The sequence below is a fragment of the Hyla sarda genome, chromosome 2 (assembly GCF_029499605.1).
Source record: "Hyla sarda isolate aHylSar1 chromosome 2, aHylSar1.hap1, whole genome shotgun sequence".
NCBI lineage: Eukaryota > Metazoa > Chordata > Amphibia > Anura > Hylidae > Hyla > Hyla sarda.
The window spans coordinates 128,127,153-128,199,241 of record NC_079190.1 but is presented as its reverse complement, the minus strand read 5'-3'; positions in this window follow the sequence as shown (position 1 = coordinate 128,199,241).

The following is a 72,089-nucleotide window of genomic DNA, read 5'->3' as shown; positions in this document are numbered from 1 at the left end:
CCCACTATCTTTGTACCCCATATACCACACCATACCATCAATTTTTGTGTTCTATCAGTCATGGAAGGTTCTATCCAATGTGGGTTAGTGTCAGACCAATAGCGGGGTTTTATTTGTTAACTTCACCATTCAAATAAAAGTTGCCTCATCACTGAACAAAACTTCTGCGTAAACTGAGGGTACTGTTCCAGTTTTTGTTTTGCCCATTCTGCAGTACCTGAAACTATGGATACTGGAAGCCTGTGCTAGCATTTCTCCTGCGGTGTTGCTATCAGTGTGTGAAGAGTGGGAGAAGAGGGTTGCATTGATAATCCAACACAGTGGGCAGCACATTGAACACATTTTATAAGTGGTCAGAAACTTGTAAATAACTCATGAAAGAATAAAGTTATGTTAAAACCAAGCAAATCATTGTTTTTCTTGTGAAATTCCTATTGAAAAAACAAAAGTTGCATTCAAAATGGCCGAATTCAAAATGGCTGCCATGGTCCACACCCATCTTGAAAAGTTTCCCCCCTCACATATACTAATGTGTCACAAACAGCAAGTTAATATCACCAACTGTTCCCATTTTATTAAGGTGTATCCATGTAAATGGCCCACCCTGTATATTGGGAAACTTTTTTTTTACAATAACAAGTGGTATATTTTCTCTAGGTATAGAGGAATTTCTAAAGTAGATTTAAATGTAAAACATACTTTTATGGAAACGCATGCATATAAACATAAACCTCCATTGATGTGGACATTTTTGTAGTGGTAATACTGTATTTTGTTCAAAGATAAATACTTGGCAAATATATACACAATGGTTGTCTGTTCACACAGTATATAAAAAGAGATGTTTTTTTATACATCTGAAAAAATAGGTAACATGTCAGAAATTTTTACAGATGCAAAAATTACATATTTTTTATACACGTACAACCACTTTTTCATAGACTTACCTAGAGTACATTGATTTTGAAAATATGGACACAAATTTTTCACAATTTTACAGACACATTTTTTTAAATAAAATATGCCTAAAACGGCACTCTTTGAACATAGCCCAAATGCTAACTAACTACAACCAGATGGATGATGAACAGTAACAAAATAGAAACTAGCTTTCCCTGCATCTTTCCATAGATCTACTGAATCTGCCTGCAGACAAACAACTGGTGTACACTAAACAAACTGAAAAAAAAACTAAAAAACTAATTTGAACCCATATCAAACAAAAAAAGAAGGAGAAATATAAACTAAGGTAAACAGCAGCAACTTTAAGATATACAGTAGATACAAGGACTAAGCAAGAAGAAACCAAGAACCAAGTTGACTAACTAATAGCAAATATAGGCTGTGCCTTAAAGGGTAGCTCCCACCATCCAAATTATATATTTTTTTTTGCTAGCCCGTTCCCCCCCAGCTACGGCACTAGCCCGTTCACTCCCCCCCCCCCCCCCGCCCTGCATACCCTGTTCCCTCATTACACTTGCAGTTACTGCAGAGTCCGGCAGCGGGCGTGCAGGGACAGCGGCAGCAACGAGGCGACAGCGGCGATGTGCGGGAGGAGTGGGCTCCCAACCAGTGGCCGGGGAGCCAATGCGCTCGCTCCCGCCTTTCTGATTGACAGGGAGGGAGCGAGTGCAGCCTAAATGACAAAAGGACTGATTGCCACTCCAAAATCAGTCCTTTTTCAGTGGCCGTTTTTTAAATGTAAATTAAACCTTTTTAATGAAAAAAAATAAAAATAAAAGTATATTAGAGATATGTTGTAGTACATAAGTACTACAACATATCAAAAAATAAAGTTGGTGACAGTGCCCATTTAACACTGTTTTCCTTGCATTTCACTGCACAAGTGCAGCTTCATCAGGCATGGCAAGACAATATGAGGTACAGATTTAAATAGCAAGATGTTAACCTTGCACTTAGGAAATACAAGGAAAACAGTGTTAAAACATGCAACACATATATTCTAATCTGCACCACACTGCAAAGGCTAGGAATCATTAAAACAGGAAACAGGAAGTGGCTGGCAAACTGCAGTGTTCACCATTCATTTGGTAAAGCACATCTGCTAGATCCTTAAGGCAGCTGATGGCAAATAGCAATGACTAGATACTTATGAACTGGAAAGGCATGTGTGCTAGAGTATAAAGCCCATTATTGCATATAGAAAAATTGGAGCTGTAGGAGTCCGGCTGTTAGAGCAGACTAGAAGAACGATAGAACTACTTTGGTTTTAAATTGTTTGTATTTTCCAGGTCCCCAATAAATAACACATAACCTTTTACTAACTATCATGAGATTTTATCAACTCTCTCCTCTGTGGCACAGACAATTATGGATTTTAGCCAGGTGAGTATCACGATCACGAAGAAGGAAATTACCCCCTGCTGACCTACAACTGGTTTTGTCAAGAGGCTACAGAATAGATTCATACTGCATTAACTTCTCCTAATGTCAGCTTTTCCACACTTTCAAGAAATAATTCAGCTGATAAATATAGCTATTAAATTAGATAAGGACATTTACCCACAATTATTCATCTTCCAACTGGCAGACTGTGTTTGTAACAATGATCACTATGCATAGATAACCAAGATAATTGAACATGTCTGAAATAAGAGGGAAAGTGTATTCGATCTAACGTCCTCTCTTGATACATTAAAGGCTATGGGCAAGAAGCAATTTTATTTGTACTGAAATGCATTTACCTTTAGCTGAAAATCTTTTTGTAGATAGTTTTATTAAAAATTCTAAAGTGTATCAACTTTATTTAATTCTAATGGCCTTAAGTAATCGCAACAGCCAAGCCATCAAAGTAGTATCGTACCAGCTTCCAAGTTTAACAGGGTCTAAACGGCGCTGACAGGACAACGGCAACAGCAGGATCAGATGAATAAAAGTTTATTATCCAGAATGCACCGCGTTTCACTGCACAAGTGCAGCTTCATCAGGCATGGCAAGACAAGATGAGGTACAGATTTAAATAGCAAGATGTTACGTGTTTCACTAACAAATACAACCATTGCAGGGAAATTAACTATTTCATAACTTAATATAATAAAATCCAAAGACAGACACTACATCAAACTGAATACGTAGAAACTTTTACTCAATGACCATATTGTACAAATTAATTATAAAAAATTATATGCAAAAAAAAAAAAAAAATATATATATATATATATATATATATATTTATATATAAATATATATATATATATATATATATATATATATATATAATTATAAATAATTAATGGACATTTTCTATACTCTAAGACCCTGGGGAGACAATGTGGCTAATTTAAAAATGTAAAAGTATTCACGATTTATGAGGCGTTGGTAACGCTTAGGGACATTTTCAGGTATAGATTAAAGGATGAGCGGCTTTATTCTATTTCAGATCCCTGCCCTGTCAGTAATTTACCCTATGCAGTGCCTTCTTTCTTCTTTATAGAGTCAGATGAGTTCTGACTGAAAACAGTATTTTATATGTGAATGCTTCCTGCCTTCATCTTTACATGCAAAAGAAATGCCTTAACAGTCAATCACTGCGACAAAAGTTGAAAGCTTTGATCAGTGGGGATCAGGCACCAAAGATGGCAGCAGTGGGGGACTGGGCAAGTTAAACTTATTTTAGTTTTTTTATGCTAAATATTAAATAAATAATATAATACATAAATAATATTTGTGGTACTCTTAAGACATTTACCTATGGAAAGAATGTCTTATAATTTTGTCAACATCACCACATTACAATCAACTACCCACCAACCACCCCCAAATTCCCCCAGTTAAAGAGTACCTGTCACCCAATAAAACTTTTAATATACTGTAGTGTCCCTTGTGTAATCAGCAGACACTTTCCCATTCACTTGCTTTTGAAATTATCAACATCAACATGTTTAAAATGTAATAAGAAAACTGCCACTGGGTGGCTCAGTTCTGTACCCTGCAATTAATACAGTGAGTTTGGTCTCTTCTGGGCCTGGCATATAGATTTTATTTTCTAGTGAAAAAAAATATATAACTTTTTGTAGGCTTAAATTTGTCTTCTTTTGACCGCTTTACCTTTTTTTTTTTTTTTTCTGTACACAGGACTGTAAAAGTATTGACTGTTTCAACACAGGATCCGCACGAATAATCGACCAGTGTTTATTGAGAATCAGATGCACTGTTATTATAATTAGTAGTACAATATATTGGAATCTATTTTTCCCATTTGATCCTTCAACAAAATTTGATGTTTTATCTTTCGTAACCCAAAAATCTATTTGTTTTTTAGTTTTCACTTTGTTATAAGCTGCATGTAATACTTTTTTCATATACCGTATATACTCGAGTATAAGCCGACCCGAGTATAAGCCGAGACCCCTAATTTCAACCCAAAATCCCAGGAAAAGTTATTGACTCGAATATAAGCCTAGGGTGGGAAAAACATCATCCCCCCCTGTCATCATCCAGACCCGTCATTAACATCCTCATCATCATCACCGCCTGTCATCAACCAGACCCTCATCATCATCACCTGTCATCATCCCCTTGTCATCATCCCACACATCCCCCCTTCATCATCCTCTTGTCATCATTCCACACATCCCCCCTTCATCATCCCCTTGTCATCATCCCACACATCCCCCCTTCATCATCCCCTTGTCATCATCCCCACCCCCTTCATCATCCCCTTGTAATCATTCCACACACTCCCCTTCATCATCCCCCCCCTTCATCATCCTCTTATCATCACACACCCCCCCTTCATCATCCTCTTCTCATCATCCGCCCTCAGTGGTCTTCAACCTGCGGACCTCCAGAGGTTTCAAAACTACAACTCCCAGCAAGCCCGGGCAGCCATCGGCTGTCCGGGCTTGCTGGGAGTTGTAGTTTTGAAACCTCCGGAGGTCCGCAGGTTGAAGACCACTGCGGCCTTCGACATCATCCAGCCCCCTCTCACCCCCCTTTAGTTCTGTATAGCACTGACCTCCGCCCGGCGCTGGTCCGGTCCTGCAGGGCTGTCCGGAGAGGAGGTGGTCCGGTGGGATAGTGGTTCCGGGCTGCTATCTTCACCGGGGGCGCCTCTTCTCCGCGCTTCTGGCCCGGAATAGAGGCGTTGCCTTGACGATGACGCAGAAGTACGTTGGCAATGAATGCACCTCTGCGTCGTTGTCAAGGCAACGTGACTATTCTGAGGCCGGGCCCGAAGCGCTTAGAAGAGGCCTCCCCGGTGAAGATAGCAGCCCGGAACCACTATCCCACCGGACCACCTCCTCTCCGGACAGTCCTGCAGGACCGGACCAGCGCCGAGCGGAGGTGAGTACTATACAGAACTAAAGGGGGGTGAGAGGGGGCTGGATGATGTCGAAGGCCGCAGTGGTCTTCAATCTGCGGACCTCCGGAGGTTTCAAAACTACAACTTCCAGCAAGCCCGGACAGCCGATGGCTGCCCGGGCTTGCTGAGAGTTGTAGTTTTGAAACCTCTGGAGGTCCGCAGGTTGAAGACCACTGCGGGTGGAGAGTTCACTCGAGTATAAGCCGAGGGGGGTGTTTTCAGCACGAAAAATCGTGCTGAAAAACTCGGCTTATACTCGAGTATATACGGTAACCTTTATCACCAAGACTATTGATATGACTATTGTTATACATTTTTATTGTCTATAGGTGCTCCCATATAGATCTATATATTTTATAGTATGTTTAGAAATAGTCAATATTAACAACAACTTTTATAATAACGTACACATGGATTTTTTTGTGCATGTTGCTATGCACATGTATGCAAAATAACAACAAAAACACAAACTAATAATCATTTATTATACACAGAGGCAGAAAACTAAAAAATAAAAAAATATATAAACAAAAAAAAAATATTAATCTAGAACACAAGTTACCGTATCGATTTTTTCGCTACCCATTTTTTGTCAATATATGTACAGCTTGTTCGTGTCCCCTTGCATAGTTGGGCGGTTGTGCCTCTCACTTGCCGCGATCACTGTGCATTTGTGACAACTTTTATTATGATCTTTTAATGATACATGATGACACTTTTTGCCATCATTTTATTATGAATGAAAGATCATTACTATATATAACCTGAGCGTTTATCATGACGATATGTCGGCTGCTGGAGATATACAACTGGCATGTAGATTTGCACATACTGCTAATTCTGCAATTTTGGGCTGTGAATTAAGAACACTGTCCATATGGAGAAGAAAATAACAAAATATTTTTATTATGATTTATAGGTGATTGTTCACACTTTATTTTTTAACCCTTATTGCGCTATTATGCAGTCGCTGATAGCTTTATTAGTTCACACACTAGATTAAAAAGTCAGGGTGTCTCTCTTTCCCTATGTAGAATTGTCACTGAGTACGATGTAACTCAATTATTGATTTACTGTATGCACCTGCAGTGTGCCATACAGGTAGGAAGGGACACCACTGTGTTTAAAATCAGATAGCAGCCCCCCTCAACTTGTTTCCCCGTTCACATGGCTTTGTCAAGAGGCAGTGGGGCTATGAGCAAAAAACGCCGAAACAGGGGTTTAAATCACCTCCTATCATGACGTAATTGTACAGGAAGTAATTATGCAGTCGCCCCTACAAATTCAGAATAAAATAAAAAATAAAAAAACATCTTTATTGTGATGTATTGATGATTGTTCATATGTTTCATTGCGTTAACATGCAGCCGTTCTCATTGACGAGAACGGCATGCAATCAGACACATACCTGGAAATTAGAGTCTGTTCACATACCAAATGATAGAAGTAAGAAATGAAAACACATAAAGAAATAAAATTAAAATAAAAATTAGTTTGAATACACAGATTTGCATACCTCCTGCACTCAGTGTGCATTTCATGCTTGCAGCATGTTACTACTTGCAATGCTATACTTTTTTTATATTTCCTACTATAGGAATATACGGTGTTAAAGAGTTAATCTTTTTTTTTTTGCATATAAGACCCCTCCTTCCTTTGATTACCATGCCTGATGAAGCTGCGCAAGTGCGGTGAAACGCATTGCTTTTTAACCCCTTACGGACGGACCCATTTTTTACCTCAATGACCAAGCTCATTTTTTTTTTTGACATGTATCTCTTTAAATGGTAATAACTTTAGAATGCTTTTTCTGAGCAGAGCGATTCTGAGACAGTTTTTTCGTGACATATTGTACTTTATATAAGTTGTGCATTTTTGTTGACACATGCAGCATTTTTTGTGAAAAAACTCAAAATATTGTGAAAAACTGGAAAATGTATTTTTTTTATGGTGTACACTGTGCGGTAAAAGTGATGTTATATTTATTCTGTGGGTCAATACGATTATGGTGATACCCATTTTATATAGCTTTCTATGTTCTTTTTCCTTTTCTGAGCAAAATTCTTTTTCTGCCATTCATTTTCCAACAGCCGTAACTTTTTTTATTTTTCATCCGACGCCATTGAGTAAGGGCTTATTTTTTGCGGGATGAGTTCTACTTTTTATTTGTATCATTTTTGCGCTACGTGCTTCCTTTTGATCTTTTTTATTCCACTATTTGTACCATGGCAACTAACGGAGACCCACGACTGTATTGCGGCGCCGCCATTGGAGAACTGGGGGAGAGCGTTCCTCCTGTCAACACCATAGATGCCGGGTCCTGTCGCCGGCGGCAGTGCCGGAGATCGCTAGGACATATGCATATGTTTAAATGCAAGAACATATCAGATGATTGGACATATACATACGTCCTATAGTGGGTGTTACGCCGAGCACTCCGGGTCCCTGCTCCTCCCCGGAGCGCTCGCTGCGCTCGCCGCTCGCGAATCGCATCCCAAGTTACTCACCTGTCCCGGTCCCCGGCTGTCACGTCCTGGTGCGTGCGGCTCCGCTCCTTAGGGCGCGCGCACGCCAGCTCTGTAAGATTTAAAGGGCCAGTGCACCAATGATTGGTGCCTGGCCCAATCAGTCTAATTAGCTTCCACCTACTCCACGCCCATATAACCTCACTTCCCTTTCCCTTCCTTGCCGGATCTTGTTGCCCTTTTGCCTAGAGAAAGCATTTACTGTTTTTGCCATTCCAGTGTTCCTGACCTCTTGCTATCACCATTGACTACGAACCTTGCCACCTGCCCTGACCTTCTGCTACGTCTGACCTCACCTCTGTCTAGTCCTTCTGTCCCACGCCTTCTCAGCAATCAGCGAGGTTGAGCCATTGCCGGTGGATACGACCTGGTTGCTACTGCCGCAGCAAGACCATCCCGCTTTGTGGCGGACTCTGGTGAATACCAGTAGCAACCTAGAACCGGTGCATTGCCGTGGAATGAGATTTGCCATAGAATGAGATGGTCCGCCTCCATCACATCCTATTGGCTCTCTCTTGTCACGTGACATATTTAAACTTCACGCATTGATGCGCACAGTAGTCTCAGTTTGGCTATCACAGGGAGAGGATCTCCTCACCCTGTGATAGCTGAAGCTGCACGGAGCTAACATGGCCTCTGTGGCCCGACAGAAGTTCACACATGTACGCAGCTCATACGGCTGCCTCATATACACATACTCTATTATTACATGTACTGTTGATCCACAGCGCTATCGGGATTCCTATGCCCGATGGCGCTGTCATCAGTGTGCGTCCCCGCGAGCGCCCCACGCCCGCAGCTCTACTCCCCGTCCCCCGCAGCTGTACTCCCCGTCCCCCGTGAACGCTCAAGGGAGCGATCCACAGCGCTATGGGGATTACGCCCGATGGTGCTGTCATCAGTGTGCGTCCCCTCGAGCGCCCCACGCCCGCAGCTCTACTCCCCGTCCCGTTAACGCTCAGGAAGCGGGGAACAGAAAGTAGAGCATCGGGCGCAGATAAAGTAGTACTGCGCATGCGCAGCACTACGCGAATAACTTTTCCTGCGCCCGATGCTCTACTTTCTGTTCCCCGCTTCCTGAGCGTTAACGGGACGGGGAGTAGAGCTGCGGGCGTGGGGCGCTCGCGGGGACGCACACTGATGACAGCACCATCGGGCGTAATCCCCATAGCGCTGTGGATCGCTCCCTTGAGCGTTCACGGGGGACGGGGAGTACAGCTGCGGGGGACGGGGAGTAGAGCTGCGGGCGTGGGGCGCTCGCGGGGACGCACACTGATGACAGCACCATCGGGCGTAGGAATCCCCATAGCGCTGTGGATCGCTCCCTGAGCGTTCACAGGGGACAGGGAGTAGAGCTGCGGGGGACAGAGGACGGGGAGTACATCTGCGGGGGACGGGGAGTAGAGCTGCGGGCGTGGGGCGCTCGCGGGGACGCACACGGATGACAGCGCCATCGGGCATCGGGATCCCGATAGCGCTGTGGATCAACAGTAAATGAGGCAGCCGTATGAGCTGCGTAAATATGTGAACTTCTGTCGGGCCTCAGAGCCCATGTGAGCTCCGTACAGCTTCAGCTATCACAGGGTGAGGAGATCCTCTCCCTGTGATAGCCAAACTGAGACTACTGTTCGCATCGATGCGTGAAGTTTAAATATGTCACGTGACAACAGAGAGCCAATAGGATGTGATGGAGGCGGACCATCTCATTCTATGGCAAATCTCATTCCACGGCAATGCACCGGTCCACCAACACGGTCCATGCCAATCCCTCGCTGACACAGAGGATCCACATCCAGCCTGCCAAATCAAAACAGTGGGAAGGGGTTAATAAACCTTTTATACTCACCTGACGTGCTAGTTACGAGTCAGCGCCGCAAAAGACCCACCACACCCTGGAAGTCCATTTGTCTCTATCCACTTGGTTGGGAGGCTGCAGACCGTGCCCTAACCACTCATCTATGCTGTCCACACAACTACCTGGGGTAAGAGGCTCTCAAAAGAATCCCTTTGCCACTTTACACCAAGTCGGTTTTATGCTATGGAGTGCTCCTTTTTGGATTTTTAATGTCTCCTAATGGCTGTTTGAATAACCCTATTTAGGGGAGAATGTTGGAAAGAGAACGTGAAGCATTTAGAGTTGAGGTCAGATGTGGTGGATTCTTTTATGGGACAGTGATTGGAATTGAGGAATTTTGTCGGCCCTCTCATAAGCCTCCTGTATGATGTCATTTGGATATATTCTTTCAGTTATGCATTTTGCTAGTTCTTGGGCTTGAGTCTTAAACCTGCTGTCTTCACTAGAGATGAGCACATTTTTGAAAAATTTGATTCGGACGATTTGCCAAATTTCTCCCCCAAAAATTGTTTCCGTCCGAATTTATTTGCAGTGAATCGCTATTAAAAACAGCTATTTCTGGCCTACAGAGAGCCTCAAGAGGGTTTGTAGAACACTTTGCCTTGCTGTAACAAGCATAGGGTGTGTGCTGGGTTAGTGAAATAATACTGTTATTCAATATGACATGCAGATCAAAGGCGTCACTATTAGAATCACTGTCGCAGAGCAGCACAATGACAGAGCCTGGAGGTGGCATCAGTATGAGCAGACCATATAGTGGCTTAATGACACAGCGTGGAGGTGGAGGCAGCATGAGGAGACCATATAGTGGCTGAATGACACAGTGTGGAGGTGGCGGCAGCATGAGGAGAACACATAGCGGCTGAATGACACAGCCTGGAGTTGGCGGCAGCATGAGGAGACCACATAGTGACTGAATGACACAGCCTGGAGATGGCCGAAGCATGAGGAGACCATATAGTTGCTGAATGATGCAGCGTAGAGGTGGCAGCAGCATAAGCAGACCATATAGTGGCTGAATGACACAGCGTGGAGGTTTTGGCAGCATGAGGAGACCATATAGTGGCTAAATGAAACAGCGTGGAGGTGGCGGCCGCATCAGGAGAACATATAGTGGTTGAATGACACAGCCTGGAGGTGGCGGCAGCATGAGGAGAACATATAGTGATTGAATGACACAGCCTGGAGTTGGCATCAGCATGAGGAGAACATATGGTGGCAGTGTGAGACAGCCTGGAGCTGGCATTAGTATGAGGAGAACATATGGTGGCATAATGAGACAGCATGGAGCTGGCATCAGCATGAGGAGAACATATTGTGGCAGAATTACACAGCCTGGATCTGGCATCATCATGAGGAGAACATATGGTGGCAGAATGAGACAGCCTGGAGCTTGTATCAGCATGAGGAGAGCATATGGTGGCTCTCCTTGTATTCAGCCACCATATGGTCTCCTCTTGCTGCTGCCACCTCCAGGCTGTGTCACTGTCCTGCCATGTGGTCTCCTCATGCAGCGGGCACATTAAATACATCTTTTTAGGTTCATCTATTTGAAATCTTTAATTTAAATGTTAAAAAATATCTTTAATCTTTTCAATTGTGAGGTCCTATGGTCTTGTCAGGCTGTTGTCACCTCAAGGCTGGGTCATTCAGCCACTATATGGTCTCCTCATGCTGCCACCTCCACGCTGTGTCATTCAGCTATTATATTGTCTCCTCATACTGATGCCATCTCCAGGCTCTGTTATTTTACCACTCTGCGACAGTGATTCTAATAGCGATGCCTCTAATCTGCATGTCACACTGAATAAAAGTATTATTTCACTAACCGAGCAGAAACCCAATGCGTGTTACAGCAGGGCAAAGTCTTATACACCCCTATTGAGGCTCTCTGTGGGCCAGAAATAGCCGTTTTTAAAAGCAATTTGCCGCAAATAAATTTGGACCAAAACAAATTTTGGGGGGAAATTTGGTGAATAGGCTGAATAGAACTTTTCAAAAATTCGCTCATCACTACATATATTCTATCAATGTGTGGTTATCAATCTCAAACACCCTTTTATCCTTAGTGCGCATAAAGGCATGAAAAATTTGATTAAAAAAAATGTAGCCTATGTTCTCAAACCATAACCTTCTTTGAATTCCTAATTATATGTGTTATTCTATAAATCCCATGTGCTATCCAAAATGTAATGTCCGGTATGTGAAAAAATTCTTCCAATTTTTATCCTCCCAAAGGTGAGATATTATTAAACTAGAAAGGTGACAAATTTTTTTTACCTCTTAGCATGCTAATTTTAACAATTTTATTGAAATTCCTTACTCCCTCTACCTCCTATTCTACCTGCCTCTATATTTTCCATAAGTGATTCATTCCCCTTGTACATTTATACATCTCAATAACTGATTATTACTCCTATTTTTTAATTCTCTCCATTTGTTTTGATAGATGGTAAAAATTAAAATCAGGTAGTCCCATCCATGCTTGCTCCTGGGAAGATGCCATAATTGAATATTTGAGTCTGGGTCGCTTCCGGCAAAATAAATAAATACATTTGTTCACCATTCTTTCCAAGTTAGAGAACCAATATCTAGGAATCCAGATGGGAGAGGCACATATAATGAACAAAATTTGGGGAAGAAGGGTGATCTTTACTAACGTCATTCTATCTGACATAGCTAGAGGCAGTCAATTAATTATAATTTTTTAAATCTTTATCATCAGGGGTTTTAAATTAAGTTCCCAAAATTCCTCCACATCCTTTGAAACTTTAATCCCCAATATTTCCAATGGCTAAGCTTTAGATAATATTCTCATATCTATTCCCACTCCCTCTGCCCTTTCTGTGATTAATTTCAGATGTGCCGATTTCTGTAGTCCCGCAAGTTTATTGTAATCCCCCCAAATTTTGATAACGTCCTCCATTTCCTCACGTGGATTTTGTATGAAGAAAAGCGTGTCATCCGCATATAGAGAAATTTTTATCACAATACCTTCTAACCCAAACCCTTTTATCACTAATCCATTTCATATAGGTCTTAATAGGGATGAGCGAATTGAATCTGACAATCCAAATTCATTCCGAATTACAGGAAAAATTTCATTTGTAATAAATGTATATATCGCTGCAATTCGATCGCGTGAATTGCTTCATTAAACTCTATTTACTGTGGTCCAAGCTCCAGGGGCCAGGCATCTAAAATGGCGGATCCACATGTGAGGACATGGGACATGGAATCCTGGGAAGGTGGGAAAAAGGGTTGGCGGGATGGCCCTGAATCACATGCAGTATGCAGACTATCAGCAGCCAGCCACCCCTGTGATGTCATAGCCCTATATAAATGGCAGCCATCTTGCAGCATTCTATTGCAGAGAGAGAGGGACAGAGAGCAGTGTGTGTTGCACAGAAAAGCATTTTTACGGAAGCGATTCACCTCCCAGTCACATCAGTGTTCTATTGCAGAGAGGGACAGAGAGCAGTGTGTTGCTCAGAAAAGCTTTTTTACAGCAGCGATTCACCTCAAGCCCAAATCCAGCCTAGAAGCACTGATAGGGAAGCACTGGTGTGTACAACAACTGAAAAGCTAATAGCAGCCAACCAGTTAGGGTGACAAGAGCACTAAAAGCATATTGTCCTCTATTAAGTGTAACTTGTGCGTACACCTAAATGGTGTACCATTTTGTTCCTGTTAAAGTCTTAAGGGCCTAGATACTGTGAAAGGCCAGCCAAAAGTGAACACCTGCCGGTGTTGTAGAAAATTACTGTTTTAAGCATACTGGAGCGCATTGTCCTTCCCTCATAAGTGCATACCACATATGTACAACTAAGTGGTGTACTATTTTGTTCCTGTTAAAGACTTAAGGACCTAGATACTGTGAAAGGCCAGCCAAAAGTACGCACCTGCTGGTGTTGTAGACAAATATTGTTTTAAGCATAATGGAGCGTATTGTACTTCCCTCATATACGCACTAAGTATGTCAGGCAGAGAAGTGACAAGACGTTCACAGATGAGTGGCAGAGGCCTAAATTCATCAGGCAGAGGTCGCAGCAGACTAGGGGCGGGTGGCAGCAGGAGTCGCAGCGAGAGGCCTGATCTCCTGGTATCAGCTAGCGGTCGTGACTTGACCAGCAACCCATCTGCCACCATCGATTGGTTAACACGGTCATCCACTTCATCACAAGTGACATCTGACACCCCCAGTCAACAGTTGGTGGGTTCCTCAGACACAACCCTCAGTTAGCATGGCCCAGGAGAAGTCCCTGTCCTCCCAATGCATCTGTCCTATGCTGTTCCCTTCCCCACAAAAGTTTCTTATGCTGTGGGTACAGTTGCACTATTTAGTAAGGACGCTATACTAGAGGACAATCAGCAGCTACTGCCCAGCCAAAAAGTGGAGGAGACCTCCGCTGCTTCCTCCGCTAGATGGCCAAGTAGTAAGGAGGAGAGTGGCGTGGGAGGTGGTGTTGTGCGTGTTCAGGGTCCTGAAGCAGACACTGTTGAGGAAACTGAGTAACGTGCAGACACAGCTCGATGATGATTAAGCCGATCACACTAGGGAGCCAGGTGTTGAAGGGGCTTCATCATCATCAAGAGAAGAGAGTTGCAGGTTGCCCGTTAGGCAGCAGCTGAGCCAGCAAGGTGGTAGCATGGTTTGCAGTCAGCATGGTGGCAGCAGGGGAAAGTCTCAAGCCAAACATTCCCGGAGTAGACCACCTGCTTCGTGGCAGCTTCTTTCCCGGGAGGTAGTGGAACAGGGGTTCCTGGAGTTGGCTGCAGTAGTAGTCAATCAGTGCAGACTGTTGGTGGGAGAATCAGCTACTCAACGGTGTGGCAGTTTTTCATCACGTATCCAGAGGATGTTAACCTGGCCACATGCAAGATGTGTAGGCAGAAGGTGAAGCATTGCCAGGGTCCCAATGTTGGCACCACAGCCCTGCATCAACATATGCAGCATCACCATAAAGCGGCCTGGGAGAACTGTGACTCCGATGTGGTGGTCCAGCCTGCTGCATCACCCAGTGGCACGCCGCTCCCTGTTTCAGCCAGCCAAGGCTCCACCACTTCAGCTTAAGGTAGCTGTGTATCATACCCTCCTTCTGTCGCTCCAGATGCTCCGGCTCCTCCTACTTCGAGTCAGTGATTCCGCCAGCAATTCCGAATCATGCAAGTGAAGGCATGTCATCATTGACGGCGAAGAGTCAACAGTATCTGCCCACTCATCCAATGGTGAAGAAGCTAAATGGGCTCCTGTCCTAGTTGCTGGTGCTGCAGTCCCTCCCTTTTCAAGTGGTGGACTCTGCACCTTTCAGACAACTGATGGCTTGTGCTGAGCCGAGGTGGAGCGTCCCAAGCCGTCATTTCTTTGCGAAGAAGGCAGTACCAGCCCTGCACAATTTTGTGGAACAGAAGGTGGGCCAGTTCTTGAGCCTGTCGGTGTGTTCCAAAAGTGCACGGCAGCACCGACATGTGGAGTTGTAACTACAGTTAGTGACAATACATGTCCTTTACGGCTCACTGGGTAAATGTGGTTGCTGAAAAGCCACAACAGCAACTTGGAAAGGCCACGCCGCTTCTGCCTCCATGCTCTCAGGCCGTTGGTCCTGTGACAGTGTGCGACTCCGCCTCCTCATCTTCCGCTGTCTCCTAAGCCTCCACTGCATGGACAAATCTCAGTGCCCCTCCAGCATACCTTGTATGCAGGCCCTGGCGGTGTCACGCTGTTCCTCACATGGTTTGCCTTGGCGAACAGAGTCACACAGGGGAGGAACTGCTGAAAGTCATTCATCAAAAAATGGAATCATGCCTAACTCCACGAAACCTGAAAATGGAAACCATGGTGACCGACAACAGGAATAACATCTTGACAGCGCTACAACAAGGAAGCCTGAGACATGCGCCCTGCATGGCACATGTGTTCAATCTTGTTGTCAAGCGGTTCCTGAAGTGTTCCCCCTATCTGCAAGACATCCTAACAATGGGAAGAAAACTTTGCATGCACTTCAGCCACTCGTACACCGCAAAGCACATCCTCCTTGAGCTGAAGCATCAGAAGGGTATCCCCTTAACATAGTCTGATTTGCGATGTTTCCACACGTTGGAATTCCACCCTCCATATGTTGGGAGAAAAGCCATCACCAATTTTTTGATGATCCAAGCAGATAGGGGGACTCCCCTGTGTAACTTAAATGTCACCCAGTGGCAGCTCATACGTGAAACCTGCCTTTTGCTCAGGCCCTTTGAGGAAGCCACATTATTAGTCAGTCGTTACTCAGTTGTTACTTAGTCAGAATTAGGGGATGAACGACGTCATTCCACTGCTTCTTTATTACAACACGAGTTGGAAACCATGGCTGGTCAGGGCACGGGAGACGTGGCACCTTCATCTCAAGGCCACATGAGCCCTGTGGTGGCGGAACTGGAGGAGGAGGGGGAGGGACACAGTGGAGCACAGTTTAGGTTTTGCGAGATGGGGGGTTATTCTAGTCATCTGACAGGAGAGGAGGAGCAGGAGCAGCTAGGGGAGCTAGGGGGTTATGAGGAAGGCGAGACAGAGGACCCAGACACATCATAGCAGTATGAAGTGGAGATGGAGGCAGGGAGTACCTCCGAGTCACTTGCACAAATGGCACACTGCATGCTCACTTGCTTGCATAGTGATCGCCAAATTGACACCATTCGGCAGTGGGATGACTTCTGACTCTCCACCTTATTGGACCCTTGCTACCGGCACAAAATGGCCTTTTTTACACCCACTCAGAGGAAGGACAAACTGACCTACTATAGAGACATCCTATGTAGTCAGTTGGCCGATGCCTATCTGTGCCATCATCCATCCTCTCGCAGGTCTGAATCGGGGGCCCTCTGTGCTCACCTCCCTCTGCCATGGCTGCAGGGGAGGGATAGGGTGCAGCACCAGCTCCATCAGCAGCAGTCTGAGTCTACAGTCGCTGATGAGTAGCTTTTTTCACCTGCATACTGAAGAAACTCATCAGCAGCAGGTACACCTGGAGCAGGACCTGAAACAGCAGGTGGTGGCATACCTTGACATGACCATGCCAACACATCTTGACGATCCGCTGGACTTTTGGGCAGCCAAACTTGAGTTTGCCCTGGAAAAGCTGTCCTGCCAGGCCAGTAGTGTACCATCAGAGCTGGTGTTTAGTGCGGTGGGGGCCATAGTAACCCCAAGGAGAACTCGTCTGTCCACAAAAAATGTGGATAGACTGACCTTTGTGAAGATGAATCAGGCATGGATCAGCCAGGATTTCCACCCACCAATGCCTTATGCATCAGGGTAGTGCCACACCAACACTTCACAAATATGGATAGTGCCAAACATATTTATGGTGCTGTTCCCCAGTTACAGACATTCCTCGGCATCAGACCACAAGTAAGAATTGAGGATATGCATTAGCTACAACGTGACTTTTCTTAGTATAAAATATATATACTCAAATTTTTTTTTTAAATCAAACAAAAGGAAAGGTGTGCAAAAAACACCATGTGCCACCCACACCATCAAGTATTGATGTGATGCAAAGACCTTTAAAGTTGGAAAGGAACATTGTATGGTCCATTGTAACCGATGGAGGCAAACACTTCCCCTGTAAGGCCCTACTCTCGCATTATTAATTCCCTTCTTGGCAAGTGTTACTCGCCCTTAAAAGGGGGGCCCCAGACAGGAACTTCTCCCTATTTCCACCTAAAAACACTGCCATTTCACATGGTTTTTAGGTGGAAATAGGGAGAGTTTCCTGTGTGTGGCCGCCCTTTTTAGGGCGAGTAACACTTGCCAAGAAGTGAATTAATAGGGCGAGAGTAGGGCCTTACAGGGGGATTTTTTTTACCCCCACCTGCTACAATGGACAATACGTTGTTTTTCTTCCACCTTTTCGAGGAAAGTGTTACTCGTCTTAAAAAGGGCGGCCCACACAGGAACCACTCCCTATTTCTACCTAAAAACCCTTGGAAATGGCAGTGTTTGCGGGTGGAAATGGGAGAGGTTCCTGTGTGGGGCCGCCCTTTTTAGAGCGAGTAACACTTGCCAAAAAGTAATAAAAAATGTGAGAGTAGGGCCTTACAGGGAAACCATACGTTGTTCCCTTCCACCAATAAGAGGTCATTGCATCACATCAATACTTAGTGTTGGTGTTGGTGGCACATGGATTTTTTTTGCACACCTTTCCTTTGTTTCATTTAAAAAAAAATATTTAGGTACATATATTTTATCCGAAGAATAATATTAAAAGTTAAGTTTTATGTAATGCATATCTTCAATACTTACTTGTGCACACTAACACTTTTACAAAAGAGACCGTTTTCTTCTGCCTAGCTGCCTCAGCTACTACTCTGATCCTGCCACCCGCCTGATTCCACACATCTGATACCAAGTTCTCCTTTTTTCGCCCACCTTCATCCCCAGGTACTGGTATTGCCATCCACCACCCCACTGGGTCACTTTCAGGACTCCTGATGCTGCTAATGCCACCTCCACGTTTTCTCATTCTGCCACCATATGTTCTCCTCATGCTGATGCCAGCTCCAGGCTGTCTTATTTTGCAACTAGATGGTCTCCTCATGCTTCCATCACCTTTAGGCTGTGTCATTCAGCCACTATATGGTCTCCTCATGCTTCCGCCAACTACAGGCTGGGTCACTGTACCGCCATGTGCTCTCCTCATGCTGCTGGCACATTAAATAAAAACATTTAGGTTCATCTCTTTGAAATCTTCAGTTTAAATTTAAAAAAAATATCTTTAATCTTTTCAATTCTAAGGCTATGGTCTCGTCAGGCTGTTGCCACGTCAAGGCTGTATCATTCAGGCACTATAGGGTGTCTTCCTGCTGCCAACACCTCCACGCTGTGTCATTCAGCCACTTTATGGTCTCCTCATGCTGCCAACACCTCCACACTGTGTCATTCAGCCACTGTATGGTCTCCTCATACTGATGCCACCTCCAGGCTCTCTCATTGTGCTGCTCTGCCACAGTGATTCTAATACTGATGCCTCTAATCTGCATGTCATACTGAATAACAGTATTATTTCACTATCCTAGCACACACCCTATGCATTTTACATCAAGGCAAAGTGTTTTACACCCCTATTGACGCTTTCTGTAGGCCAGAAATAGCTGTTTTTAATACAGATTTGCCGCAAATAAATTTGGACCAAACCCAATTTTTTCAGAAAATTTGGTGAATCAGCTAAATAAAATTTTTAAAACATTCGCTCATCTCTAGATTTCCCCAAACCTGAACCTCTCCATGATTTTCCAAAAGAATCCCCACTCTACCCTATCAAACGCTTTAAGTGCATATAATGATAGGATAGAGTGGGGAGCCTCCCCAATTTGTTGAATACTTGCCAATATACTTTCTAAGCAGACATTCATATGTCTACTCTGGATAAATCCCATCTGATCCTCATGCACAATTTTGGGAATAACGTTTGCCATTCTTGTTGCTAGTAGTTTATTAAAGGAATGGGTCTATAAGAGTCTAAATTTTTTGGATTTTTATCTTTTTTTTTTATAATAAAATTATAGTTGAATCTTCCATCGAGCATGGTAAAGTACAATTATTACATGATTTCTTTCTTTCTGTAAACATTGGACCTAGTACCTTAACATACTGCTTGTAAAATTCAAATGGGAGCCCGTCCAGGTCGGGCAAGGATCCCAATGGCGTCTGCAAAATAATCCTAACTACTTTATCACAACTTCCACCTTCATCCAATTCTACTTTTTGACTGTTATCTATTTTAGGTATACTTATTTTATCAAAAAATTTGACTATTTCCTCCTCCTTAGCCCCAACCTCAGTTTTATACAAAATAGATAAAAATTTGACAAATTCTGTTTCAATAGCTTGCTGATCATTTGTCACTTCTCCAGATTCCAACTTAATCCCCTCTATTGGTTTAATATTTTTCTGAGTTTGAACTATGCTGGCCAATAATTTGGACGGCTTACCTATCCCAATAAAATTCCTGAGCCCTTTAAAAAAAGGGACCCCAGTGATCAGACATCTTATCCCCTATCCTTTGGATAGGGGATAAGATGTCTTGGGCCAGAGTTCCCCTTTAAGTCAGATTACATTTTATAAAAACTTTTTTTTTTAAATTAGATTTCTTTAATAAGAATACCTGTTATATAGGCTTTTAGCGACTCCCACACAAAGTCAACCACAGTAGTACCTTTATTCCTGTTCCAGAAGGAGGTTATTTCTGACTCTATGTATTCATCTCTTTGTAAAATTGTCAACCAGTGAGGGTTCAATTTAAATCTAGGGGGGCTCCTTTTCCCCACCAATGTGAGCATGACACTCAAAGGGGGATGGTCAGAAATGGTCTTTTTACCATAATTCACTATTTTAACTAGAGTTGCTGCTGCTTGATTAGTTATGCAATGATCTATTCTATATGCTGTCATAGGAGTTTTACTATAACAGGTATAAATTATTTTCCCTGGGTACAATATTCTCCATGCATCCTGCCAGCCCAATTCTTCAACATATCTAGCTAATAGAGTAGTTTTTGGATACCTCCCAGTTGTCCCACCTGTTCTGTGAAATTCTGGGTCAAAAACCGCATTGAGATAACCGCTTATAATTAACCCCTTAAGGACCAAGCCCATTTTCACCTTAAGGGCCAGAGCGATTTTTGCACATCTGACCACTGTACTTGCATCATCTCTTGGTGAAAAATTCAAAAATGTCATGAAAAAGTAGAAAATTTTGCATTTTTCTAACTTTGAAGCTCTCTGCTTGTAAGGAAAATAGACATACCAAATAAATTATATATTGATTCACATACAAAAAATGTGTACTTTATGTTTGCATCATAAAGTTGACATGTTTTTACTTTTGGAAGACATCAGAGGGCTTCAAATTCAGCAGCAATTTTCCAATGTTTCACAAAATTTTCAAAATCGCTATTTTTCAGGGACTAGTTCAGTTTTGAAGTGGATTTGAAGGGACTTCATATTATAAATACCCCACAAATTACCCCATTATAAAAACTGCACCCCTAAAAGTATTCAAAATGACATTCAGTAAGTGTGTTAACCCTTTAGGTGTTTCACACGAATAGCAGCAAATTGAAGGAGAAAATTCTAAATCTTTATTTTTTTACACTCGTATGTTCTTGTAGACCCAGTTTTTTTTTATTTTTACAAGGGGTAAATGGAAAGAACTCCTCCTAAAATTTAAGAAAATCCTCCTAAAATAAGGATATACCAGTAGAGGGCTCAGAAAGGAAGGAGCGACAATGGGATTTTGGAGAGTGAGTTTTTCTGAAATGGTTTTAGGGGGGCATGTCACATTTAGGAAGCCCCTATGGTGCCAGAACAGCAAAAAAAATAAATAAAACCCCTCAAGGAATGTAACAAAGGGTACAGTGAGCCTTAACACCCCACAGGTGTTTGACGACTTTTTGTTAAAGTTGGATGTGTAAATGATTTTTTTTTTCACTAAAATGCTGGTTTTCCCCCAAATTTTACATTTTTACAAGGGGTAATAGGAGAAAATGCCCCCCAAAATTTGTAACCCCATCTCTTCTGAGTATGGAAATACTGCGGGTGCACTACAATGCTTAGACGAGGAGTCACATTTGGCTTTTGGAAAGCACATTTGGCTGAAATGGTTTTTAGGGGGGAAGGCGCATTTAGGAAGCCCCTATGGAAAAAAAACTAAAAACGTGCATACTATTTTGGAAACTACACCCCTCAAGGAACATAACAAGGGGTACAGTGAGCCTTAACACCCCATAGGTGTTTGACGACTTTTCGTTAAAGTCGGATGTGTAAATATATATTTTTTTCACTAAAATGCTGGTTTTCCCCCAAATTTTACATTTTTACAAATGGTAATAGGAGAAAATGCCCCCCAAAATGTGTGACCCCATCTCTTCTGAGTATGGAAATACCCCATGTGTGGATGTAAAATGCTCTGCGGGCGAACTACAATACTCAGAAGAGAAGGAGTGCCATTGGGCTGTTGGAGAGAGAATTTGGCTGGAATTCAAGTCGGGGGCCATGTGCATTTACAAAGCCCCCATGGTGCCAGATCAGGGAACCCCCCCCCCCGCATGTGACCCTATTTTGGAAACTACATCCCTCACAGAATGTAACAATGGGTGCAGTGAGTATTTACACCCCACTGGCATTTGACAGATCTTGGGAACAATGGGCTGTGCAAATGAAACATTTTACTTTTTATTTTCATGGACCACTGTTCCAAAAATCTGTCAGACACCTGTGGGGTGTAAATGCTTACTGTTTCCAAAATGGGGTCACATGTGGGAGTTCCACTGTTCTGGCACCATAAGGGCTTTGTAAATGCACATGGCCTTCAATTCCAGACAAATTCTCTCTTCAAAAGCCCAATGGCGCTCCTTCTCATCAGAGCATTGTAGTGCACCGCAGAGCACTTTATATCCACATATGGGGTATTTAATTACTCAGAAGAAATGGTGTTACAAATTTTGGGGGGCTTTTTTTTTGTTTTCATGTCAGAACCGCTGTAACGATCAGCCACCCCTGTGCAATTCACCTCAAATGTACATGGCGCTCTCTCACTCCTGACCTTTGTTGCGCGCCCGCTGATAATTTTACGTCCTCATATAGAGTATTTCCATACTCAGGAAGAATTGCGTTACAAATTTTGAGGATCTTTTTTTCCATTTATCTTTTGTGAAAATGAAAAGTATGGGGGAACACCGGCATGTTAGTGTAAAAAATCTAATTTTTTTGCAGTAAGATGCTGGAGTAGACCCCACCTTTACCTTTTCATAAGGGGTGAAAGGAGAAAAAGCCCCCCAAAATTTGTTAGGCAATTTCTAATGAGTACGGAAATACCCCATATGTGACCCTAATCTGTTGCCTTAAAGACGACAGGGCTTCGAAGTGAGAGAGCGCCATGGGCATTTGAGGCCTAAATTAGGAATTTGCATAGGGGTGGACATAGGGGTATTCTACGCAAGTGATTCCCAAAAAGGGTGTCTCCAGCTGTTGCAAAACTCCCAGCATGCCTTGAGAGTCAGTTGCTGTCTGGCAATACTGGGAGTTGTGGTTTTGCAACAGCTGGAAGCTCCATTTTGCAAACACTGCCATACCAGACATTTTTCATTTTTATTGGGGGGGGGGGGGACTGTGTAGGGGTATATGCATACAGTCATGGCCGTAAATGTTGGCACCCCTGAAATGTTTCTCGAAAATTAAGTATTTCTCACAGAAAAGGATTGCAGTAACACATGTTTTGTTATACACATGTTTGTTCAATTTGTGTGTATTGGAACTGAACCAAAAAAGGGATGGAAACAAAGCAAAATGAACATAATGTCGCACCAAACTCCAAAAATGGGCTGGACAAAATTATTGGCACCCTTTCAAAATTGTGGAAAAACAAGATTGTTTCAAGCATATGATGCTCCTTTAAACTCACCTGGGCAAATAATAAGTGTGGGCAATATAAAAATCACACCTAAAAGCAGATAAAAAATGAGAGACATTCACTTAGTCTTTGCATTGTGTGTCTGTGTATGCCACACTAAGCATGGACAACAGAAAGAGGAGAAAAGAACTGTCTGAGGCTTGAGAACCAAAATTGTGGAAAAATATCAACAATCTTAAGGTTACAAGACCATCTCCAGAGATCTATATTTGACTTTGTCCACAGTGCGCAACATTATCAAAAAGTTTGCAACCCTCCCATGGCACTGTAGATAATCTCCCTGGGCGTGGACGGAAGCGAAAAATTGTCAACGCAGGATAGTCCGGATGGTGGATAAGCAGCCCCAAACAAGTTCCAAAGATATTCAAGCTGTCCTGCAGGCTCAGGGAGCATCAGTGTCAGCACAAACTATCTGTCAACATTTAAATTAAAGGAAACGCTATAGCAGGAAACCCAGGAGGGCCCCACTGGTGACACCGATACATAAAAAGTAAGACTACATTTTACCAAAATCCTTCTGGGAAAACATCTTGTGGACAGATGAGACAAAGATAAAGCTTTTTGGTAAAGCAGATCATTCTACTGTTTACCGAAAACAGAATGAGGCCTACAAAAAAAGAACACAGTACCTGCAGTGAAAAATATTGGAGGTTCAATGATGTTTTGGGGTTGCTTTGCTGCCTTTGGCACTGGGTGCCTTGAATGTGTGCAAGGCATCATGAAATCTGAGGATTACTAATGAATTTTGGTTGCACTGTACAGTCCAGTGTCAGAAAGCTGGATTTGTGTCCAAGATATTGGGTCTTCCAGCAGGACAATGACCCCAAACATACATCAAAAAGCACCCAGAATTGGATGGCAACAAAGCGTTGGAGAGTTTTTAAGTGGCCAGCAATGAGTCCAGATCTAATTCCATTGAACACCTGTGGAGAGATCTTAAAATTGCTGTTGGGAAAAGGTGCCCTTTCAATAAGAGAGACCTGGAGCAGTTTGCAAAGGAAGAGTGGTCCAGTATTCTGGCTGAGAGGTGTAGGTAGCTTATTGATGGTTATAGGAAGCGACTGATTTCAGTAATTTTTTTCCAATGAGTTTGCAACCAAATATTAAATTAAGGATTCCAATAATTTTCTCCAGCCTAATTTGGGAGTTTGGTGTGACGTTATGTCCAATTTGCTTTTTTCCTCCCTTTTTTGGTTTAGTTCCAATACACACAAAGGGAAAAAACATGTGTATAGCAAAACATGTGTTACTGCAATCCTTTTCTGGGAGAAATACTTCATTTTCTAGAAAAATGTCAGGGGTGCCAACATTTCCGGCCATGACTGTATGTAGTGTTTTTTTTTTTTTACTTTTTATTATGTGCTAGTGAAGTGTAGTGTAGTGTTTTAAGGGTACATTCACATAGGCGGGGGTTTGCAGCGAGTTCCCCGCTGGGAGTTTGAGCTGCATCAGAAAATTTTCTGTAAACCCCTGCCCGTGTTAATGTACCATGTACATTCACATAGGGGGGGGGGGGGGAGGGTCAAACTACAACTCCCAGCATGCCCTTTGGCTGTCTGTGCATTGTGCATGCTGGAGGTTATAGATATGAAACAGCTGGAGGGATACTGGTTGCAAAACACAGAGTTTGTTGCTTAACTTAGTGATTCGCAACCAGTGTGCATCCAGCTGTTGTAAAACTACAACTCCCAGCATGTATGATATATCTGTGCATGCAGGGAGTTGTAGTTTGCAACAGCTGGAGGTGCACTGGTTGCGAAACACTGTGTTAGGTAATAAACTGTGTTTTGCAACCAGTGTGCTTTCAGCTGATCCAAAACTACATCTCTCAGCATGCAGTGTGAGCTTAAGGGCATGCTGGGACTATTAGTTATGCAACAGCTTGAGGCATACTACTAATACTCCCAGCATGTCATTTGGCTCTCCATGCATGCTGAGGGTTGTAATTATGCAACAGCTAGAGGCACACTGGTTGCAAATCACAGAGTTTGTTACTTAACTCAGTGTTTCCCAACCAGTGTGCCTCCAGCTGTTGCAAAACTACAACTCCCATAATGCCCAGACAACCGAAGGATATGTTGGGAGTTATGCAACAACTGGAGGAGAACAGTTTTGAGACAAATGTGTAGTGGTGTCCAAAATTTAGCCCTCCAGATGTTGCAAAACTTCAACTCCAAGCATGCCCAGACTGTCTGGGCATGCTGGGAGTTGTAGTTTTGCAACATTTGGAAGGGCTACAGTTAGTAGACCACTGCACAGTGGTCTCCAAACCGTGGCCCTCCAGATATTTCAAAAACTACAACTCCCAGCAGGCTCAGGCAGCCTTTGTCTGTCTGGGCATGCTGGGAGCTGTAATTTGGCAACCCCTAGAAGGCAGCAGTGAAGATCACTTACCACTGATCTTCACTGCTGCCTCCGCCGCAGCCTCCGCCTTCTTACTGCCACCGATCCCACCGCCATCCTGACATGCTTTGGCACCCACTGCCATCTTCCCCCCACTTCCCCCCCCCCCCCCCCGACCCCAACTGCCAATGGTCAGTCACTCCTGACCGACCAATGGCAGGGGAAAGAAGGAGGTCGCACCCCTGCCACCTCATTTCTATTCTTCAGGATGGTCCTTATTTTCCGGTGATCGGGTCACCAGAGACCCACTGAGCCTGGAACCGCCGCAAATCACTGATCTGAATTGATCTGCGATTTGGGGTGATCACCGAAATGAGGGGTCTCAGGACCCCCCCAGGGGTTTGCACGGGTGCCTGCTGAATGATTTCACCAGGCATCTCGGTCCGGTCCCCGCCCGGCGTGTGGCGGGGCCCGGAATTCCCACTTGGGTACAGGAATGCCTTGTGTCCTTAACTACCAGGACGTCAGGGTGTACCTGTACGCTCTGTGTCCTTAAGGGATTAAAGGTATCTCATTATATTTATTAATAAATAATAAAAGGTACTCAAATGCCGCCCTTCTCTGATGTATTTTTGGTAGTGTGTCTTTCGTTAAGTGGGTTTCTAAAAAAGCAACAGTAGCTGGCAAATATCTTGACATTTGATCATACAGTACAGACCAAAAGTTTTGACACACCTCATTCAGAGTTTTCTTTATTTTCATGACTATGAAAATTGTAGATTCACACTGAAGACATCAAAACTATGAATTAACACATGTGGAATTATATACATAACAAAAAAGTGTGAAAATATGTCATATTCTAGGTTCTAGCCACCTTTTACTGCTTTGCACACTCTTGGCATTCTCTTGATAAGCTTCAAGTGGTAGTCACCTGAAATGGTCTTCCAACAGTCTTGAAGGAGTTCCCAGAGATGCTTAGCACTTGTTGGCCCTTTTTGCCTTCACTCTGCGGTCCAGCTCACCCCAAACCATCTTGATTGGGTTCAGGTCCGGTGACTATGCAGGCCAGGTCATCTGTTGCAGCACCCCATCACTCTCCTTTCTTGGTCAAATAGCCCTTACACAGCCTGGAGGTGTGTTTGGGGTCATTGTCCTGTTGAAAAATAAATGATGGTCCAACTAAACGCAAATTGGATGGAATAGCATGCCGCTGCAAGATGCTGTGGTAGACATGCTGGTTCAGTATGCCTTCAATTTTGAATAAATCCCCAACATTGTCACCAGCAAAGTACCCCCACACCATCACACCTCCTCCTCCTCCACACCAGCACACCTGTGAAGTGAAAACCATTTCAGGTGACTACCCCTTGAAGCTCAACAAGAGAATGCCAAGAGTGTGCAAAGCAGTAATCAAAGCAACAGGTGGCTACTTTGAAGAACCTAGAATATGACATATATTCAGTTGTTTCACACTTTTTTGTTATGTCTATAATTCCACATGTGTTAATTCATAGTTTTGATGCCTTCAGTGTGAATCTACAATTTTCATAGTCATGAAAATAAAGAAAACTCTGAATGAGAAGGTGTCCAAACTTTTGGTCTGTACTGCATATAGCACATCTTTTATTTTTTTTATTTTTTTTATCAGCCATGCCCCTAATGTTCTATGTTATTAGTTCTATCATCCTTTAGAAGAAAAAAAGGAAAGAGAAAAAAAATTAAAAATTACCCCATGCCCTCCGACTCTGGCCCACCCTAATTTTTTTCACCTTCTCCTCTATCTGAACTTGGATTCCTCAAAGTACTCTATCTTTACAACTACTAACCCAAGTTCACTTACCCCCGACCCATGCCCCCATCCCCCCAAAAAACCCCATCCTCTACACTATCTGCCCATTTCATTGCCTCCTCTGCATCCTGAAAAAATAAGTTTTTTTCTTTTTATATCACCCTTAATTTGCAGGAAATAGTTAAAAATATTGAGTTTTAGCGTTAAAAAGTATTTTCTTCACATTTCTAAAAGTCATCCTAGCTCTCTGCGTATTTTTTTTTTTAGAGAAATCAATATATATGGCTATTCTTTATACTCTAGATTATTCATCCCTCTAGCAGCCCTTAATATTAAAGGGGTACTCCTGTGGAAAACTTTTTTTTTTAAATCAACTGGTGCCAGAAAGTTAAACAGATTTGTACATCACTTCTATTAAAAAATCTTAATCCTTCCAGTACTTTTTAGGGGCTGTATACTAAAGAAAAATCGAAAAAAGAAATGCATTTCCTTTGATGTCATGACCACAGTGCTCTCTGCTGACCTCTGCTGTCCATTTTAGGAACTGTCCAGACCAGGAGAAAATCCCCATAGCAAACATATGCTTCTCTGGACAGTTCCTAAAATGGACAGCAGAGGTCAGCAGAGAGCACTGTGATCATGACATCAGAGGAAATGCATTTCTTTTTTGGATTTCTCTTTAGTATAGAGCCCCTAAAAATTACTGGAAGGATTAAGATTTTTTAATAGAAGTAATTTCCAAATCTGTTTAACTTTCTGGCACCAGTTAATTTAAAAAATAAGATTTCCGCGGGAGTACCCCTTTAAATCTCTATCTGAAGCACACAATATTTTAACAATCATAGTCCTTGGAGCATTTCCTGGTGGTAGTCTCTGTGAGGGTACTCTGTGAGCTCTCTCAATAGAAAAATTAACAGACAGTTTCAGAATGGAAAAGGTTTCCTTTAGCCATTTAATACAAAAGTGAAAGGAGTTTCTCCCTTCAGGGCCTTCCGGGATTCCCAATATGTGGAGATTCCCTCTACGGGATTGGTCTTGAAGATTGTCAATTTTTTCCTGAAAGGCTTTGTTTTGTTTGCCCAATTCTTCCACCTCATCCTGCAATGCTACAACATCAGTCTGCACTCCTCCTATGTGGGAGGTTAGTTCTTTGAGTGATATATTGCATGCTTGTATTTCCTTCATGATGTTAGAGAGTGTAATGGTCTGGTCATCTTCCCCCTCAGCTCCCTCTGATATCCCCTCCTCCTGCAAAATTGCATATCTTAAACCCCCAGCTTTAACTTGTGGGGGTGATAGCTCTTTTACATTTTGCATTTTTACACTTAATGGAGATTCCATAAATGTATCAATCTTAGCAGATACAGGTGGGGCTTTTGGAGAACTGCTATTTCCCGATCTCCTCTGGTCTTTATGTTTGGGGGGGCATAATCAGGTTCCTTCCAGTAGCCAGTCCAAGTAACCAATACCAGCCATACACACTGTTTGTTGAGAAGAAGTGAGAGCCACAATCCTGGACGTACAATAATGCTTGACCTATAACAAATTAATATATACTGCGTATGTGTGTAAATCACTATGACATGCTTTTCTCCCACCTCAGTCATGCACTTGCTTAAAGGGGTACTCCGCACCCCTAGACATCTTATCCCCTATCCAAAAGATAGGGGATAAGATGTCAAATCGCCGGGGTCCTGCTGCTGGGGACCCGCGGGATCTTGGCTTCAGCACCCAACTGTATGGCTTCCACCTCACACCTGCAATGCTGGAGGCTTCGGATCCCGACCACAATGGCGGACGAGCGTGACATCATGACTCCGCCCTGTGTGACATCACGCCCCGCCCCCTCAATGCAAGTCTATGGGAGGGGGCTTGATGGACCTATTTTTCCAGTGAAATGAAATATGGATGGCCTACTATCTGAAGTCAGCGGGTGCAGCTATAAAGAGGGAGGAAAAAGTACATTTTTCAAGCACATTTAATCTACATCCAAGTGACTATTGTTCAGTTAATCTATCTCTTTCTTATTGCAACATATGGAATATCCTTAGCAAAAAAAAAAAACATGTCTCTCATACAACAGGATTGCCATATTGCTCCTTTTTCCTTTATATTAGCCAATGTCCCGGCATCACTATTTCACATAAGAACATAATAAATACAAGTCATGTCTTAAAAGAATTCCAGATTGTAATGCTTCCCCATGTCTATTTTTAGCATATAAAATGCATGGGCAGCATTTCTCTCAGGTGAAGATTGTCCATAGGGGCTCTCTCATACAACAGGATTGCCATATTGCTCCATATTGCAAATTTTTCCTTTATATTAGCCAATATCCCGACATTACAATTTCACATAAGAACATAAAAATAAAAGTTATATCTTAAAAAGTTCTGAATTATAGTGCTTTCCCATGTCTATTTTTGACGTATACAATATGTGGGCAGCATTTATCTCAGGTGAACATTGGCCATAGGGGGAACGCGCCATATATATTGTGTAAAATGCCTGGGCTCTCAACCTTGCTTCCCATGCTTTTTCAGAGTTGCCCATGAATTCTCAGGGTGCCATTTAGACCAGTCCATTTGAGGGAGGGAGCAGAGGGACTTTTTTATACAGGAGAAGCAGCACATTTATCAAACTTTGGTTATCCCAGACCAGTGGCACCTGCTTCTCCACTGCTCAGTCCTCTTCTTGCATCTTCCTCTGTTGCCAGTATCATATAGCTATTGCTTTACTTATCCCTCTTGCGCTCCTCATGCCCCCAAAAAACCCTCTGCGACTGCCAGACTCTGCATAGTTTAACGCTGCTAGGCTCCTCTGATTTTACCTTCGCCTATCTCGGCACTAGACTTGTGCACTAGAAAAATTTCCGTTTAATTTCGTTTCGTTTTTTCGTTTTGGAAAAAAATTTCGGTTCGGCAATATTTTCGGTTTAGATTTTTCGGATACATTCGGTATTCGGGTATTCGTGTTGTTTTTTTTCGGATACATTCGGTATTCGGGTACATTCGGTAAATCTTTAGTTTTTTTGGACTTTAGCGATCCTAATAAATAATGGAGATACCTTTTTTATTAAAATTTCGCAGGGTATCATAAAAAAATCATAATAAAAAAGATACAGTGGTGATGAAAAAAATTGTATCTAACGAAATGTATCTTTTTTATTATTAAATGTTTATTCATTTTTAAACAGGGATCAATTTATGTGAGCGGGTAAAGCACTAAAAATGTAGCCGACAATAATGAAAATGTAGTGTGTGCGTGTTTTTCACTTTTTTTTAAAACATTTTTTAGGTAGTACTACTACTCCCAGCATGGAACACACTCTTCCATGATGGGAGTAGTAGTTACCTGTACTAATTGACAGATTGCAGGGGTCCCTTGCGATCATCTTGTATAATGTATAGATGCGGCGGCTGCTCTTCTATGGTCCCCTGCACTCACGTATATGTACACATATTCATATTTCCCGCAGAGCTGTGATTGGCCAGATGGTTCCAGCCAATCACAGCTCTCTGTGAGAAATAGGAATATGTGTATATATACGGCCGTGCAGGGGACCATAGGAGAGCGGCCGCCGCATTCATACATTATACTGGAGGATCGCAGCGGGCGTCAGGAGTGATACCTGCAGTGATCTTTCCTTTACTACAAGTACTAATACTCCCAACATGGAGTACACTCTGCTCCATGCTGGGAGCTGTAGTACCTGCATTAATAGACAGATCGCAGCGGGTGTCAGAAGTTACACTCGCTGCCATATGTCTATTAATGCAGGTACTACAGCTCCCAGCATGGAGCAGAGTGTGCTCCATGTTGGGAGTATTAGTACCTGCAGTAAGGGACAGATCCCAGGGATGTCACTCCTCCTGACACCCCCTGCAATCCTCCTGATGTGACTGTCGGGATCAGCTGTTCTCAGGGCTACAGAGCCAGGAGAACAGCTGACGCTGAGCCATAGGTATACATCGTATATCTACTGCCCAGCAAGAACTTACAGTGAGCTTGCAATGTGTATACAGTATACACATTGCTGGCTCACTTAACCCCTTGCTGAGCTGTGCGCTATGTGCAAGCCCAGCAAGGGAAGAGTTAACGTACACTGCTGGACAGTGTAGGTTAACCCTTTGGGCGGTATACACTATATACAGCTATCTATAGATAGCTGTATACAGTGTATACAGAAGACGAAGTCCAGCTTACTTCCCTCGAGTCCCGGGCCGGGTTCGTGTAGCTCCGCCCCCTAGTGATGACGTCCTTAGGGGGCGGAGCTACAGAAGGGAACAAGGCTAGTTTATCTGAAGCTCTGTTCACATTGTACGTTTTGTATAATGTGAACAGACCCTTCTGGCAGTGTCCACCCAGACAGGGAGACTCCAGCTGTTGCTAAACTACAACTCCCAGCATGCCCAGACAGCCAAAGGCTGTCTGGGCATGCTGGGAGTTGTAGTTTTGCACCAATTGGTGGCTCCCTGTTTGGGTAGACATTGCATCATGGGTGCTCTCCCCAGCGGACAGCGCCAAAAATGTCATAACCAATTTTTTGTGTTTTTTTTTCTTCTCGTTTCAGATCCGTGTATGCAGAGGATTACTGCGGATTCGATGGATTACGGCGGATTATTTTTTTTCCCTTTAATAAAATGGTTAACGAGGGCTGTGGGGGAGTGTTTTTTTAAATAAAATAATTTTTCCAATGTGTTGTGTTTTTTTTTTATTTTTATTGAATTTTCAGGGTTAGTAGCGGAAGCTGTCTTATTGACGGAATCCATTACTAGGCCAGGGCTTAGTGCTAGCCCCAAAAACAGCTAGCGCTAACCCCCAATTATTACCCCGGTACCCACCGCCACAGGGGTGCCGGGAAGAGCCGGTACCAACAGGCCCGGAGCGTCAAAAATGGCGCTCCTGGACCTAGGCGGTAACAGGCTGGCGTTATTTAGGCTGGGGAGGGCCAGTAACAATGGTCCTCACCCACCCTGGTAACGTCAGGCTGTTGCTGTTTGGTTGGTATCTGGCTGAGAATGAAAATACGGGGAACCCTATGCGTTTTTTTTTTTAAATTTAAATAAAAAAATAAAAAAAAAAAACGCATAGGGTTCCCCGTATTTTCATTCTCAGCCAGATACCAACCAAACAGCAACAGCCTGACGTTACCAGGGTGGGCGAGGACCATTGTTACTGGCCCTCCCCAGCCTAAATAACGCCAGCCTGTTACCGCCTAGGCCCAGGAGCGCCATTTTGACGCTCCGGGCCTGTTGGTACCGGCTCTTCCCGGCACCCTGTGGCGGTGGGTACCGGGGTAATAATTGGGGGTTAGCGCTAGCTGTTTTTGGGGCTAGCACTAAGCCCTGGCCTAGTAATGGATTCCGTCAATAAGACAGCGTCCACTACTAACCTTGAAAATTCAATAAAAAAAAAAACACAACACATTGGAAAAATTATTTTATTTAAAAAAACACTCCCCCACAGCCCTCGTTAACCATTTTATTAAAGGAAAAAATAAATAATCCGCCGTAATCCATCGAATCCGCAGTAATCCTCTGCATACACGGATCTGAAACGAGAAGAAAAAAACACAAATAATTGGTTATGACATTTTTGGCGCTGTCCGCTGGGGAGAGCACCCATGATGCAATGTCTACCCAAACAGGGAGCCACCAATTGGTGCAAAACTATAACTCCCAGCATGCCCAGACAGCCTTTGGCTGTCTGGGCATGCTGGGAGTTGTAGTTTAGCAACAGCTGGAGTCTCCCTGTATGGGTAGACACTGCCAGAAGGGTCTGTTCACATTATACAAAACGTACAATGTGAACAGAGCTTCAGATTAATTAGCCTTGTTCCCTTCTGTAGCTCCGCCCCCTAATGACGTCATCACTAGGGGGCGGAGCTACACGAACCCCGCCCGGGACTCGAGGGAAGTAAGCTGGACTTCGTCTTCTGTATACACTGTATACAGCTATCTATAGATAGCTGTATATAGTGTATACCGCCCAAAGGGTTAACCTACACTGTTCAGCAGTGTAAGTTAACTCTTCCCTTGCTGGGCTTGCACATAGCGCACAGCTCAGCAAGGGGTTAAGTGAGCCAGCAATGTGTATACTGTATACACATTGCAGGCTCACTGTAAGTTCTTGCTGGGCAGTAGATATACGATGTATACCTACGGCTCAGCGTCAGCTGTTCTCCCGGCTCTGTAGCCCTGAGAACAGCTGATCCCGACAGTCACATCAGGAGGATTGCAGGGGGTGTCAGGAGAAGTGACATCCCTGGGATCTGTCCCTTACTGCAGGTACTAGTACTCCCAACATGGAGCACACTCTGCTCCATGCTGGGAGCTGTAGTACCTGCATTAATAGACATATGGCAGCGAGTGTAACCGCTGCGATCTGTCTATTAATACAAGTACTACAGTTCCCAGCATGGAGCAGAGTGTGCTCCATGTTGGGAGTATTAGTACTTGTAGTAAAGGAAAGATCACTGCGGGTATCACTCCTGACACCCGCTGCGATCCTCCAGTATAATGTATGGATGCGGCAGCCGCTCTCCTATGGTCCCCTGCACGGCCGTATATATACACATATTCCTATTTCTCACAGAGAGCTGTGATTGGCTGGAACCATCTGGCCAATCACAGCTCTGCGGGAAATATGAATATGTGTACATATATGTGAGTGCAGGGGACCATAGAAGAGCGGCCGCTGCATCTGTACATTATACAAGATGATCGCAAAGGACCCCTGCGATCTGTCAATTAGTACAGGTAACTACTACTCCCATCATGGAAGAGTGTGTTCCATGCTGGGAGTAGTAGTACTACCTAAAAAATGTTTAAAAAAACAAGCACACACTACATTTTCATTATTGTCGGCTACATTTTTAGTGCTTTACCCGCTCACATAAATTGATCCCTGTTTAAAAATGAATAAACACTTCATAATAAAAAAGATACATTTCATTAGATACAATTTTTTCCATCACCACTGTATCTTTTTTATTATGATTTTTTTATGATACCCTACGAAATTTTTATAAAAAAGGTATCTCCATAATTTTTTAGGATCGCTAAAGTCCAAAAAAAGAATAAAAAGATTTACCGAATGTACCCGAATACCGAATGTATCCGAAAAATCAAACTATCTATATCCTTTTTATTATATTTGTTATCAGAATGAATTCTTCACGTTCGTTTACAGATAACGAATGCATTCGTTATTTACAGCATTATGGACGGGAAATAACGAATGTATTCGTTACTTTACTATTCGTATTATCGTGGCTATTCGGGAATGTTGAAAATATGTTTTCGTGCATTCGGATCGGTCCGAATGCACGAAAACGATAAAATTCGTTAATTTAGACATTCGTGCCGAACCGAATTGCACATGTCTACTCGGCACGAGTCTGAGGCATCTGACGTCAGCTAGGTCACTCAGGGAATCATGTGATATCCAGATCGTAGGTACTTTTCCCCCCTCAATGGTCTGCTGGCTACAACCGGCCTCTCGAGGTATATCGCCGGCCACAGCAGAGATCCAAGGGGGTAGTTGGAAATTTTTATACGAGAGAGTAAGAGGGATGAGGAGGAGGGGGGAGAAGACCCGAGCGGAGTTCGCACACCGGTCCGGCTATGGCATGGTGTCAGGTGACCCCCAAAAAGGCCTCTGAAACATTAAATAAGCAATCTGATTGGTTGATATGTACAACTGTACCACTCTTCCTCTACACGGGTTTTGATAACTTTCTCACATAGAGATGCTCATTTAAGAAAAATTATGAGTGGTCTGTTTTTTTTTTTTTTTTTTTACAGAAAAGAGCGCAGAGAGAAGGGGCAGTGAAGTAGCAATATTATAAAATGTATGTGTTATAAGTGATAATGTAAGACAGCATCACTATTGATCCCAGGTTAGCCCAAAATAAATGTTGATTCAAAATGCACAAAAAGAACTGAAGACTTTGAAGACTGAGGAATTATATAGAAATCTGTTATCAGAATGAGCAAGATATAGACCTCTGTAGGCCAAATGTCTGTGAATATGGATATCATAGTCATGGTGTCATGTCTGTCATGTCTGTGTTCAAACACAGCTATTGTATTTGGTTGTGTGTGAACAGTTTTATGTTCCCCAGCCAGGGAATAGTTAAAGCCTTTGGCATTCTAGCCAATAGCTCCTAGGGTGTTTCTATTTAAAGTCAGGCCAGTCTAGCCTCTGGGCTAATGATTGAGATCACATTTCATATTAGCTTCTTGATGCCTTGCTGCTAAGATTCTGGACATGCTGCTAGGAGCTTTTGGTGAAGCATTCCTTGTTTGAGCTTTTAATCTACTATCTCTGTTTTAGCATGCACCTTGTATGTTCTGGTTTTAGCCATAGTTATGGGCATGCTCTTAGTACATTTTTAGCTTTGTTTGTTTAGTCAGTTTTAGTATTTGTATATCCTTTCTGTTATGTGTCTGTTCACACTGTGTTTTCTCTTGTATCCGTTTTCTGTGTTATCGCTCCATGGGGACATTCCTGTGTCTACTGGAGGCTCTGATCCAGATATCACTGTTACCTGTCCATGGGGACTCCGTGTCTACTGGAGGTTTTCTGAGAGATTGTGATTCCCTGTCTTGTGTTTAGTGTGAACAGTATTCTATAATTATATCCTGTTGTATATTTTTTCTGAGTTCCAACAAGGTATCTCTGTTACCTGTCCATGTGGACTCTGTGTCTACTGGAGGTATTATGAAGGATTGCGATTATTCCTGTTTAGCAATAGATCCCTGTTACCGGTCCATGGGGACTTTGTGTCTACTGGAGGTTATAGGGGATTATGCTATATTCCTGTTTGTTCCTGCAGTCTGTTTAGACTCATCCATTTTCCTGTTTGGTGTATTGAACTCTATTTGTTTATTAGTTCTTTATTCAGATCTTTGGAGTTTTTGTACATGCACTGATCTTAGAGTACTTGATCACTTAGCTAGTGTTTTCCTCTGTGCTTTACCATAGGTCTATAGTGTCCTCTGAACTTATTCTGTTATAGAATTCTATGTTCTTGTTATGTTTCTGGTTTGTGACCGACTATTTATTAGTATGTTGTTTTTAGGCCCCTGCCCTTTAGCTCAGGGAGGGACTGGCACCCAGTTGTCGATCCACTATTTAGGGCAAGTAGGCAGGGAGAGATGTTTAGGGTCAGTTTAGGGCTCACTCTCCCTGTCCCCTGGTCAGTTCTTGACACAGGGGTCACTTTAACAAGCCTGATGTAAACAGGAATTTCCCTAGTGCACTTGCATGCAAGATCAAGAATATAATGTATGCCCCATACAGGAGCATCTTTAAAACAGTTTTTTAAGTTGCCAACCAGAGGAATTAAAGCTGGGTTCACATATGTCCGGCATACGGCATAGGTGAACTCAGCCAATATATCGACACAACTGATGCCACAACTGATGACAACTTGTCATCAGTTGTATAGCTTCCGGCGTCCATAGTTTCTGGGCAACAGGGTCTCCATGTCTGGTACCCTCCAGTGTGTCCAACCATCCGGCGTCAAAATTGAGACGCTGGATGATTGTGAACTGTCATTTGTGTCCCCTCAAATGAATGGGATAACTTCTAGCATCAGTTTCCCTCCTGAGCACGCAGGAGGGAAGCTGTGCCGGACGTCGCACATATGTGAACCCAGTCTTACATTCTAGATTTAGTATTTATAAATGGTGGTCAGGTGTCTATGGTAAAGGTGGCCAGTGACCACCAATGTTTATGGTTTTACATAGAAACCGACTGTGACAATCCCATGCTATAACAATATAATTTGGAGATTATAAATAATTATTTGAAGGAGGTGTAGGTGCATTTAAATAAGGAATTAAAAGGGTAAAATAAATCATCAGGAGCCAGAGCCCAGGGAACACTAATAAAATAGGCAGTCTTAAAGAACAGTAGACTATTTGTAAAACAAATTAGCAAAATGAAAAGTCCATTAAACTGCCATGCTTTACTAGAGAGGTAAGAGAAAAAAATATATAACATTTTATATATATATATATATATATATATATATATATATATATATATTTGCATATACCAAAGGAGGTAGGAGGTATAGGAGCTATAAAGAGACTGGATGTGTAGCTGACAGGTGTATACAGTTAGACAGGAGGAGGTAATACAAATTATGTATGCTGCTAAAACCTTAAAGGAGGCAGAAATATATTAAAGTGAGGGATAAAACCTTCCTCAGATTTGTTAGTAACAGGGAGAAGAAAAAACAATGGCATTACAGAAATGAGTAATGGGGGAAATACCTATATTGATGCAGACAATGTGCTTGGGGACAGCAGGATCACTTGATCACTTGACTTGTGGTCCAGTCCACAATCAAAGTCTTCTAAAATTTTCAATATTGCACTACTGGTCCAAGCTATGACCAGCCTTTTCATTGAATGCCTAAATAGCTGTTTATTATTGGTGATGAGACATCTCTGACCAATGATGATGAAGTATATTGATTCAGAAAAGTGGTTAGAAGACATCTGGAACACATGACTGCTCTTTGTCCAGTCCACACCCTAAGTCATCGAAAACTTTTGATATTGGACAACTGGTACAAGCTTAGGCCAGCCTTATGATCAAATGCCTAAATAAATAGCAGTTTACCATTAATATCCATGATGGAAACTATTAGGGGCATATGTTGTTGGTATATTGCTTTAAGAGTTTATGTCACTTTTGCTTTACTCTTTATATTCTTAAGCCAAAGGCATGATAACAATTAAAAGGTGAGAAACATTGTATCATTTTCTTTTTATTTTCTTTTTTTTAAATTATTGTACCAAATTTGTCATTGGTTCATAGAGTAACATGAAAACATTGGCCATCCATGATCTTACATTATAACTTTTGTTATAGCTGGAAAATATCTAAAAATTCTGCTCGGATATACAAGGTTTTTATTCTCATTTCTTTCATTTTAATATTCAGTATGTCACTTGAATTGTAAATTAGACTTTGTTTTAAATGAAAGTAAAGTATGATAATAGAATTAACTTTTTTTTTTATGATTCTCAAAGAACTGGTGACAGTTACTTCCAAGTTTTGGAACGCAGCCAGGTATGCAAGGAGAAAAGAGAAGAAAGGATTAAAGGGAAGGAGCATACTGATTTTAAAATTGTGCAAACAGTGTGTTCTACTGTTTAGCAGCAAAGTTGTCAAATGAAACAATACACAACATAGCAGAACCATTTTTACATAGATATGCATATCTGAAATCCTGCTGTGTGCCACTGAGTAGCTCAAAGCTCTCAAATACAACAAGTTGAATCTGTGAGGCATGGTGGTGTTTTGAAAGAAAACAGCTCAGAAATCTTCTACTTTCCATCTCCTATTTTAAGTCAAATCATATTTTCCTAGCACTGAATGAATTGTGCCGTGAAAACAAAGGGACAAATTAATTATATTCTTACATTGTTCTGCATTCTACATGCTTGATATTGCCTATCTGCAATTCTTTAAGTCTTCCCGAAACTGTTTATATGCTGATAACATGACGCTACGTTTCAGAAAATACAGGCATGTCATTTATCTAAGTGACATTGGTATGCCTGAAAAGCACTAAGACACTCAAAATCCGCAGCTTTGCCACGGAAGAAAGACAAGTAACTTATTTTGATATATTACACATTAAAAAGCATTACAATGATTATATAATACTGCATTATAGTGTTATAATTCCTGTGCTAATACTTATTGATTTATTTTAATATTTCAGAGATTTTCAGGATCAGAATCATATTTTAATTAAAAAAAAAAAAACAATGTTCTCAAATGAGACTGAATAAAGCAATTGTCCTACAAAGAAACTTACAAAGAATTTAACTTTTTTTTAAAGAGTGTCTTTAGACAATACATTTTGAAGGCTAAGGCCATGTTCACACATATTGGTCCTGACCATAGCTACTGTTTCAATTATCTACCATTGGATGTCATGTACTGCACACTAACAACTGCATGGATTTCTATACTTGTGCCCAGGTCATGCCTTATTTTCTACAAGCTAGTGCAGTGCATGGATCTATATAGTGTTGTATAGTGTTGAGCGGCATAGGCCATATTCGAATTCGCGAATATTCGCGAATATATGGACGAATATTTGTCATATTCGCGAATATTCGCATATTCATAATATTCTCGTTTTATTTACACATATGCGAATATTCGCGTGTGCGAAAATTACCATATGCGATAATTTACATATACAAAAAGTAACATAAGCGAAAATTTACATATGTGAAAATTTGCATATGCAAATTTTCGCATATGCAAAAATTCGCACACCAGTCTCACACAGTAGTATTAGAGCCTTCTTACACCACATAAGCTGGAAGCAGAGAGGGATGATCACTGTGATGTGTACTGTGAAAAAAAAAATACGGATATTCGTAATTACGAATATATAGCGCTATATTCGCGAATATTCGCGAATTCGCGAATATTCGATATTAGCGAATAAAATTCGAATTGCGAATATTCGCGAGCAACACTACTAGTGTAGTGCATAGTTTCTTTCCTTTGAGAAGGTAGAGGCGAGTGCCCTACATCACCACTCGACCTTGCCCCTACAAATGCTGAAGCAGTGTCTCTATCACCTGTTCCTGAGCTGGCCACACCAGCAGGCCTACATCTGGGACTTTTTTCAGATGATCCAGTCCTACCTCAGTCTGGCTCTTTATTACTGACAGAGCCAAGTTTATCCTCTTGTTCTGATGATGTCACCTTCCCATCATCAGTTTTTCATATCCTTTTCAAAACCACATAATCATAATCCTCCACATTGCCCCAGCCACTCCTCTCAGTCTGAACTTCTTATTCCTAGTAGTCTTTGACAGAGTGCAATTTTGTGTTTAGTACACAGCTTTTGTGTGCTGCCGCACTGTTGTGTACTGCTGGTGTTGTGCAAAAAAAAAGTTTTTTTTTTAAGCGTTGTTACGCCTAGCGCTCCGGGTCCCCGCTCCTCCCCGGAGCGCTCACGGCGTCTTTCTCCCTGCAGCGCCCCGGTCAGTCCCGCTGACCGGGAGCGCTGCACTGTCTTGGCCGTTGGGGATGCGATTCGCACAGCGGGACGCGCCCGCTCGCGAATCGCATCCCAGGTCACTTACCCGTCCCGGTCCCCTGCTGTCATGTGCTGGCGCGCGCGGCTCCGCTCTCTAGGGCGCGCGCGCGCCAGCTCTCTGAGACTTAAAGGGCCAGTGCACCAATGATTGGTGCCTGGCCCAATTAGCTTAATTGGCTTCCATCTGCTCCCTGCCTTTATCTGACCTCCTCCCATGCACTCCCTTGCCGGATCTTGTTGCCTTGTGCCAGTGAAAGCGTTTTGTGTGTCCAAAGCCTGTGTACCTGAACTTCTGCTACCCATCTTGACTACGAACCTTGCCGCCTGCCCCCGACCTTCTGCTACGTCTGACCTTGCCTCTGCCTAGTCCTTCTGTCCCACGCCTTCTCAGCAGTCAGCGAGGTAGAGCCGTTGCTAGTGGATACGACCTGGTTGCTACTGCCGCAGCAAGACCATCCCGCTTTGCGGCGGGCTCTGGTGAAAACCAGTAGCCTCTTAGAACCGGTCCACTAGCACGGTCCACGCCAATCCCTCGCTGACATAGAGGATCCACTACCTGGAAGCCGAATCGTGACAGTAGATCCGGCCATGGATCCCGCTGAGGTGCCGCTGCCAAGTCTCGCTGATCTTCCCACGGTGGTCGCTCAGCAATCGCAGCAGATTGCCCAACAAGGACAGCAGCTGTCGCAGTTGACCGCCATGTTACAGCAACTTCTGCCTCTGCTACAGCAGCAACCATCTCCTCCGCCAGCTCCTGCACCTCCTCCGCAGCGAGTGGCCGCTCCTAACCTCCGCTTGTCCCTGCCGGACAAATTTGATGGGGACTCTAAACTCTGCCGTGGATTTTTGTCTCAGTGTTCCCTGCATATGGAGATGTTGTCGGACTTGTTTCCTTCAGAACGGTCTAAGGTGGCGTTCGTAGTAAGCCTTCTTTCAGGAAAGGCCTTGTCTTGGGCCACACCGCTCTGGGACCGCAATGATCCTGCCACAGCCACAGTCCAGGCCTTCTTCGCTGAACTCCGGAGTGTCTTCGAGGAGCCAGCCCGAGCTTCTTCTGCCGAGACTGCCCTGTTGAACCTGGTCCAGGGTAATTCTTCCGTTGGCGAGTACGCCATACAATTCCGTACTTTTGCTTCTGAACTATCCTGGAATAATGAGGCTCTCTGCGCGACCTTTAAAAAAGGCCTATCCAGTCGCATCAAGGATGTGCTGGCCGCACGAGAGATTCCTGCCAACCTCCAAGAACTCATCCATTTGGCTACCCGCATTGACATGCGTTTTTCTGAACGACACCAAGAGCTCCGCCAGGAAAAAGACTTAGATCTCTGGGCACCTCTCCCACAGCATCCTTTGCAGTCTTCGCCTGGGCCTCCCGCCGAGGAGGCCATGCAAGTGGATCGGTCTCGCCTGACCCAGGAAGAGAGGAATCGCCGTAGAGAAGAAAATCTCTGTCTGTACTGTGCCAGTACTGAACATTTCTTGGTGGATTGCCCTATCCGTCCTCCACGCCTGGGAAACGCACGCACGCACCCAGCTCACGTGGGTGTTGCATCTTTTGGTTCTAAGTCTTCTTCTCCACGTCTCACGGTGCCCGTGCGGATTTCTCCTACAGCCAACTCCTCCCTCTCAGCCGTGGCCTGCTTGGACTCTGGTGCCTCCGGGAATTTTATGTTGGAGTCCTTTGTTAATAAATTCAGCATCCCGGTGACCCGTCTCGTCAAACCGCTCTACATTTCCGCGGTCAACGGAGCCAGATTGGACTGCACCGTGCGTTACCGCACAGAACCCCTCCTGATGTCTATCGGACCCCACCACGAAAGGATTGAGTTCTTCATTCTCCCCAACTGTACCTCTGAGGTCCTCCTCGGTCTGCCTTGGCTCCGGCTTCATTCCCCCACCATTGATTGGACCACCGGGGAGATCAGGAACTGGGACTCTGCCTGCCACAGGAAGTGCCTCTCCCCCCCTCCCAGTCCCGTCAGGCAAGCCTCTGTGCCTCCCCATGGCCCCCGTCCTGGTGTCACACTGCCCCGTGCCAGGCCTCGCCCTCTGCCCTCCCTCCCCATTCCCACTCCTGCTGTACTGCCTGCCGTTGAGGAAACCCTCCATTCTTTCCCGGTGTCCTCATCCCAGGGGAGGCAGTTACCGGACAAAGAGAAGGGGAGACCTAAGGGGGGGGGGTACTGTTACGCCTAGCGCTCCGGGTCCCCGCTCCTCCCTGGAGCGCTCACGGCGTCTTTCTCCCTGCAGCGCCCCGGTCAGTCCCGCTGACCGGGAGCGCTGCACTGTCTTGGCCGTTGGGGATGCGATTCGCACAGCGGGACGTGCCCGCTCGCGAATCGCATCCCAGGTCACTTACCCGTCCCGGTCCCCTGCTGTCATGTGCTGGCGCGCGCGGCTCCGCTCTCTAGGGCGCGCGCGCGCCAGCTCTCTGAGACTTAAAGGGCCAGTGCACCAATGATTGGTGCCTGGCCCAATTAGCTTAATTGGCTTCCATCTGCTCCCTGCCTTTATCTGACCTCCTCCCATGCACTCCCTTGCCGGATCTTGTTGCCTTGTGCCAGTGAAAGCGTTTTGTGTGTCCAAAGCCTGTGTACCTGAACTTCTGCTACCCATCTTGACTACGAACCTTGCCGCCTGCCCCCGACCTTCTGCTACGTCTGACCTTGCCTCTGCCTAGTCCTTCTGTCCCACGCCTTCTCAGCAGTCAGCGAGGTAGAGCCGTTGCTAGTGGATACGACCTGGTTGCTACTGCCGCAGCAAGACCATCCCGCTTTGCGGCGGGCTCTGGTGAAAACCAGTAGCCTCTTAGAACCGGTCCACTAGCACGGTCCACGCCAATCCCTCGCTGACATAGAGGATCCACTACCTGGAAGCCGAATCGTGACAAGCGTACTGTACCGCATTTTTTCTGCCCTCATAAGTGCATACCACATACGTACATCTAAGTAGTCTACTATTTTGTACCTGTTAATATGACAAGGGCCTAGATACTGTGAAAGTCCAGGCAAAAGTAATCACCGGCTGGTGTTTATCTAAAATAAGTTTTCTTACGTTCAATAGTTTTTACTGAAATTTCAAAACATAGATGTAACGTGAGAACAGGAGATGGTACAAAAGGTAGACACAGCTACCAAGCAATCGTTATAAGCCAAAACATTGTAAAAACGTAACCGTGGACATCAACGGATATCCAAACAGGAAGGAAAGAGCTTGTGAAACCCTGCATTTGGAAGAATTCTGGTTGCACAGCTTGGTGTTTTTCTAAAATACGTTTATTAAGCATACAGCATACAGTAGCGTATTTTCTGACCTCATAAGTGCATACCACACACCTACATCTAAGTGGTGTACTATTTGTGACTGCTAATCTGTCAAGGGCCTTCATGCTGTGAAAGAACAGCCAAAAGTAATCACCGGCTGGTGTTTTATTCACATAATTTTTTTAAGTGTACTGTACAGTGGTCCCTCAACATACGATATTAATTGGTTCCAGGAGAACCATCATATGTTGAAACCATCATATGTCGAGTACATATGTCTATGTAAAAATGGTAATTGGTTCTGGGGCCTCGGAACCATTGTGTGTTGAATACATATCTCTATTGGAAACTGCTAATTGGTTCTGGGATGACCATTGTATGTGGAGTGTATGGGGAGTGTTTAACAAACCAGGGTGCCTCCAGCTGTTGCACAACTACAACTCCCAGCATGCATGTACAGCCATTGACTGTCTGGGCATGCTGGGAGTTATAGTTTTGCAACAGCTGGAGGCACACTGATAGGGAAACATTGATGTATGGGGTGTATAGTGTGTATATGTATTGTATGTGATGTGTGACATCGCATACAGTACTGTACAGTTCTTTAAATACCTTCAGGGGGGATAGAATGTCCTCCATTACCATCCTGCCGACTACAGCTCTATAGGAAAGGAAGGGGAGAGCAGCCAGCAGCTCATTGGATGCCTGCAGCAAGATGGCTGCACTGGGGGGGCGGGGCTTACACGGAGCTCACAGTGGAAGCCTGCGTGAGTTAGCAGGACAGCATGTGAGTAACAGGAGGCAGAACGGGGCACACGGGGCACATTATACAACTATCTGTCAGTTACAGAAGTTGTCAGCGCTGTCAGATAGCTGTTTGTACGATGGCCCCGACACACAGCAGCATCATATGTCGAGGCTGCCTTCAACATACGATGGGCTCTGAGAGGCCATCATATGTTGAAATGATCATATGTCGAGGCCATCATAAGTCAAGGGGTCACTGTATTTTTTCTGCCCTCATAAGTGCATACTACATATGTACATCTAAGTAGTCTACTATTTTGTACCTGTTAATCTGTCAAGGGCCTAGATACTGTGAAAGGACAGTGAAAAGTAATCACTGGCTGGTGTTTTACTCCAATACGTTTATTGAGTGTACTGTAGTGGATTTTTTCTGCCCTCATAAGTGCATACTACATATATACATCTAAGTAGTGTACTATTTTGTACCTGTCAATCTGTCAAAGGCCTACATACTGTGAAAGGACAGCCAAAAGTAATCACCGGCTGGTATTTTACTCCAATACATTTATTAAGCGTTCTGTAGCGCATTTTCTGCCCTCATAAGTGCATACCACATACCTACATCTAAGTAGTGTACTATTTTAAACCAGTTAATCGGTCAATGGCCTACATACTGTGAAAGTCCAGGCAAAAGTACTCAAAGGCTGGTGTACACATATACTTTTTTTTTGTGTACTGTAGTGCATTTTTCTGCCCTCATAAGTGCATACCACATACCTAAATCTAAGTAGTGTATGATTTTGTACCTATTAATCTGTCAAGGGCCTAAATACTGTAAAAGTTTAGGAAAAAGTAATCACCGGCTAGTGTTTAACTAAAATATGTTTTTTTTAAGCGTACTGTGCCGCATTTATCTGCCGTCATAAGTGCATACCACATACCTACAACTAAGTAGTGTACTATTTTAAACCTGTTAATCTGTCATGGGCCTAGATACTGTGAAAGTCAAGGCAAAAGTACTCACTGGCTGGTGTTGTACTCAGATACTTTTTTTTAAGTGTACTGTAGCGCATTTTTCTGCCCTCATAAGTGCATTCTACAGACATGCATCTAAGTAGTGTACTATTTTGTACCTGCTAATCTGTCAAGGGCCTAGATACTGTGAAAGTCCAGGCAAAAGTAATCACTGGCTGGTGTTTTACTAAAATACTTTTTTGTAAGCATACTGTACCGCATTTTTCTGCCCTCATCAGTGCATACCACATACCTACATCTAAGTAGTGTACTATTTTGTACCTGTTAATCTGTCAAGGGCCTAGATACTGTGACAAAAGTACACATCTGCTGCTGTTCTAGACAATTACTGTTTTAAGCATAGTGAAGCGTATTGTACTCCCCTCATATACGCACTAAGTATGTCAGGCAGAGAAGTGCCAGGACGTTCACAGAGGAGTGGCAGAGGCCTAAATTCATCAGGCAGAGGTTGCAGCAGACTTGGTGCGAGTGGCAGCAGGAGTCGCAGCAAGAGGCTAGATCTCCCGATATCAGCTAGCAGTCGTGTCTCAACCAACAACCCATCTGCTGTCATTGATTGGATAATACAGTCATCCACTTCATCAAAAATTACATCTGATACCCCCAGTCAACAGTCGGTGGCTTCCTCAGACACAAACCTCATTTGGCATGGCCCTGGAGCAGTCCCTGTCTTCCCATTGCCTCTGTCCTATGTTGTTCCCTCCCCTAAAGAAGTATCTTATGCTTTGGGTTCAGCTCCACTATTCACCGAGGACGATCTAATAGAGGACAGTCAGCAGCTACTGCCCAGCCAAGAAGTGGAGGAGACATCTGCCGCTTCCCCCGCTAGGCGGGCAAGTAGTGATTAGGAGAGTGACGTGGGAGGCGGTGTTGCCAGGGTTCAGGGTCTTGAAGCAGACACTTGTTGATGATGATGAAGCTAATCGCAATTGGGAGCCAGGTGCAGAAGGGGCTTCATCATCATCAGGAGAAGAGAGTTACAGGTTGCCTGTGAGGCAGCAGCGTAGCACGCAAGGTGGTAACATGTTGGCAGTCAGCATGGTGGCAGCAGTGGAAATTTTGGAGCCAATCATACTCGGGGGAGACAACCTACTTTGCCGCAGCCTACCTTCCCGGGATGTAGTAGGTAGAACAGGGGTTCCTGGAGACGGCAGCAGTATCAGTCAATTAGTGCGGACTGTTGGTAGGAAAATCAGCTACTCGGCGGTCTGGCAGTTTTTCATCAAGTCTCCAAAGGATGTTGACATAACCACATGCAAGATATGTCGACAGAAGGTGAAGCGTGGGCAGAGTCCCAATGTTGGCACCACGGCCCTGCGTCAACATATGCTTCGCCGCCATAAAGCAGCCTGGGAGAACCGTGGCTCCAATGTAGTGTTCCAGCCTTCTGCATCACCCAGCGGCATGCCACACTCTCTTTCAGCCAGCCAAGGCTCCCCCATCTCACCCGAAGGGAGCTGTGTGTCATACCCTCCTTCTGTCGCTCTAGATGCTCCTGCTCCTCCTACTTTTAGTCAGCCATTCTGCCAACAATCCATCAGCGAAGCCATGTCCAAGAGACAACAATATACGCACACTCATCCAATGGCGCAATTGCTGAATGTGCTCCTGTCCAAGTTGCTGGTTCTGCAGTCCCTCCCTTTTCAAGTGGTTGACTCTGCACCTTTCAGAGAACTGAAGGCTTGTGCCGAGCTGAGGTGGAGAGTGCCAAGCCATCATTTCTTTGCAAAGAAGGCAGTACCAGCCCTGCACAATTTTGTGGAAGAGATGGTGGGCCAGTCCTTGAGCCTGTCGGTGTGTACAAAAGTACACGGCAGCAAAGACATCTGGAGCTCAAACTTTATTCAGAGACAACACATGTCCATTACGGCTCACTGGGTTAATGTGGTTACTGCACAACCACAACACCAACTTGGACAGGTCACTCTGCTTCCTCCTCCATGCTCTCAGGCCGTTGGTGAACGAAGTCACACAGGGGAGGAACTAATAAAAGTAATTTGTAAAGAAATCGGAGCATGGCTTACTACAGAAAAACTGGACCATGGAGACTGACAACGGGAAAAACATATTGCATGCACTGAGACTGGGTAGGCTGAGCCATGCGCCCTGCATGGAACACGTGTTTAATCTGATTGTCAAGCAGTTCCTGAAGTGTTCCCCATCTGCAAGACATCCTAGCAATGGGAAGGAAACTTTGCATGCACTTCAGCCACTCGTACACCGCAAAGAACAACCTCCTTGAGCTGCAGCTTCAGAACGGCATCCCCCAACATAGTCTGATTTGTAACATTTCCACACGTTGGAATTCTACCCTCCATATGTTTGACCGACTATACGAACAGAGAAAAGCCATCAGCAATTTCTTGATGAACAAGTAGATAGGGGGACTCCCTTGAGTAACTTCAATGTCAACCAGTGGCAGCTCATATGTGACACCTGACATTTTCTCAGGCCCTTTGAGGAAGCCACATTATTAGTCAGTCGCTAGAATTACGGGATGAACAACATCATTCCACTGCTTTATTTCATACAACACATGTTGGAAGGGATGACTGGTGAGGGCAGTGGAGATGTGGCGCCTACATTTCCCGGCCACATAAGCTCTTTGGGGGCTGAACTGGAAGAGGAGGGGGAGGGTGACAGTGGAGCACAGGCAAGGTTTCGCAAAATGGGTGGTTTTTATAATCATCTGACAGGAGAGGAGGAGCAGGAGCAGGCTGTGGAGCCACAGGATGATGAGGAAGATGAGAAAGAGGATCCAGACAAACCGTGTCAGTATGTAGTGGAGATGGAGGCAGGGAGTCCCTCCGAGTTACTTGCACAAATGGCATGATGCATGCTCACTTGCTCACGTAGTGACTGCCGAAATGTCACCATTCGGCAGCAGGATGACTTCTGTCTCTCCACTTTGTTGGACCCTCGCTTTGTTGGCACAAAATGGGGAAATTTTTTACACCCACTGAGAGGAAGGACAAACTGACTTACTACAGAGACATCCTATATAGTCAGTTGGCCCATGCCTATCTGCGCCATTGTACATCCTCTCGCAGGTCTGACTCAGTGGGCCCTCTGCGCTCACGTTACACGGCACTGGCTGCTGGGGAGGGGTGGAGTGGCAGGAGCAGCTCCATCAGCAGAAGCCTGAGTCTACTGTTGATGATGAGAAGCTTTCTTCAACCGCATCGTGAATCAACTCATCAGATGGAGGTAGACCTGGAGCAGAACCTGAACCAGCAGGTGTTGGCATACCTTGACATGGCCATGCCAACAAACTTTGAAGATCAGCTGGACTTCTGGGCAGCCAAACTTGATTTGGGCAGCCAAACTAGCAGAGTTTGCCCTGGAAATGCTGTCCTGCCCGGCCAGTAGTGTGCCATCATAGCGGTTGTTTATTGTGGCGGGGGCCATAGTAACCCCAAGGAGAACTCGTCTGTCCACCAAAAATGTGGAGAGACAGACTTTTGTGAAGATGAATCAGGCATGGATCAGCCAGGATTTCCCCCCACCGATGCCTGATGCGTCAGAGTAGATTGACCATGGTGCCACACCAACACTTTACAAATATGGATAATGGAAAACATATTTAAGGTGCTGGTATCAAGTTACAGAAATTCCTCTGCATCAGACCAGAAGTAAGTATTGATGATATGCATTAGCTAAAACTTAACTTTTCTTAATAAAATATATGGACCAATTTATATATATATATATATATATATATATATATATATATATATATATATATATATATATGTGTGTATATATATATATATATATATATATATATATATATATATATTTATCTAAGAAAAGTAAAGGTGTTAAAAAAACCACCATGTGCCACATACACCACTACGTATCAATGTGATACGAAGACCTCTAAAACGTGGAAGGGAACAATGTATGGTCCATTGTAACAGGTGGGGGTGAAAACTTACCCTGTAAGGCTCTACTCTCGCACTATTAATTCCCTTCTTGGCAAGTGTTACTCGCCCTAAAACGGGCGGCCCCACACAAGAACCTCTCCGTATTTCCACCTAAAATCACTGCCATTTCCCTGGGTTTTTAGATGGAAATAGGGAGAGGTTCCTGTGTGGGGCTGCCCTTTTTAGGGTGAGTAGCACTTGACATGAAGGGAATTAATAAGGCGAAAGTAGGGCCTTACAGGGGAAGTTTTTACCCCACACCTGCTACAATGGAGAATACATTGTTCCCTTCCACCTTTTGAAGGCATGTGTTACTCGTCTTAAAAAGGGCAGCCCCACACAGGAACCTCTCCCTATTTTCGACTAAAAACCCTGGGAAATGGCAGTGTTTTTTGGTGGAAATAGGGAGAGTTTCCTGTGGGGGTCCGCCCTCTTTAGGGTGAGTAACACTTGCCAATAAGGGAATTAATAGTGCAAGAGTACGGCCTTACAGGGGAAGTTTTTACCACAGGTTACAATGGACCATATGTTGTTCCCTTCCACCTTTTAGAGGTCTTTGCATCTCATCAAAACTTTGCGGTGTAGATGGCACATGGTGATTTAAAAAAATAAATGTGGGTCCATATATTTTATCCTAAGAATATTAAAAGTTACATTTTACGCAATGCATATCCTCAATATTTACTTGTGCACATCAACACTATGACAAAAGAGACAGTTTTCTTCTGCCTACGTGCCTCAGCTACTATTCTGATGCTGCCACCCGCCTGATGCCACAAATTTGATGCCAAGTTCTCCTTCTTTCACCCACCTTCATCACCGCGTACCAGTATTGCAACCCCCACTATGTCAACGGGTCACTTTCAGGACTCCTGATGCTGCTGATGCCACCTCCAGGCTTTGTCATTTTGCAACCATATGTTCTCCTCATGCTGATGCCACCTCCAGGCTGTGTCATTCTGCCACCATATGTTCTCCTCATGTTGAAGCCACCTCCAGGCTGTCTCATTCTGCCACCATATGTTCTCCTCATGCTTCCACTATCTCCAGCTGTGTCATTCAGCCACTATATGTTCTCCTCATGCTGATGCCACCTCCAGGCTGTGTCATTCAGCCACTATATGTTCTCCTCATGCTGATGCCACCTCCAGGCTGTGTCATTCAGGCACTATATGTTCTCCTCATGCTGATGCCACCTCCAGGCTGTGTCATTCAGCCACTATATGTTCTCCTCATGCTGATGCCACCTCCAGGCTGTGTCATTCAGGCACTATATGGTCTTCTCATGCTGCCGCCACCTCCACGCTGTGTCATGCACTATATGGTCTCCTTAAAAATTTGCTAAATTGCGGTCTTCTTTTCAATTTCCCACACACAAAAAGTATTTTTTTTGTGTATTACTATACATTTTATAGTAAAATGAGTGATGTCATAACAATGGAAAACCCTTAAGGGTTTAAGACTCAAAGGTTCATTTTATAATTGTAGAAAAGTGACTTGTAAAATGTTAAATAAAATTTTATAGAATTTTAATAAATATTTTTGATACATAAAAGCCAGATAAGAAGTACTGAATGGAAGGTAACTCTTGTCACTACATTCTCATGGCATGAAGGACATTTCCACAACAATCTGCATGTCATACTAAATAACAGTATTATTTCACTAAATTGCACACTCCCTATGCGTAACGACAATACAAAGTGTTCTTCACTCCTATTGAGTCTCTCTGTAGCCCAATGTGCTCATCTCTAATCACGATCAACTCTTTTTGTTATAATTTACAGTGTTATGACCATATGAGACCAAACAGTAATAACTCTGTGCTTTAGTCTTTTGGCGAAGTTTTGTAATATATAGTAATTTTGTCATAAAGTGCAACGCATATAAAGGAAACCCCCCTTCCCCCCCAAAGTGGCAATTTTTTAAATTTTATTTTACCTCACAATTTTACCTCACAAAAGGAATGACGTCTTTACACACAGTGGCGCTGCTTGGGCTGGTATCACCCAGTGCGGAAGAAAATGGTGTCACCCTCAACATAAGACCACCAACCACGCAGTCATTTTTTTGTAGCCCTAACATGAATGAAGAACTATATTGAAATAAATCTTCATAATTCATCACCCCCCACCCCACTGCTGTGCCTCGGCCTCCTCATCACTCATCACCCTCCCATTGCTGTGCCTCCTCATCTTTCAAGCCCCCTACCCCCGCTGTGCCTCCTTATTATTCATCTTTCCCCACTGCTGTGCCGGCCTCATCATTCATCAGCCCCCCCCTGCTGTACCTCCTCATCATTCATCACACCTCAACCCCCCTCTCGTGCCTCCTCATCATCTACTCTGCTCTGCCTCCTCAACACATTCATGGTCCCCGCCACACACATTTCTGTACCCCCTCAGCATACCCTAATCAGCCCCCAAACATAACCCCCCGTGCCTACTCATCATCCCCCTGCTCTGCCTCCTCAACACATCCATCACCCCCTGCCACACACTGCTGTCCCCCCTGATCATACCCCAATCCCCCGGTCCGTCCAAACAACTCCCTCTCCTGTTCCTCCCACACATTTATCAAACCCCCCACTTCTGTACCCCCTTTTCATACCCTACTCAGCACCCCCGTGCCTCCTCATTATTCATCCAAACATCCTCTTGCTGTGCCTCCTAAACATTCATCATCCCCCCACACACACACATTGCTGTTCCCCCCCGTACCCCCTCACATCCTTTCACAAATCCTTGTCAGTGGATGTCATATTGTCCCAAAAAAACCCAAGGCATTAGGAGAGATCCTGTCACCTAGTTTTGTAAATTAAAGAGAAAAAGGACAAATGCTGATTGAATCAGAAAGGGTTTTACAAGTGTGGCAGCAGAACTTGCCGTACATGTAATTAGGTAAAAGTGTGCAATCATTTTTCAAATGCAGAAAACAGCAAATGGTTTAACACCAAATAATATTTGAACTGTAATCATTCCAATCTTTTATATGTCATTGAGTGTACCCAATGCCAGTTAAAATATGTAGGTTGTACTACACGTAAATAAAAAACTGGAGCATTGAAACACCTTAATGACATACCGAATAACACAACAAGAAATAAATCTGCTGCCTCCATGCATTTCAAAAACGTACACAATAATAGTACCTCATGTTTCTGTATCTACAGTATTGAGCAAGTGTCCATGGGACCTCGTAAAGGATGCCTACACAGGTGTTTGTTAGAATAGGAGGACTTTTGGCAATTTACTCTAGGTACACATTCGTCTCAAGTCCTCAATCTTAGACGTGAACTATTATTCCATTCTTGACCCCCGTTCACACCATTAGTGATGAGCGGCAGGGGCCATATTTGAATATGCGATATTTTGCGAATATATGGATGAATATTCATCCTATGTTTGTGAAATTCACATATTCGCTATGTTCTCTTTTTTATGCAGAAATTCGTAATGAAATTTGTATAATGCACATGCGCAATTATATCTTTCACCTAAAAGAAGGGAGTGATCAGTGTCCAGTCTGGAAGTGCCGATATTCACATAAATATTTGCATAAATTAGCATAAAAAATACAAATATTCATCATTACGAATATAGATCTATATTCTAAATATTCACAAAATCACGAAGTGCCAATATTTGCAGTAAAAAAATTGCATTTCGAATATTTGCGCTCAACACCACACGCCATGCGTATTACATCCTTTACTCTGCACTCGTCTTGTTTGCATTAGGATTATTTCTTCATTAAATTATACCAATTTACATGTTTTTGTACATTCTATTCATGATGTATATACAAACATATCTGTTTTATTCCTGGTTACAATCTTAGTTTTTAGCTTTTTTACATTTATACATTTGTATATTGTATTTTACCTGCCTCAGGTGTTCTCTTTTGTAGTCTTTGTAGTTTTTCCTCCCACCTTGCACAACATAAATTTGAGCCGTATCCTGAGCACAGGCATCACTTATGAAGGGTGCGCATGCACCTGAAATGCATCTGATGTTAGCTATGATTACTGTATCTGTTTTTACGTGAACCTTCAATAAAGCTGGATCTGTTTGACTCATTGCTGGATCAATGCATTTTCTGTGGACCCCCTCATCATACCCTAATCAGCCCCGAAATGCAATACCTCATCATTCGGAAAAACACATTCCTAATTAATGTGCACCCCAAGGAACATGGTATACGGCGTGCATCTGTCATGTACTGTAATGGTCCGGCTTGGACCAGTCCTGATGGAGCTCCATGACGCTCTGCCTACTGCTGCCAACGTCGTGTCACACAGATGCAGGTTAACACTGCCGTCTCCGGAGAGTAGGTAGAGGTAGATGGTGAGGGGCTGCAGGGGCACATTTTTGTATATTTAATTCATTAATTTAGGTCTGTGGGGGGGGGGGGGGGCGTTCTGGGTCAGGGTGTCACCCCAGCAGAGGGTGTCACCTGGTTCACCCCCTGCACCCTTGTAATGACGCTACTGTTTACACACTAAAAATTGGTCCTGCATAAAACAAGCCCTATATATATATATACATACAGTGGGGATCAAAAGTTTGGGCACCCCAGGTAAAACAAATTTATTAGTGTGCATAAAGAAGCCAAGGAAAGATGGAAAAATCTCCAAAAGGCATCAAATTACAGATTAGACATTCTTATAATATGTCAACAAAAGTTTTTTATTTCCATCATTTACACTTTTACACTTTTAAAATAACAGAAAACAAAAAAAATGGTGTCTGCAAAAGTTTGGCCACTCTGCAGAATTTATAGCATGCACTGCCCCCTTTGCAAAGCTGAGACCTGCCAGTGTCATGGATTGTTCTCAATCATCACCTGGGAAGACCAGGTGATGTCAATCTCAAAGGTTATAAATGCCCAGACTCATCTGACCTTGCCCCAACAATCAGCACCTTGGGTTCTTCTAAGCAGTTGTCTAGAAATCTGAAACTGAAAATGGTTGACGCTCACAAAGCTGGAGAAGGCTATAAGAAGATAGCAATACATTTTCAGATGTCAATATCCTCTGTTCGGAATGTAATTAAGAAATGGCAGTCATCAGGAACAGTGGAAGTTAAAGCAAGATCTTGAAGACCAAGAAAAATATCAGACAGAACAGCTCGCAGGATTGTGAGAAAAACAATTCAAAACCCATGTTTGACTGCAAAGTCCCTCCAGAAAGATCTGGCAGACACTGGAGTTGTGGTACACTATTCCACTATAAAGAGATACTTGTACACATATGGTCTTCATGGAAGAGTCATCAGAAGAAAACCTCTTCTATGTCTTCACCTCAAAAATCAGCGTTTGAACTTTGCAAATGAAAATATAGACAAGCCTGATGCATTTTGGAAACAAGTTCTGTGGACCGATGAGGTTAAAATTGAACTTTTTTGCCGGAATGAGCAAAGATACGTTTGGAGAAGAAGGGGAACAGAATTTAATGAAAAGAACCTCTGTCCAACTGTTAAGCATGGGGTGGATCAATCATGCTTTGTGGTTATTTTGCAGCCAGTGGCACAGGGAACATCTCACAAGTAGAAGGAAAAATGTATTCAATAAAATTTCAGCAAATTTTGGATGCTAACTTGATGCTGTCTGTGAAAAAGCTGAAGTTAAAGAGAGGTTGGCTTCTACAAATGGATAATTATCCTAAACACACCTCAAAATCCACAGGGGATTACATCAAGAGGCGTAAACTGAAGGTTTTGCCATTGCCTTTACAATCTCCTGACCCCAACATAATTGAAAATCTATGGATAGACCTTAAAAGAGCAATGCGTGACAGACAGCCCAGAAATCTCAAAGAACTGGAAGACTTTTGTAAGAAAGAATGGGCAAAGATACCTCAAACAAGAATTGAAAGATTCTTGGCTAGCTACAAAAAGCGTTTACAAGCTGTGATACTTGCCAAAGGGGGCAGAACAAGATATTAACTCTGCAGGGTGCCCAAACTTTTGCAGATGCCATTTTTTTTGCAGACGCCATTGTTATTTTGAAAGTGTGAATGACGGAAATAAAATCAAACTTTTGTTGACATATTATAAGAATGCCTAGTCTGTAATTTGATGCCTTTTGGAGATTTCCCCTTCTTTCCTTGGCTTCTTTATGCACATTAATACACATTTTTACCCGGGGTGCCCAAAATTTTGATCCTCACTATATATATATATATATATATATATATATATATATATATATATATATATAAATGAATATGTAAAAATGAAAATTTGCTGTGCTATTAAGGGGTTAAACACAATTTAGGGTATGTTCACACATACAAGATCTGCTGCATATGTTTGCTGCATATTTTCTGCAGTTGATTTTGCCACCCAATGAAGTTAAAAAAATATGCAGCAGATGCTGTACGTGTGAACATACCCTAAATCTGAATTTCCTAATAGGGTGTTTGAGCATGAGTTTCCCAAACTGGACAACCTATTTAATTGTATTTCCTATTTGATCATCCCAATCATTTTGCAGTCATCTTCACAAAGATGAGTTATGTGACACTAGATTCCAAAATTCTATTTGTAAATATTTTTATTTCTTTACTTACTGACCAGTACAAATGTAACATTCTACTAAGGAAAGCACATTCATCTTCTTGAGAGCATAGACATACAAAACCAAAAACTCTGCAATAAAAGTTGTAGAAAGGTGAATGCAATTTAGAAACTATTGATTTCAAGTCTTTGGTTCAAAGTCTAGATGGCTCAAGCATATTCTCCTGTCATCATTGTGGTTTAATGGAAGTGAGGAAATCTGGAGTCACATTAAATAGATTTAATTCAGCGGCATAAAAATACATAGAAATGTGAATAGTTCTGTCATTTTCAACCATAATCACATTTTTTTTAGTTAGCAGAAATACATTAACAAAATTCAAGCTTGTAATAACAATAGTAATATTTGGACAAGTTTGATATGAATAGTGCAAATGTGTTTATTAGAAATAATAATAATAATAATAATAATAATAATAATAATAATAATAATATTCATAATAAATATCTCAGTTACATAAACAGCATAGATTGTACATGCTCCATTTTGCTTCTGTTTGGCTGTTTTTGGCTTACTGACTATCTCCAGCAGCCACAACTAGGATAATAGGTACCAGGGGACATTATTGTCAAGATAAGTGAGGATCCCAGAGGTGGCAACAGCATCTATCAGACATTAACATGTGGATCTACCTCCTTCTCATTGCAAGTCTGGGAGCATGTCCATATGGCATGGCTCTTGGTAAGCTTTTTATTAAGTGTCTCACCAACTCTCAACTACCTACAGTACTTATTTTTCTTCATGCCCAATTTTTTCCTACAGATGCCAAAACCAGTCTTTAACAAAACAGCAATTGCTTTATGCTGTAAATAAATTATTAGTTATGTTAAATGTATGCTATTAAAATGTTCCCATTGTTTCAGGTGACCCCTAATAATAAGCTGCACTGTGTGTGCACATGAGGAGCAGAACTATTTCTGTCCACTTGCATATGGCATTGTTTAGCATCTATAATTTTAAGAGCTGGTGAGTGAAGCCTAATATCTATATTGTCTCCCATACACTTCACACACAGAGGAGGAGATCCTGCCCTTCTATGTCTCTGTGCCCAGCCTAAATTGTAACAGCAGCCTAGAAGACATCATAAAGTAGTAGTGAGCAGTCTAAACTGTATATCTTACTTCTCTCTCTGTCTTTCTGTAACCTGTGTATGTTCATAGGCAGTTTCCTTTCTCACAACCCCCCCCCCCCCCATAGACTTTGTGGATCCAGTTGTGGATTACAATTGGGATCCACAACTGCAGATTTTACAAGGCAATTCGTATGTACTGTTGGCTGCCATGTCACTATCTATGGATTTCACAACTGCAAATATGCAGTGGATACAGTATGTGTGAATGCACCCTATAATGTATTTTCTGTGCCTATCCCTAGATATTTAATTGCACTGTTGCTATTCTTTATATCCTGAAGAATTACATTTATTGAAGGGGTGGCCACATTTGTTCATTTTTATTTTTATTGTTTTTAACATAAAATAATCTATATTTTCTTAATCTGATTATCTCCTGCAATTTTATTAGGGAAAACACAGTCAGCTTTCCATCTTGCTTATTTACTTTATATACCAATTTCTTCCCTTTTGGATGGTTGGACACTCTGAACGGCCGGGACAGGGGAAGGCAGCTTGCCGCCTTCCCCTGTCCGGCATCCAGAAACAATGAATGCCGGACGCCATACAACTGATGCACGTTGTCATCAGTTATGGCATCAGTTGCATCAAGATCTAGGCTGTGTTCACATATGCCAGATGCTGGACATATGTGAACTCAGCCTTACTACAGATGCATATTGAATGCCACTCTGAGCTCCATTATTCCTTCCATTTCTCAGAGGAACTCTTGTGCATCAAAGCAGTCTGGAGCAATCCCACACTGCTCCTTCATGCTCCTCCTGTCTTTTGTATGAGTGTCACAGAATTTCCATGAATAGCTTCGATCTTTGTCCATTGCAACTACTTTCACACTTATGACACAGAGATAGCAAATTGTTTTAACAAAAAAAAAAAAGAATTTGTCCTGTAATTGACAAAATGTTGAGATGTCTAAGAACATATTTTGGGTTTAATGTACCTAGTGGCTGTAGTAGTAGTTGAGTATGAAACATGACAGATATGGCAAGAAATATGCCTCTATAGAGAGGTGGTGGGAGTGGTATCAGCTGTATATTTTCAGCACTAAAAAAAAATATCACACCTTATTAATAGGTTAATTTGGAACTTGTGAACCCCAATAGCCCAATTGTAATTGATAACAATGTCAGCACAGTGTTGTGGAATCTGACAAGGCTGCAGAAAGAAAAAGAAAAAAAGGAAAAAAAAAAAAAACAACTCTAATCCTTAACCCTTTAAGGACTGAGCAATTTTCCATTTTTGCACTTTGTTTTTTCCTCCTTACTTTTTCAAAATCATTACCTTTTCCATTTTGCACCTAAAAACACATATTATGGCTTATTTGTTGTGCCACCAATTCTACTTTGCAATGACATTAGTCATTTCACACAAAAATCATTGTGTGACAAAATTGAAGAAAAAATGCCATTTTGTCACTTTTGGGGGCTTCCGTTGCTACGCAGTGCATTTTACACCTTATCTTAATTCTGTAGATTCATACGGTTAAAATGATACCCTACTTATATAGGGTTAATTTTGTCGTACTTCTGGAAAGAATCATGACTACATGCACGAAAAAGTATACGTTTAAATTTGTCATCTGCTGACCCCTATATCTTTTTTCATTTTTCCACGTATGGGCCAATATGAGGGCTAATTTTTTGTGCCTTGATCTGAAGTTTTTATCAGTACCATTTTTGTTTAGAAATTTAAAAACACAATGCACTAGCAGATTTTGTGTGCTGTTTGACAGTAAACAAACGCGCATAAAATATATTTTTGTTGACAGATGCCTGCTGGAGTTAAATTGGACACGGAGGTATTGGAAGAGAGAATTACTTTTTACAAGATTTTCCTAAATTACCCCTTTTTCGGAGTTGCAACAGGACTGGTGCCCCAAAGTAGAGAGAAGAAGTAGCTTTAGTATGAAAATCTAAAGAAAAAATATTGCCTTTTTTGGGGTCATGGAATGTGAATATGTAGGCCTGACTGGTAGTAGTAGCAGCAGAAGCAGCAAGGGTGTTGGACTGATGGCAGTTGTAGCTGTAGCGGCCAGCAGGCAGTGATGGACTGGTGGTAGGTATAGTAGCCAGCAGATAGCAGTGATGGTGGACTAGTGTTAATTGTAGGCAATGGACTTCAGGAAGTGGACTAATGATGCTTCTAGCCAGGCCTTGTGATGCCGCCCCATGTGCTTATGTAGAGCCAAAGTTCCTAAACTCGTAACCTGGCAATGCCTTTTTTTTTTTTTTTTGCAAAGACACCACCGTGCCTGGTTTTCTGCATCTGGTAGGACAGAAAATAATTTTCACATGGCAGAATCCTGTAAAGAGATAGGCAACAAGCTGAATGTGCCCCTCCTCCGAAGGATTTTTATCAAGCCCTTCAGATGCAGAAGCTTCCCTGTAGGAGTGTGGGTGGGTATTCGAACACGGGTGTTATGCAGTGCACCTGAGTGTCCACGTCTTAGTATAGTGTGGTAGCCTGGTGGTGGTGTAGGGTAGTTGGGGTGTTGCTGTAGTATATGAGGGGTTCATTTTACACTTGTCACTCGTGACGCCAGGGTGAGGGTTAAAACTCTGTAGTGATGCTGGGCCTATCGCCACCCTTCCCAAGAGCGATAGGTGAGTGTAAAATAAATGGATTGTCCACAGCAGTGCTGAACTTAAAACTTGCAGGAACTTTACTGAAGATTTTCTGTACATGCAGTAACGGTAACAGTCCCGATAACAGAGTCTATATAGACAGCACAGCAGTTACTGACAGTTGATTAGGACCAGAAAGTTCTCTTAAGATTAGGAGGATTGTATTCACATAGATCCGCTGGATTTAGGGGTTGGATTAGGTCCAGAGGTCTTGTGGAGATAGTGGGGAATTGTAAGAACTATCCGTCTCTAGCACAGGCCTAGGCCGCAAGGCTTTGGCCTAGTAATTGTCTTGAAAGCTGCGGAGGTCCTACCTCGTCCAGAGTCAGCAACCCAAGAGAAAAGGGAGATGCTGCTTGCTTGGCAGCGCAGGAAAAAGAGAGAAAATAATGGCTGCAGCTCCCTTATATGGGCAAGGGCTGACCGTTTTGGATTGGTCCATATCAGCTGTCACTCACTGTTACAATGGATTGTGGGTGATCACCTGACTAGAACCACCAAAGGTCCTTTAGCAAACCATAGAGTTCTGAACCGTGTCACATGGGTCCTGCGACACTAAAACAAGTGAGTAACACCATATACATATATATTTATAAATATGAAGTTACTAAGGGGTAACTAGGGGTTGACTAGGGAACCGAGCCCCGACAGTCCTAGGGACTCTAACTTTGGGGACTAATAACTAAGGCACAGTATGAAATACGGTGCCGGGACACCACAAACCCCCTTACTTAAAACAAGTCGATCCCGACGCCTGTTCCCTAAGGTAGAGGGACTAGGACAAGGACAGAATTCTAAACATTCTATATACATTCTGAAGACATATTCTTTTAACCTGACTAGTATCCTTACGAGACAACTATGAAGCTTACTAGACATTATGAAGCTATCTAGACATTATGAAGCTATCTAGACATTAGTTTCTAGCTTCTTAGACATTTTTATAGCTCTCTATACATTTGTGAGGCTAACTAGACATTAGGACAGCTCTCTATACCTTTAGTTTCAAGCTGACTAAACATTTTTGAAATCTCACCACATTTACTTTTGTTTTGCCACGATGAGTCACCTGTAAGTACACAAAAAGGGTATATTGGCTTGCCTGAGGCTCTCTACCAATAAGGTTAGCTACTAGGGTCTATCGGCTACACGCTACTTACCCCTAGAACACAACAGTATAACCTTACCTAGGTTACCTTTAGAAATACGTTTCATTTTAAGCTCGCAAGAGCATCTACTGGCAAGGTAGAGCATCTCACACACGTAATAAAGAGAAGAGAGAAGATTAGTGTACCTAACAGTGGCAGGAATTGGATATCAATATGCTACAATTCCTAAAGTATTTCTTGAGTGTGAGACATATTTTTATTTTGTGTATGTACTGAAGAAGATTTAGGTAGTACATTTAAGTGAGCAATTTAAGGTACTATGTGTGCAAGTACTGCTTAATAGTTAGTCTTGATATCTTAAGGGTAGTTTTCCCTGAGTAGTCCTTTGAGACCGTCACAACACCACCTCAGAGCATTCAGGAGTCTCTTCACATAACGATTCTGCAGACACTTCAGTTCCCGAGGGACCAGCTTGAGGGCTGGGCACAGTAGTACCATCTTTGGTTGGACTGAGAGATTCTCTGAAGTCAGGTGGAGAGAGTGCAGCAGGACTGAGAGTAGCCACAGGAGCAGGACTGGTGCTGGGTGTAGCAAACAATTGTGGCTGACTGGATGGAGCAGCTATTGGTAGCTGGCTGGGTGGAGCGGCTATTGACAGCTGCCTGGGTGGAGCAACCAGTGGCGGTTGACTGGGTAGAGCTGGACATGGCATACCCCAATACATGGCAGGCTGATAAGGGGAGAACAAAGGGATGTCCATGGTAGGATGAATCCCTTCTCCAAGTATATATTCTCTCACTGGCCTTGCTGGAGGAGGAGTAGGAGGAGGTGGTCTGGGCAAACCTTCTTTGAGGCACGCTTTTATTCCATTTTGGTGGACCACTTGGGGCTCAAACCCTTCCCTCTGTACCTCATACACGTACATTTCGGGATAGGGTATTGCAGTAAAAGTATAAGGTTCTGTTTCCCACAGAGAGTCTAACTTGTGGGTCCTGGGAAATTTTCTGAGTCACACTTTATCTCCAAGCTGCAAGGGCTGAGCTCAGGCATGCCGATTATAATCATTCTGCTGGCGGCCATGGACCTCACCCATTTTCTTCTCAACAATGTCTCTGGCTTCTTCTATCCTCCTTTGATGCTCCGAGACCCAACCTTGAGAGACTTGGGGGGAATTGTTGAAAGGGGCTTGCAACCCAAAGACTCGATCCTTCGGCAACTGGCCATGTCGGCCCATCATCAGGAAGAAGGGGGTATACCCCGTAGAGCAATGAACAGTGTTGTTGTAAATCTCCAAGAGCTCGGGTAGTAACCGAGGCCACTCTTCGTGCTTTGATACAGAGGCGGCTCTGAGCATGTGGATGAACACTTGATTGATCCTCTCACAGAGGCTGTGGTCCGAAGTTTCCTGCAGTCGTGCAACTGGCAAAGTTCCTGGAACAACTGAGCTTCAAAGGCTGTTCCCCGATCCGTGAGGACCGATTCGGGACACCCGAGAGGTTGGATCCAGTGACTGTAGAAGAATTGAGCAGCCGTCTTGGCGGTAAGGTCCTTGACAGGGACCATGACCACCCATTTGGAGTAATGCAGTAGCCAGGTGGAGTGGGGGTCAGCTTCACGTGATCCTGGGCAACAATCTGGTTAGGCCTTTCTGTGCGGATGGGATGTAAAGGGGCCCTGGCATCCCTCCAGGGATTCTTAATGACGTTACACACAGAGCATTCAACGTACCCCTTCTCAATGTCTCCCTATCCAGTAAAACCTTCTTCGGACCGTGGTTTCAGTCTTGTGGACCCCGAAATGTCCTGACTGGTCATGGTATGCGTTCAGGACCATGGCCGCATCCTTTCGAGGGACTAAGATTTGATGCAAGCGGTCTCTGGAGACTGGGTCCAAGGAGTTTCGATAGAGAACCCCTTTGTGCAGGAACAGGCGATTCCTCTGTTGCCACAGCCGCTTTATCTCAAAGTCGACGTGTGACTTGTAAAGCCGAGTGGGTATTTTCTTGTGAAGACAATAGTCCAAGAGATCCCCGATAATCCGACTCTCGTCCTGAAGCGTCTTCCATGTAGATAAATCTTCAGGGACTTTAAGAGGTCTAGGCTCGTCACCCTCCTGGGCAGTTAGAGCACTCTTGCTCACAAACCTTCAGTAGAAGGGGGGCATCTCTACATCTTCCCACACATCTTCGGCGGGGGGTTCTTCACCCGGGGCCATACGAGAAAGAACATCTGCATTAACGTTGGTTTTCCCACTGCGGTACTTAATATTGAAATTGTAATTGGCCAACCGGGAGGCCCAGCGTTGTTCAAGAGCCCCCGACTTAGCAGTGTTCAAATAGGCAAAGGGGTTGTTATCGGTATAGACCGTGAAGGGAGTAGCGACCAGATAGTCTTTGAATTTCTCAGTGATGGCCCAAACTAAGGCCAGGAGCTCTAGTTTGAAAGAGCTGTAGTTGGCGTCATTCCGTTACGCACCTCGGAGGTGTCGGCTGGCGTAGGCGATTTCTCTCTCTTTGCCATTCTTGACCTGAGATAAGACTGCTCCCAGACCTTCGAAGCTGGCATCTGTATACAGTCGGAACGGCAGGCTGTAGTCAGGATACGCCAGGAAAGGGGGTGCCGTGAGAAGGTACTTTAAAGCTCGGAAGGTATTTTCCTGATCTTCGGCCCACTGTATCGGTAATCTTCCATTGTAATTCTCCTGGGCAGTGCCTCTCAGCAGCTCGGTCAAGGGCCCGGCTATTTGAGCAAAATGTGGGATGAACCGTCAATAATAGCCAGCAAATCCCAAGAAACTTCGGACGTCTCGCACCGTCTTGGGGGTAGGCCAATCCCTTTCGGCACTCACTTTATCTTGGTCGGGCTGGACACCTTCAGCACTGACTACATGCCTCAAATAGTGTACTTGCGGCTTCAACAGATGACACTTGGAGGCCCCTGTTGAATAAGAACTTGGAAGACTTCTTTCAAGTGGTTCAAATGTTCCTGATATGTCTGGGAATAGACAATGACGTCATCTAGGGATAAGAGAACACTCTGGAAGTTGAGATGCCCTAAACAGTAGCTGGTGCGTTGCACAGTCCAAAGGGTATACTTTTGAACTCAAAGAGTCCAATGGGGGTCACAAAGGCTGTCTTCTCCCTGTCTTCCTCCGCCATCAGTACTTGCCAGTATCCACTTGTTAAGTCCAGCGTAGAGAAGTAGGCAGCAGACCCCAAAGCAGTCAAAGATTCCTCAATACGGGGAAGAGGGTAGGCATCCTTGTGGGTTATTCCATTTAGTTTTCTGTAGTCTACACAGAAACGGATAGTCCCGTCCTTCTTCTTCACAAGGACCAAAGGTGCCACCCAAGGACTCTCCTGGATAACGTCAGCTTCCTTTATTTCGACTAGCATTTTTTTTATGGTCTGATACATCCCAGGTGCCACTAGCCGAGGCCTCTCATTAATGGGGGGACTGTCCCCAGTGAGGATCTGATGCTGGATCATCGTGGTCCTGCCAAAGTCAGTAGGGAACTTGCTGAAAGCTTCTTGGTATTGTTTAGCTACCTGCATGACTCCTCCCACCTGTTCCTTGGGGGTGTCTTCGTTCCCAATTTGTAGTTGGGCCCGCCAGGGTTCTGCAGGTTCCTGATCAGGTCCTCGTTGAACAACTTGCGACTTCGAGACCACATCTTTTGCGTCCAAACTGTGCAAAGTAGCCACCGGGGTATACTTGGATAGCCGTGCAGCTACTTCAGAGAGGTTAATAAGTCTCACCGGAACTTTCCCGTTTCGGACTGTCACAAGACTTCTAGCTGCTGGCACCAAGGGGTAGTCGTCCAGTATGATGGCCTCTAAGAGTGCTTGGTAATCCCGATTCTTCACCCCAGGACGGGCACGACACCAAACAACTGTTTCTGCCTGGGGCTGTAGGACAACAGCACGTATGTGTTGAATCCCGACTCGACAAATTTCTCCCTGATGATTCACAAACTTCTGTTCTGCTTGGAGTATCTTAAGGTGGTGTTGTGCGGCTCGCCAGCCTGGAGGTGACATGTGAGGAAGAGATGCATGCAAGGAATTAACAATATCATCAAAACAGTGCCTCATGATGTTCATGCTTAAAATGAAGTCAGCTGCCCCTTCATCTCTAACACTGGTGACAATTACACCCTGCCCTTCTAAAACATGCTCTCCCACCTGCACCGTGGTCTCCCAATAGCCATGCCTGGGTACTGGTTTCCCGTTCCCTGCAATCACTCTAAACTCCGCCTCCTTAGGCTCACATAACCTTTCTGGGCCCCAATATTTATAGAAAACTCCCTAAGGAATAGTGGACACCTGAGACCCAGTATCTATTAACGCTTGCAACCGGATCCCCTCGACTATCACTTGTACAGAAGGACAAGGAGCAACATACATAGGCAGTCCTTTCTTGGTGCCGGTTGGTTCTAGACCTTCATCAGCTACTCCTGTGGTGCGGTCCTCGACCCCAGGGGTCGCCCGTTTAAAGCCCAGCATTGGCTCCTCCAGTGTCCATTCTTGTTGTAATAGCTACAGACAGGTCTTTGACTCCCAGGCGGCCTCACAGGAGGGGCATCAGGTGGATTGGCAGGGCAGGGGTCAGGTTTCTTAGGTGGGAGTGTTGCAGGTCTAAGGGGATTGGGCCGAACAGCCATTTCTTTGAAAGCCTTGGCTAACTGTTCAATGTCCTGCTTAATGTCTTGCAAATTGGCTGTCCAAGGGCTAGAGGGAGGTGTCCCAAGGGCAGTCTGGGACGGGACAGGAGACTGAGGGGAGGTCCCCGGGGATTCTGCCGTGGGGAGACTAACCTCCTCTGCCTGGGCTCCTGATTCAATTACTTTAGCCGCTAGTCTCTTAAAAGCTGGGAAGGCCATGTCGGGATTTTGCACAGCTAGCATCCTAAATTGGGCCTTTTTCCATTTATTCTGTGCCCCCTCTATGAATCGGTCCATCAGCACTCGATTACCCTGATCGGGGGCGTGAGACCATCTAGCTTCTGCACCACCTCTAATGCATTCTGCAAAGCTACTGCATACGCCCCGAGAGTCTCACCTGGTTTCTGACGTCGCTCATATAGTCTGAGGCGTACCTCGGAGGGGGAATGAGATTCAAACACTTGAGAGAGTCCCTTGAAAATCTGTCCCACTGTGGCTTTGTCAGTCGCCAGCCAGGTGCGGAGCTCCTCTAAGGCAGGTCCCTGGAGCTGTCCCAGAAGCAACTGTACTTGTTGATGAGGAGGAAGGGCGTAGAACCCGAAGAGGCTGTAGATCTTTTCTTTAAAGTCTCTTAATGTGAAAGGGTCACCGTTATAGGTGGGGAGCACAGGATTTCCCAAGAAGACAGGTGCAGCAACAGGAGCCCTCAGCATGTAGGGAGAAACTGGAGGTGGATTAGATGGATCCTGTTCTGCCCGTGGCGAAGGCTCTGCTGGAGTCACGGGCAGACCCCGTCTTTGTGGGGTAGGCAGCGTTGGCGAGGGCGGCAGCACCCTTCTAACTCGAGGTGAAGACCCCATTGGCGGGGTCACTGGGGCATTCGAAATCTACGCACTCCAGTTCCAGATCAGAAAACAACTGCGTACCACCTTCAGACCCAGGAATCAAAATTGATTTAAAGGACTAGCACGTCAATACAAAGATGTCAGAACCTACAGCGCCAATATCACCACCTGAGCACACAATTTGAGAGCGGTGACTTGAAACTTGATTGCGTTGAGATGAAACTTGAGTGCGTTGATCGGCAGCTGAAGGGAATCTATACAGGACATCAATTTGGCAATCTGGCATCTTAGAGTCCTGTATTATTCCGGTTCTTTACCACTTTCAACCCGCTGTCGCACTTTGCGCTTTTTCGTGCGCTGAACTATGTCCTTTTTCGGATCTCCGGCTCTAGACTCCGGTAAAATGGCTGCCGCGGCCCTGTGGGCTTCGGTGGGCGGGGCTTCTGAATCTCGCACGCGGGAAGGCCCTGCGCTAGCTTTAACTCTTTCACCTGCGGACTGTAGCTCCGCTGTACTCTTCGCCTCCCCCCTTACTTTACATGTGCACTTTCTCCACACAGCACCGTGCGCACAGACCCGTACACTAGAATGTAATCTACAGTCCATGAATAAAGTCCGTTATATTGGGGGGGGGGGGGGGAGTACAATTTTACTAATGGCAACAGCAGCAGGCACACACCCGAATCCTGTTCGTCAGACGCCAAAAAGGCTTTGTTGTAGCCTGGTGGGGGTGTAGGGTAGTTGGGGTGTTGCTGTAGTATATGAGGGATTAATTTAACCCTTGTGACGCCAGGGTGAGGGTTAAAACTCTGTAGTGATGCTGGGCCTATCGCCACCCTTCCCAAGCGCGATAGGTGAGTGTAAAATAAATAGATTGCTCACAGAAGTGCTAAACTTAAAACTTGCAGGAACTTTACTGAAGATTTTCTTTACATGCAGTAACGGTAACAGTCCCGATAACAGAGTCTATATAGACAGCACAGCAGTGACTGACAGTTGCTTAGGACCGGAAAGTTCTCTTAAGATTAGGAGGATTGTATTTGCATAGATCCGCTGGATTTAGGGGTTGGATTAGGTCCAGAGGTCTTGCGGAGATAGCGGGAAATTGTAAGAACTATCCGTCTCTAGCACAGGCCTAGGCCACAAGGCTTTGGCCTAGTAAATGTCTTGAAAGCTGCGGAGGTCCTACCTCGTCCAGAGTCAGCAACCCAAGAGAAAAGAGCGATGCTGCTTGCTTGGCAGCGCAGGAAAAAGAGAGAGATTAATGGCTGCAGCTCCCTTACATGGGAAGGGGCTGACCGTTTTGGATTGGTCCATATCAGCTGTCACTCACCGTTACAATGGATTGTGGGTGATCACCTGACTAGAACCACCAAAGGTCCTTTAGCAAACCATAGAGTTCTGAACCGTGTCACATGACCCGCAGGTCCTGTGACGCTAAAACAAGTGAGTAACACCATATACATATATAATATTTATAAATATGAAGTTGCTAAGGGGTGACTAGGGGTTAACTAGGGAAGTGAGCCCCGACAGTCCTAGGGACTCTAACTTTGGTTACCAATAACTAAGGCACGGTATGAAATACGGTGCCGGGACACCACAATAGCAACTTTCAATAAAAATTGCACTTATACAACCAGATTTGTGTTCCAATCTCAATACCTTTAATTCACATGTTTGTCTTCATACGAACAACTTTCTTGTACAGGTAAATAGTATATACGAACACAATCCATATTCACCCAGTGCTTATTCGCTGATCCGGTTATGCAGCTTTTGGTTCAACTTCTTATGCCCCGGCAGGAGCTCTGTGTTAGAGTGTCCATAGCAGCTGCAGACCTTGCTTTGCTCTGAGAACAGCGTCTGAGAGCTCACCGGCAGGTGAGCTTGATTGATGATGTTTCAGGATCTCTCCCTTTCTCAAGAGGCTGAAACTGCTTCTGAGCTGATCAGATCAGCAGGCCTACGTCTGGTACGCTTGGCATTTTGGGTTTAATGTACCTAATGGCTGCAGCAGTAGTTGAGTATGGAACATGACAGATATGTCAAGAAATATGCCTCTATAAAGAGCTTGTAGCTGTATGTTTTCAGCACCAAAAAAAATATATCACATAATATTAAAAGGTTAATTTGGAACTTCTGAGCCCAAATAGCCTAACTGTATTTGATAACAATGTCTGCACAGTGTTGTGGAATCCGACAAGGCTGCATAAATATATATACTATTATTCTAATCATTTAAAAAAAATATACAATAAAAAGATGCAATAATGGCACTTTCAAACCTTTACTCTACAAAAGAATTGTGTAGAGTTCGGTGGTTGGTGCAATAAAGCATTTAAAGTTATTTATGGATGGAGTTCTGTGGCTTTCTTATTTTATTCCTGTGGATGTGAGGGGCAAAGTTTGGCCTATGTCTGACGGTGCATGAACAGAATAACAAAAAGGATGCATGCTGGACTTTTACTGCTGCCTACTTTCCTTTTTTATTCTTTACTCTGCTTTATAATAAACTAGCGGAGTACCCAGTGTTGCCCGGTTTTTCCTTCCTAATCCTTGTTGGGGAGGAAAATCAACAAAGGAGGAAACTTTTGACTTCATATCCCGTCCTCATATATTGTTGTCATATCCCAACCCCATATCCTGTCCTCATATCCCGACCTCATATCCCGACCTCATATCCTGTCATCATATCCCGACCTCATATCCTGACCTCCTATCCCGTCCTCCTCTCTCGACCTCATATCCTGACCTCCTATCCCGTCCTCCTCTCTCGACCTCATATCCTGACCTCCTATCCCGTCCTCCTACCTCGACTTCATATCCTGTCCTCATATCCCATCCTCATATCCCGACCTCATATCTCGACCTCCTATCCCGACCTCCTATCCCGACCTCCTATCCCGAACTCATATCCTGACCTCCTATCTTAACCTTCTATCCCGTTCTCATATTCCGTCATCATATCTCAAACTCATATCTCAACCTGATATTCTGACCTCCTATCTCAACCTCATTTCCCATCCTCCTATCTCAATCTCATATCCCTACCTCATATCCCGTCCTTATATTCCATCTTCATATCCCGTCCTCATATCCTGACTAGTGTTGGGCACGAATATTCGCAATGTGAATATTTATCGTGAATATCGCATATTCGCGAATTCGCAAATATTGCGACTATAGCGCTAAATATTCGCAATTACGAATATTCACATTTTTTTTCACAGTACACATCACAGTGATCATCCCAGACAGCAATGGTGGCGGCGGCCAACGCTCAGCAGACATAGCGGAGCTTACCTCAGGAGCCCACAGTGATGACTGCCTCCACCACAGGTACATCACGATCTCCCTCCAGAGATGGCAGCCAGGGTCCCCCTGATAACGGCTCCACAGCTCCTGATAAGGAGCTCTGCAGAGAAGTTCAGCAGACAGCTTCCTGGGCGGCTGTGGCCTCCTCTCCCCAGTCAAACCGCACTGTCACCCAGCATGCTCAGAAAGACCAGCATCCTGTGTGCACTCATAAGGGGCTTGCTACTCCCAGCCTCACACCACAACATAATGCAGCCATAGCCAGGATTCCAAGTCCTGCACAGCAGCCTACACTTTCATCATCCAGGCAGCTGCTACATTCTCATAAACTCTTCACAGCTCCTCTCTGCAAACTCTGCTGCTCAGAACACTGCAGTACACCCCTCAAATCATCATTCTGCTCAGAACCTTGCCATTGCCTCACTTCTGAGCCATCCCAGATCTTCATCTCTCCACTATCCCTACGAAACTGCAGCTGTCTCTGCTGTTCATATGGACTCTGGGGTCTCGTCCTCTAGTGGAGACTCATCAGATGGCGCCAGACCACCCGAATTCTGGGGCGCTAGTCCTCCCGTGAAAAAGAAGCTCTTTAAAACTCCCCTCTCATACTCGTACACTTCCACCTGCTGTGCAGATCCCTGTGCTATGACAGTGCCTACACTGCCGTCACCTGAAATGGCAGTGCATACCTTACGTAATCATCTGGAACTTCAGGCTCTTCTCCCCACTAAAATGGACTTGCTCACTCTGTCCACAGACCTTAAAACAGCCTGGAAGGATGATCTTAGACCGATTTGCTCTGATGTAAATCAACTGAATCTAAAGGTTCAAGATCTTGAACAGTTCTGCTCCACTATCTCCTCCCTGGTGGTGGATCTCCATTCTACTGTATGCCTTCACCACTCCTGGCAGGCCTCCATTATGGCACATATATATGTAGATTACAATGACAATCATAATAGAAGGAATAATATTCAAGTCAAAGGCCTCCCCGAATCTGTGCTCCAGCAGGGGATACCCAGAACCTTACAGGGACTGTTTAATGAAGTCCTGCAGAAACCTGCTGACACGCCTTTGGAATTAGATAGGGCACATAGAGCTTTGAACCAAAAACCCTCATCCTATAAAACCCTGGGACATTATCTGCATAGTGCACCGTTACCATATCATGGAGGAAAGCATGCACAATGCCCGATCCCTTCAACATCTCACCTACAATGGAGCTAAAGTTTGCCTGTTTCCCGACCTTTCACAGCAGACATTGCATCTTGGAGCAACCCTAAGACCCCTCCTCCACATGCTGCAAAACACCAAAATTGTTTACTGATGGGGATTCCACTTCTCCCTCATTGCCCGCTACGGTTCGACTGCCGCTACCCTATGCCACCCAGGTGAGCTGCTAGCCTTCCTGGAGACCTTCAAAGTGCCTCCGGTTCCCCTTCCTGAATGGGAGCTGATGTATCTACCACCAATCCCTCCCCACTGACGGGTCTTCTTCCTCCTGGTCCGACACAGAACTCCTCGCCGTTGACCTCACTCAACCCTGGAGAGTTGCCAGCTGAACCTCAACACCAGAAGTGCAAGACTTGAGTCGTATCGATAATCTACTGCTGTGTTACCTATTCCTGCTTCCTGCAGATGTCACCTCTGTGCTACCCGGCATTTATGTTTCTTGTAGGTACCCCCTGGCTGGTCTGTAATGATGTTGCTTTGTTATAGTCCATTTATTGCTATATGTTACCTGTAATACTCTATTCTGCCCCTTCTGTATATATTATATGGCCCAGTGATTACTTATATTTCACCATGTTTTATAGCCCTGGTTAATTGATTACCCTTGTTTGACTATGTTGGCAAGGTGTTAGTTCCTATGTAATTAGTCCCTCCCCCATGGTGTTCCTACTATACTGATGTCCTTACAGCATCTCTTCCACGTTTCCCCAGTAGGGTATTGCCCGGACTGGTTCCTGTGTTGATAGTGGCCCTTATGGCCTATACTCCTAGCCCCCTTGCAGCTGTTCTCTTACAGTTGCTTTTCTTCTGTTATCTAATAGCTCTTGTTTTCTATCTTGCCTCTCTTTTTCTTTTTCCACAGCTCCTGTGTGACTACTCATCACCTCCCTCCGCGGTGCAACCTGCTCTGAGCTCTTCTGAGTTGTGGTAAAATACGGTTATCCCTACACACTCTCCATGGCTGACATCAAAGTTGCCACCCTTAATGTCAAGGGATTTAATACACCCGAGAAGAGAGCTCATCTCCTCTATGCCCTTCACAAACAGAGGACACATATACTTTGTCTCCAGGAGACTCACTTTAAGACGGGTTGCCTCCCCTCTGTTCCTACTAGATACTACTCCCGTGGCTACATAGCACTAACCCTGAAGCCAGGACGAAGGGTGTTTCAAAAATCTCTCCAAATCACGGGGACAGACTCCATTATTGACCCTTTTGCCTGCTACATTTT